The sequence below is a fragment of the Bos indicus x Bos taurus genome, unplaced genomic scaffold (genome assembly GCF_003369695.1).
Source record: "Bos indicus x Bos taurus breed Angus x Brahman F1 hybrid unplaced genomic scaffold, Bos_hybrid_MaternalHap_v2.0 tig00001243_arrow_arrow_obj, whole genome shotgun sequence".
Taxonomy (NCBI): Eukaryota; Metazoa; Chordata; class Mammalia; order Artiodactyla; family Bovidae; genus Bos; species Bos indicus x Bos taurus.
The window spans coordinates 22902-94990 of record NW_020867393.1 but is presented as its reverse complement, the minus strand read 5'-3'; the positions used below and the strand labels follow the sequence as shown (position 1 = coordinate 94990).

Genomic DNA, 72089 nt, shown 5'->3' with positions numbered 1-72089 from the left:
TTTACATTCCCAACAAGAGTGCATGAGGGAGGGAGAGAAAAAGATGGCGGAGGAGTAGGTGGACGTGGAGTGCATCTCTCTCCACAGATTATTCAGGAATACACCTCCAGGCACAGAAGTGCATGCAGAACACCAGCAGGGAGTGGACAGGAATCCCTGACCAGTGGAAAAAGAATATAATAGAAACCACACAAAACTCAGTAGGATGAAGGAACTAGGGGGAAACAGGGAGCGTTAGTAGGACCGGACCTGCCCTCGGCAGGTGGGGAACTGAAGCAGGGGTCCGATCCCCACAGCGGGGCAACTGTCTGAGTCAGAGGAGAAACATTTAAGGCTGAGAGTGAAACAGCTGATCTGTGGCAGCCTAAATAGAATGAGAATCAGTCTCTGCTGCAGCCATACATACCCCAGACAGGGGTACAGGTTCCCTGGAAGGCACAGCAGCTAGGACCTGGGGTTTAGTGGTTGTGGAGGCAATCCCAGGGCAAGGGTTGCTGTTTACTGTGGAGAGACAGATTGAGGGGATGTGGAGGAGGAGATCGTGGTGGGAAATACCTGTGGAGGAAAGCCAGGCAGCCATGGAAGCAAGGCGATACAGCTGAGTCACGCATAGTGGGTGGAGCCATCACCATAGCCTCTCTCTCCCCCAACATGCCAGCATCCACAGATGAAGAATAGAGAGGTTGGCCCATCAAACACCTGAGGCACTATAGAGTAGGACCCCACCCAGGGTGCCCCTTTAAGTGCCTGATGTGCCAAATTACAGAGTAGGACTCCAGCCAGGGGGGCCCCTCTATGTGCCTGATGTGCCGAACAACAGAGAAGGACCGCAGGCAAGGGAGCCCTCTAAGTGCCTGAACCAGCAGAGCTATGGAGAAAGACTGGCCAAAGAGACCTTCTGATCGCCAGCCTATAGGAGGCTCAGAAAAAGACCCTGATAGGGCCATAACTCCTGCGGTGGAGGCAGTCTGTGTCCCAGCACACTTGACTCTGCCAGGGTTCCTGCAAGCCAGCAGCTGTGCCACATTCATGCTCAATTCTCACTGGGGCAGAGCTGCGACAGGCAAAAAGAGTCTTGCATCTATGCACACAGGGTCGCATTGGTAGTGTTCAACTCTTTGTGACCCTGTAGACTGTGGCCTGCCAGGCTTCTCTGTCAGGGACGGAGGGCTCTCCAGGCAAGAATACTGCAGCATATTGGCCAATACTGGTTGCCATACCCTTCTAGAGCACCATACCCTTCTAGTTGCCATACCCTGCTGCCCTAGCTGCCAAGTCCCCTGAGTACCTGGTGCTGCCAGAACCCCTGTGACCCAAGCAGCTGCACCACCTCCACAACTGGCCCTCACAGGGGCAAACCCACGTTCTCCAGGGCAGCCTCAGGAGCAAACCGCAGTGGATGACCCACATGCAGAGGTAGAAAGAAAACCACAATTGAAATCCAGGGGCAGTGTGGCCCAGGAAGAAGACCCAAAACCTTTCCACCAGCTGCAGATTAAATCCACATGATCAACTAGGCAGACTCATGTCTATGGAATATATAAAAGGTCATTGAGAGCTCCCACATAAGAAAGCACTCTAGTTCTGATGGCTGTGGATATTGGAAGCAAGAACACACATGAGTAGGACCAGATTAGAATCTGAACTGCCCCCACAGAAGGTCCAGAGATCAGCAGAGTGTTGGAGGGCATCCTAGGGAGGTGAGGTGGACTGTGACTCCCAGTGAGGGAGAGGACTCTGACAGCAGTGACCCAAGAAAAACATTTATTATTCTGATATTTTCACTTGTTCTATAGATTCTTTTGGACTTTTTTCCTTTTTACTCCCCCCCATCCCCACTCTGTTGTAGTTGTCAGTTTTATTGGCACTGTGAAATCTAATTAAGCTTTTGAGCTTTTTTCTTTCTTTTCTTTCTCAGTCACATTTTTTATTGTTGTTATAAACCTCTGCCTCTACATTGGGCTTTTGCAGTTCTGTGGAGTTTTCCATTTTTTTTCTTTTCTCTCTTTTTTTTAAATTTTAATTTTTAAAGCCTATTATTGTTTTTCTACATATATTCCTCTGTTTGCTTTTCCCACTGTTCTTTTCCCCTTGCAGTTAATCTTTAATGTGTATAAATCTTCTTTATCTACCTCTGTTTAACTTTGATAACTATTCTTTCTTTCCTTTCCTTTCAACGTATTTGTTAGCTTTGTTTTCATTGCCTTATTTCCCACTTGGCACCTTGCTTTGGTTTTGTTTTCCAGTTTGTGCTTCAGTTAGTTTTGTTCTTAACTGGTAAATATAATTTTTTATTTCCTTTGTTCTCTGGGTCAATCAACTGTACTTTATTTTTGTTGGACTGTTTTGATTTTGTTCATGGGTGTGTATGTATATGTGTATATTCCATTATTTTAATTATTATTTGCCTGATTTTATAACTGCCATTTGTCTGGGGTTCATTTTTTGTTACTTGTTTTGGGATATTTGTTTTAATCTCACTTAATGCTGTAACAAACCACTTGTGGAATCTTCATTCCTGACCAGAGATCAAGCCCTGAGCCTTTGGAGTGGGAGAACTGACTCCAGGAGCCTAGACTGCCAGAGAACTAACCCTAGGGAGTATCAAATAGTGAGAACTCACGCAAAGGAAACCACTTGAATACAAGACTAAGCATCACCCAACCACCAGTAGCACCCTGTGCAGGATGCCTCATCTAAACAACAAACAAAACAAAAATACAAACCCAGTCATCAGCAGACAGGATCGCCACATCACTCAGCCTTGCCCATCAGAGGAAAACAAACAAACAAAAATCAGCATGAATCTCACCCTATATGAAGCTTACACAAACCACTGGACCAATCTTAGGAGGCGGAAACCAAAAGGAAGAAAGAATTCAACCCTGAAGCCTGGGAAAAGGAGACCTCAAACATATTAAGTTAAAAAAGAATAATGAAAAGGCAGAGAAGTACTACACAAATGAAGGAACAAACTAGAAATGCAGAAGTCCAAATAAATGAAGAGGAAATAGGCATACCACCTGAAAAAGAATTCAGAATAATGATAGTAAAGATGATCAAAAACCTTGAAAACAAAATGGAGAAAATGCAAGAATCAATTAACAAAGACCTAGAAGAATTAAAGAATAAACATACAAACAACACAATTACTGAAATTAGAAATACTCTAGAAGGAATCAATAGCAGAATATCTGAAGTAGAAGAATGAATCAGTGAGCTGGAAGATAAAATGGTGGAAATAACTTCTGAAGAGCAGACTAAAATAAAAAGAATGAAAAGAACTGAGGATAGTCTCAGAGACCTCTGGGACAAAATCAGATGCACCAACATTTGAATTATAGGGGTCCCAGAAGAAGAAGAGAAAAAGAAAGGTTATGAGAAAATTTTTGAAGAGGTTATAGTTGAAAATTTCTCCAACATGGAAGAGGAAATAGTCAATCAAGTCCAAAAGGCACAAAGAGTCCTATACAGGATAAACCCAATGAGAAACATGCCAAGACACATAGTAATCAAACTAACAAAGACTAAACACAAAGAAAGAATATTAAAAGCAGCAAGGGAGATGCAGCAAGTAACATACAAGGGAAACACCATATGCTTAAAAGCTGATCTTTCAGCAGAAACTCTGCAGGCCAGAAGGAAATGGCAGGGTATATTTAAAGTACTGAAAGGAAAAAATCTACAACCAAGATTATTATACCTGGCAAAGATCTCATTCAAAACTGATGGAGAAATAAAAAGCTTTTCGGACAAACCACCAAACCAGCTTTACAACAAATGTTAAAGGGACTTATATTGTCAAGAAATACAAGAGAAGAAAAAAGATCTACAAATCAACCCCAAACAATTAAGAAAATGCCAATAGGAATATATATATATATATATATATATATATAAATCAATAATTACTTTAAATGTAAATGGATTAAATGCTCCAACCGAAAGACACAGATTTGCTGAATGGATACAAAAACAAGACCCATATATATGTTGTCTACAAGAAATCCACTTCAGGCCTAAAGACACATATAGACTGAAAGTGAGAGGATGGAAAAATATATTCCATGCAGATGGGAAGCAAAAGAAAGCTGGTGTAGCAATCCTCATATCAGACAAAATAGACCTTAAAATAAAGAAGATTACAAAAGATAAGGAAGGACACTACATAATGATCAAGGGATCAATCCAAGAGGAAGACATAACAATTGTAAATATCTATGCACCCAACATTGGAGCACCTCAATACATAAGACAAACATTAACAGACATGAAAGGAGAAATTTACTGTAACACAGTAATAGTAGGAGACTTTAAAACCCCACTCACACCAATGGACAGAACATCAAAACAGAAAATTAATAAGGAAACACAAGTCTTAAATGATACTTTAGATGATATGGATCTCATTGATATCTTCAGGACATTCCATCCAACGCAGAAGAATACACCTTCTTCTCAAGTGCACATGGAACATTCTCCAGGAGAGACCACATCTTAGGTCACAAATCAAACCTCAATAAATTTAAGAAAATTGAAATCAGATCAAGGATCTTCTCCGACCACAATGTTATGAGACTAGGTATCAATTACAAGAAAAAAACTGTAAGAAACACAAACGTGGAGATTAAACAACATGTTTCTAAATAATCAACAGGTTACTGAGGAAATCAAAAAGGGAAATCAAAAAATTTCTAGAAAGAAATGACAATGAAAACATAACAACTCAAAACCTATGGGATGCAGCAAAAGCAGTTCTAAGAGGAAAGTTTATGGCAACACAATCCTTCCTCAAGAAACAAGAAAAACTTCGAATAGACAGCCTAACTTTACACCTGAAGCAACTGGAAAAAGAAGAACAAAACCCCCCAAAATTAGTACAAGGAAAGAAATCATAAAGATCTGAGCAGAAATAAATGAAAAAGAAATGAAAGAAGCAATAGTAGAAATTAATAAAACTAAAAGCTGTTCTTTGAGAAGATACACAAAATTGACAAAACTTTAGCCAGACTCATCAAGAAAAAAAGAGAGAAGAATCAAATCAACAAAATTAGAAATGAAAAAGGAAAGGTTGCAACAGTCAATGCAGAAATACAAAGGATTATAAGAGACTGTTATGAACAACTATGTGGCAGTAAAACGGATAACCTGGAAGAAATGGACAGGTTCTTAGAAAAGTTCTGTCTTCCAAGACTGAACCAGGAAGAAGTAGAAATTATGAACAACCCAATTACAAGCACTGAAATTGAAGCTGTCATCAAAAATCTCCCCAAAAAACAAAAGCCCAGGACCAGATGACTTCACAGGAGAATTCTACCAAACATTTAGAGAGGAGCTAATGCCTATCTTTCTAAAACTCTTTCACTAAATTGCAGAGGAAGGAACATTCCCAAACTCATTCTACGAGGCCACCATCACCCTGATACCAAAACCAGACAAAGACAACACAAAAAAAGAAAATTATAGGCCAATATCACTAATGAACATATATGCAAAAATCCTCAACAAAATTTTAGCAAACAGAATTCAGCAACACAACAGAAAGCTCATACACCATGATCAAGTTTGGATTATTCCAGGGATGCAAGAATTCTTCAATATACACAAATCAATCAATGTGATATACCATATTAACAAATTGAAAGATTAAAAACCATATGATAGTCTCAATATTTGCAGAAAAAGCCTTTGACAAAATTCAGTACCCATTTATGATGAAAACTCTTCAAAAAATGGCATAGTAGGAACCCACCTCAACATAGTAAAGGTCATATACAACAAGTCTACAGCAAGCATTATTCTCAATGATGAAAAACTGAAAGCATTCCCTCTAAGATCAGGAACAAGACAAGGGTGTCCATTTTCACCACTATTATTGAACAGAGTTCTGGAAGTCCTAGTTACAGCAATCAGAGAAGAAAAAGAAAGGAATCCAGATTGGAAAAGAAGAAGTAAAGCTCTCAATGTTTGAGGATGACATGATACTCTACATAGAAAACCCTAAAGACAGTATCAGAAAATTACTAGAGCTAATCAGTGAATTTAACAAAGTTGCAGGATACAAAATCAATACACAGAAATCACTTGCATTTTTATATACTAACAATGAAAAATCAGAAAGAGAAATTAAGGAATCAATCCCATTCACCATTGCAACAAAAAGAAATATCTAAGAATAAACTTAACTAAGGAAACGAACTGTACATAGAAAATTATAAGGCACTCATGAAAGAAATCAAAGATGACATAAACAGATGGAGAGATATTCCATGTTCCTGGTTAGGAAAAATCAATGTTGTGAAAATGACTATACCACCAAATGCAATTTACAGATTCAATGTGATCCCTATCAAATTATCAATGGCATTTTTCACAGAACTGGAACAAAAAATTCAGAATTCACATGGAAACACAAAAGACCCTGAATAGCCAAAGTAGTCTTGAGAAAGAATGGAGCTGGAGGAATCCACTTTTCTGACTTCAGATTACACTACAAAGCTACAGTCATCAAGATGGTATGGTACTGGCACCAAAACAGAAATATAGATAGAAAGCCCAGAAATAAACCCATGCACCTATGGGTACCTTATTTTTGACAGTGAAGGCAAGAATATACAATGGGGCAAATACAGCCTCATCAATAAATGGCACTGCCTCTTTCTTCTATGTTTATGGTTTTAGGTCTTCTAGGTTTATGGTTTCAGGTCTTATATTAAGTCTTTAATCCATTTTGAGTTAATTTTGGGGTATGGTACTTTGCCAACAAAGGTTCGTCTAGTCAAGGCTATGGTTTTTCCTGTGGTCATGTACGGATGTGAGAGTTGGACTGTGAAGGAGGCTGAGCACCGAAGAATTGATGCTTTTGAACTGTGGTGTTGGAGAAGACTCTTGAGAGTCCCTTGGACTGCAAGGAGATCCAACCAGTCCATTCTGAAGGAGATCAGCCCTGGGATTTCTTTGGAAGGAATGATGCTAAAGCTGAAACTCCAGTACTTTGGCCACCTCATGCGAAGAGTTGACTCATTGGAAAAGATTCTGATGCTGGAAGGGATTGGGGGCAGGAGGAGAAGGGGACGACAGAGGATGAGATGGCTGGATGGCATCACTGACTCGATGGACGTGAGTCTGAGTGAACTCTGGGAGTTGGTGATGGACAGGGAGGCCTGGCATGCTGTGATTCATGGGGTCGCAAAGAGTCGGACACGACTGAGTGACTGATCTGATCTGATAAGAAAGTGGTCCAGTTTCATTCTTTTGCACGTAGCTATCCAGGTTTTCCAACATCATTTTTTAAAGAGGCCGTCTTTTCCCCACTATACATTCTTGCATCACGAAACATTTTTTTAATGCCCCTCCAAAATCATTGACACCGGCGTTATAACTTTAATGACACAAGAAGACTGTACCTTAAGTTTGGATTTCCACATGTTTCTATCCTTCATAACTGTGACATCATTTTTTTTCTTTATCTTCATCCAGCCTGTTTTGTTGCATAAACTGTGATAGGAATCTCCCCACTGATTGCCCTTGTGGTCTAGCTCAGTGTGTCTCAACCTCAAAGCAATGGACATTTTGTGTTGGATAAATCTTTTTTCCTTTTTAAAAAATTTTAGTTATTTTTTAATTGAAGGATAATTGCTTTACAGAATTTTGTTGGTTTCTGCCAAACAACATGAATCAGCCATAGGGATACATATGTTGGATAGTTCTTTGTAGTGGAGGTTTGTCGTGTATGTTGTAGGATGTTTGTGTATCCTTGGTTTTTACCCACAATATACCAGTAGCACTTCCCACTCTAAGTTGTGACAACCAAAAATGTCTTCAGATCTTAAAAGAAATAACCTTTGAGAGATGAAATTGCCTCTGGTTGAGAAAGCTCATTTCTTTAGCTGATCTGAACTCAGTTGGTGTTAAAATCTTCATGAAACAGAATAGTGTAGGCCATTTCTTTTCTTTCAGTTGAGTTCTATCATCTAATAAATATAACCAGAACATTCTGTCATATTCCAACAGTAATATTTGTCGAATCCTAAATATGACTAGTTCTAACTTAGCTTCCAGTGGGACCTTGGCAGAACAAGAGATTTGCTTGTGAGGTAAAGTGCCATTTTACTAGCAAGCACCAGTCTTGGTGAACATCTTACTTAAATCCTTTGGTGTTTGTATCTCTTTATTTGTTTATTTTAAACTTTTATTTTATATTGGGGTGTAGCTGATTAACAGTGTTGTGATACTTTCAGTTGAACAGTGAGGGGACTCAGTCATACATACAGTATCTCTTTAAATGTTGTTCGTCTTTCAAAGTCTATTTAAAAACCCAAACCAAAAGCTGATTTTCATATGGTATTTCTTTCTCTGAGTTACTTCATTTAGTAAGATAATCTCTAGTTGCATCCCTGTTGCTGCAAATGGCATTATTTCATTCTTTTTTATGGTATATATGTGTATAACTGAGTCACTGCTGTACAGCAGAGATCAGCACAACATTGTAAATCAACTATACTTCAGTTAAAAAAAAAGAAACCTACAAAAAAAACCCACAAAAAACTTACACCTCACACTTTCCTTGTAATAAATAGGACTTTCTGATTCCTTACCTTTGTTCCTTCATGGCACTTTTCATCTGGTCTATACATTTTGGCAAGTAATTATTTTCCATTTTGTATTTGATTTTATACCTTCTTGTTTGTTTGCTCATTTTCACCTTGTTGTTTTATATCCCATTTAATTGGAAGTTCTTGAAGGCAGAGATGTATCTCGTTTGTTTTCCCTTACAAACTTGACATGTGGCTAGACTACATGGAGTGGATATTCAGTAAACACAGGATATAATTCAGCTGCTTATGCTGCAAGTGGTTTAAAAATTGAGTATTTTGGAATATTATGGATTCTCACCAAGCTTACCCCTAGAAACTACAGAAAAGAAATTCACTAAAATATATTAACTTTTCCAGTGTTTTCTATTTGTTAGTTATTGAACTTAGTATGGACTGGTTGCTCAGAGGTAAAGAATCTGCCTACCAATGTAATGCTGGTTAAATCCCTGGCTCAGGAAGAGCCCCTGGAGGAGGGCATGGCAACCCACTCCAGTATTCTTGCCTGGAGAATCCCATGGACAGAGAAGCCCAGAGGGCTACAGTCCATAGGATTGCAATGAATCGGACACGACTGAAGCGACTTAGCATGCACATGCACGATCTTACTATTCCTGTGAAGTAAATGAACCTATTTCCATCTGTCAGTGAAAAGTGGGCTTATTGCCTATAAACTGTGTCACATGGCTAATGCTCTGACTTGAACTGTCCTACCTTAAGGAGTTCTTTTCTGCTCCACAGTATTTTCATTTTGTGAACAAAAATGTGGCCAACTGTCCCTCAACCATTTCAGAATGATGGACTCTGGATATATGTCAACACTTGAAAATTACCATAGCAATCAGCTGAATTTTTCTCTCAGTTGGTAAGTTTGGTTAATTATAACATATTATGTTTTTTGTTTTTTTTTTTCCAAGAGCAGTGTTTAGCTTTCACCACCTCCAGGATATTTATGTTTTATTTTTTGTTAACTATAGAAATGGTAAGACATTTCTACACACTTTGACATATATAGGGATCATATAAAATTAAGCTGTTACCACAGCCCCAGAGGAACACAAAATATACTTTGCCAGAAAATTTTATTTGGGGCCTAATGAGAAAAAGACATTTTGTTAAAATTAACTACAAACTAGTTCTTCCAGTATCAAACTGGTAAGCTTCCTTGCAGTGCCTGTCGTATTTCAACAATAAATAGGTTTTTGAAATTTAAATCTCTCTGTGAATGTAAATATGTCTAATCATTCCAAATGCTCACTAAGTAAATCGGGTGAAATTCTTTAATAAGTAATACGATGGGCATGAAAATGTCTTAAGAACACATTTTTTAAAAAAGAAAGATTGAAATAGCTCTTAGTGAGTATTTTACTGAATTTGGAAGAAAGAACAGATATATTCTCCAAGACGGTATTTTTTTTTTGACTTGTCATTTAGCATTATATGATTTTAAATAGAAACCAGTATAGTTATAAATGTAGTAACTGCAGAAATGTATCTTGGGCACGCTTGGGGCTTGGGCCTGTTGACCAGGGCTACCTGAAAAGCTGACCTTCCATTCGCTTTGTCTTTATAAACTCAGAGAAACATGCTGGGGTTGTCATCAATTATCTGTGCACAGAGGCAGGGACTGTTCTAAGTTTCTGAAACATAGAGATTGGAAGAAACAGCACGTTGCTAAGTTCAGTCTGGGTAGTATTTTTACTTTTCTCTACAATTATTCCAATATTTTCCTACCTTTTCTAATTAAAGATTACAGCCCCCAGGAAAGGGAGTGAAGGCAAGAGGACATAAAACATCTTTAGAAATAGCAACAGGAAGCATCTTAAATGACCTCAGTAGAGCGGGGTACGTTTGTAGAGGTTGAAGACCAGGAAGATTGGTGCTATCACAGGGGAACCTCCAGATGCCCTACTCTGCACAGCAGTCTTCAAGTTCCTCAATTCCTGTGTTTTAACTTATATAAAAGAAGTTAAAGGACCATAAACCCTTTGCTTGTCCTTGTTGAGATCTTTTTGAATAAATCAACTTCCCATTTGGAGGCTGTTGTGGTGATTAAAATTTCTCTGAGAAACTGTTGTATGAAGGCTGGGAAAATTCCTAACATTCAATTTCCACCTATATCATATTTGGCTATTGATTATTATAAATAGAAATGGCTTTCAGGAGAGGCTCCATTATTTTCCTTTAAATGTAATAGTTAATAATAAACTCAGTGCTTTCATTTTAATTTTTTAAAAATTAACTTCCTACTTATTACTTTTCTATTACTGTAGTTTCCTTTTCTTAAAATTCCATTGAATATTTAGAAATTTTAATTTGAATTTTGCTTTCATTATTCATTTACTTGTCACATATTTTTAGGACCTACAATGTTGTATCATAAATAGGCACTTTGGAGACAGCAAAGCAAATTCAGATACGTCCTTCCTCAGGGGTCTTCTATTAAGTTAAAAGCAACATCAGCACATAATCTTCTCATATTTAGTCATTTTGAAAATAGAAATACCTGATTGAAATTAGAAATACCTGATTTCTAATCCAGACTCTACTGATCGAAAAGGCCCAAAGCTCTGCTGTTGCCCACAGTCTTCCCTGTAGGATATAGATGTTAGTTAAAAAGGTAAGAAAATATTGAAATAAGTGATGGGAAAAGAAAGGTAAAAATGTGGCTAAGACACTTCGAAATTTGGATATGTGCTGTTTCTTTCAATATCTATGGGGCTTGAGATGAGGTTTCTAGAAGAAGTAAGATTTATGATGTATTTTATATTTTGTCTCTGTGACCAATATATGTGTTGTGGAGATAATTTGATGCTTTTAGTTCTTTAAATATTTCTTCTTAAATAAATCCATTCAGTCCATTGACCAGAGTTAATGTTTTCCCACTGGTTTACATGTCAGAGCTAAAGACCAATGTAGACTAATGGGGAAGGAGAAAGAAAAATGAGTACATTCATGAATTATTCTCTGTTCTCACTTTAGACAAGTTAATTTTCCTTAAATTATCAGGTTCTGTCTTAATCATAGGCCACTTGTGGTTATCAAGAAATAAATGTTTGTATGTTTGGCCTTCATGGTTTTACATTTCATACTAAAAGCCAAATTCAACCCGTTTTTTTTAAACATCCTATCAAAAACAGTAAATGTGAGAGTCAGAGTTCTAAAAAAACAAGTCATTCTTAAATTACAAAATTTTTCTCCCAATGTGTATTAAAGTAAGACTTGAGAAGGCCTATTCTGTTAAATTAACATTCACATGTTATAATTGCATTGAGAGGATGACTCTTGCTTCCAGAGGAAGAATATTAGAAATGAAAGAGCGCTTTCGTCACAGCATCCTGGGTGGGTAATTCAAACCTCATCCCGAAAACAGCCACAAAAAATAAAGCCCCACCCAAGATGACTTTTCATTTTTTTAAGACCAGAGGGTGAAGAATATGGTGTGACATGAGGTTTCTTTGGATGCTCTAGTACTGTGAATAAAAGGAAGAAAGCTTAAATAAAGAAAGAAATAGCCTAGATTTTAATGACTGTTGTTTCATTCATTTCACTGGTTTAAAGCAACTTAGTTTACAGTTTATTATAACTTCATCACTTCCACATTTGTGACGCATGTTAAAAATAGATTGCACATTAAAAACCATTTAAAATTTCCTCAGTAGTAGATTCTCCTTGTTAAAAATCAGAACTTAATAGATCAAACGAAAGTACCTCTGATTAGTCCCTTCTCCAATGCCCGCTGTCTTAGCCCTCTCCCTTGAAACAGTCACCATTAACAATGCTTCTAGATTTTTCTCCATGGGGTTGCCCCTATCTGTGTGCATATGTATTTTAACATAAATGATGGCTCCATTATTTCACTTAATAATATGACTTAGACAGTTTTTCATGTCAGTACTTACAGGTCCACCTCATTTTTAGAAAGTTACAGCATGATGTTCCACAGAAAGGGTGCACAATTATTTATTTAGACATTCCTCTTGTCATGAATATTTAGGTTGCTTTGAATTTTTCACTATTGCAAATAACATTCCAGTGAAGATCCTTATACTTTCTCACTTGGGCATGTAGCTCTCTGGGGGAGATATTAACAATAGGATTTTAGGATGATATGTTATGCAAAAATCACCTCTTAATGGCTGTCCTTGTACTTATATTCTCTCCAGCTGTGTATGAGTGTACTCACTGAATTTTAATTTCCTCTGTTAAAATGAGGTTGAGAAACAGTTTATATAAAGCTTGACCATTTTTATTACTTCTTCTGTGAATTACCAATTTATACCCTTGGCCCATTTTTCAATTAGTTTGGGCTTTTTCTTTCTTTAAGTGACTTATTAATTCTAACCCTTTGTTGTTGTCTATGCTGCTTGCCTTCTAACTTTTAATATGCTTTGGTCATTTAGGTTTTTAAATTTTTAGTCATTTTTAGTCATATTTACTATACTTTCTTTTATGACTTTTGCTCTTTTGTATATTATTTCAGATGGTTTTCTTGACTCCAAGGTTGCACATATTTGCCTATATTTTCTTCTAATAGTTTCTTATATACACATGCTGAGTAATATTTGTATGTATATAAGTATATGTGCTCAGTTGCTTCGGTCTTGTCTGACTCTTCACAACCCTGTGGACAGTAGCCTGCCAGGCTCCTCTGTCCATGGGATTCTCCGAGGCAAGAATACTGGAGTGGTTGCCATGTTCTCCTCCCAGAGATCTTCCTGACCCAGGGATTGAACTTGTGACATCTCCTGTGTCTTGTACATCACAGGTGGATTCTTTACTGCTGAGCCACCCAGGAAGCCCATATATATCTGTTGATGGACACGTAGGTTGCTTCCATGTCTTGGCTATTATAAATAGTGCTGCTATGAACATTGAGGTGTATGTATCTTTTCGATTAGATTTTTCATCTTTTCTGAATACATGTCTAGTAATGGGATTGCTGGATCACAAGGTAGCTCTACTTTTAGATGTTTAAGGACCCTCTATACTGTTCTCCATAGTGGTTGTATCAATTTACTTTCCCATCAGCAGTGCAAGGGGGTTCCCCTTTCTCCACACCCTCTCCAGCATTTATTGTTTGTGGGCTTTTTAATGATGGCAATTCTGACTGGCATGAAGTGATACCTCAATGTAGTTTTGATTTGCATTTCTCTAAAAATTAGAGGTGTTGGGTATCATTTCATGTGCCTTTTTGCCTTCACGTCTTCTTTGGAGAAATGCTTATTGAGATCTTCTGCTCATTTTTTGATTGGGTTGTTTGTATTTTTTGATATTGTATGAGCTCTTTGTATATTTTGAATTTTATCCTCTCATCAGTTGCATCATTTTCAAACATTTTCTCCCATTTAATAGGTAGTCTTTTCATTTTGGTGACAGTGTCCTTTGCTGTGCAAAGGCTTAGTGTTTGATTATGTCCCCTTTGTTTATCTTTGCTTTTATTTCTTTTGCCTTGGGAGACTGAACTAAGATAATATTGCTATGATTTATATATGAGAATGCTTTGCCTATGTTATCTTCTAGGGTATCATGTCCTATATTTAGGTCTTAAACCATTCTGAGATTATTTTTGTGGTGTTTGGTGTCAAGAAGTATTCTAATTTCATTGATTTACATGTAGCTGTCCAGTTTTCCCACCACCGCTTGTTGAAAACACTGTCTTTTCTTCATTGTATATTCTTGCCTCCTTTGTCAGCTTAACTGAGTGTAGGTGGGTGGGTTTATTTCTGGGCTCTTTATTTTGTTCCATTGACCTACAAGTCTGTTTTTGTGCCAGTATAAGGTCTTTATTATTAATGAGTACCTGGTATAATAAATTCCCATTTGTATGTGGGCCTGTTTCTGGACTCTATTGTGTTTATATTAAACATTACTATCTCATAGTTCTAATTGCTATAGATTTCTAATATGCTTGATATCTAATGGGTTGACCCCAAAGTTCCTTCAGCTTTAAGGTAAAAATAAAAGACACATTTTTCATTTTCACTTTATGGAACTTTATAGAACAATGTATGCACCATTTTGTTTCATTGCCTTCTGACATTTTTTCAGGCAACTTCACAATTCCATCTTGCCAAAACTTTTTATCTTTTTGAGCAAAGAACTGTTCCAGGTGCCTTTTACAGTCTTCCAGGGCATTGAAATTTTTCCCACTAACAGGATTTTGTAAAGACTGAAATAAATGGAAATCTGAAGGTTCAATATCTGGTGAATAAGGTAATGAATCAGAACTTCCCAGCCAAGCTGTTACAGTTTTTGCCTGGTCATCAAAGAAACCTGGAGTTTTGTATTACCCTGATGGAAGATTATACATTTTCTGTTGACTAAATCTGGGCACTTTTCATTGAGTGCTGCTTTCAGTTGGTCTAACTGGGCGAGTACTTGTTAGAATTAATCATTCAATTTTCTAAAAGGCGTTCATAATAGAGTACTCCCTTCCAATTCCAAAACCACCTTCTTTGGACAAAGACTGGCCTTTGATGTGGTTGGTGGTGGTTCATTTTGCTTGTCCCACAATCTCTTCCATTCCACATTATTGTATAATATCCATTTTTCATTGCCCATCACAATTTCTTTTAAAAACGGAACATTTTCATTATATTGCAATGGAGAATTGCATGCAGAAATATGGTCAAGAAGGTTTTTTCACTTAACTTATGTGAAACCCAAACATCAATGCGATTAACATAACCAAGCTGGTGCAAATGCTTTTCAAGGCTTGATTTGGATATTTGGAGTATATTGGCTGTCTCCTGTGGTATAACAGTGATTATTCTCAGTTAATGTCTCCATTTGATTGCTATCAACGTCAACTGGTTTACCAGTTCTTGCACTGTCCAGCAAGAAATCTCCAGCACGAAACTTCACAAGCCACTTTTGACATGTTCGATCAGCCACAGTACCTTCTCCATACACTGCACAAATCTTTTTTTTTTGTATTTCAGTTGTGTTTTTATCTTTCTTGAAATAATAAAGCATAATATGCTGAAAATGTTGCTTTTTTCTCCCATCTTCAATATTAAAATAGCTACATAAAAATTCACCAATTTTGATAATTTTTTTTTTTTAGTGCAGCTATCACTATAGAATCTAACAAAATTAGTTTTGAATGAAGTTAAATAAAACTCAGTGCTACTGGAGCCATCTTGGGGAAAAAAATTGAACGAATTTTTGTCCAACCCAGTATTACAACAAGTTGCTTTTCTTTGTGTTTCTTTTTTTAAAAAATGACTTTAGTTACCATTCTTCATACAATCTTCTATATAAACTTTAAAACTTAATAAAAATTCTAGTTGGATTTTGAATAGGATTACATTGAAAGTATATATTCATTTGAAAATAATTTATATTTTAAAAACATTGAGATTTTCATCTATGCATGTGGTAAATTTCCTCCCTTATTCAGGCCACTGTATATTTTTTCCATAAAGTTTTGTAATTTTTTTCATGTGTCATGCTTAGCTACTTAGTTATGTCCAACTCTTTGTGAATCCATGGATTGTAGCCCTCCAGGCTGCTCTGTCCATGGGGATTCTCCAAGGAAGAATACTGAAGTGGGTTGCCGTGCCTTCTTCCAGGGGATCTTTCCAACCCAGGTTTCCAACCCAGGTCTCTCTCACTGCAGGCAGATTCTTTACCATCTGAGCCATAAAGGCTTTAATTATTTCTATTAAGCTTATTCCTAAGGACCTTATAATTTAATTTCTGTTGCTATTGGGAATGTGATTGCCCCCTCCCCACTTATATTTTGAAAAGTGTTGATACCAATAGTATAGAAAAGTAGTTAATTTTTAAATGTTGATTTTGTCTCTTTCCATTTAATTGAACTTTCTTCTTAGTTACAGTAGTTTTTCATCTAAGCACCTTTAGTTTTCTAGCTAGATTATCATGTCCTTTATAACTAATAGTAATTTATCTCTTACTTTCCAATATTTATACCACCTACTATGGTTTTACTTATTTTATTCCATTGGCTAGGATATCCAGTTTGATATTGAACAGTAGCAATAGCATTCATGTTCTGTCCCTGAGCTTAAAGATAATGTTTCTAGTTAGTTTCATCTTTGCTATATTTTTCAGGTAGATACCTTTGATCAAATTAAAGAAGTTTTGCTTTGTTCTTAGCTTTCATACACACAGACACACAACATGCATATGCACACACACACAACTATATATATATATATATATTTCTACACTTGAATCTTTGGAGCATCACTGAAATTATTTTTCTCCTAAATCATGTGACTAAGCTAGTGAATTACAATGGTTGTTCATTATTAGAAAAATCTATCTTTACATTCCTTGGATAAAACTTGCCTGATACTAGTGCATTATTCTTTTAGTGGATTGATGAATTTACATTTGTAATATTTTATTTAGCATTTCTGCATCCATGTTTTGCTATTAAATTTTTCTTTCATTATATGATCTTATTTTGAATTTTGGGTAAGCTTATGACCCATACTTAAGTAGGTTAGTAGCTTCTCATATCTTTCCATTCTTGTTTATGTAAAATATGAATTTCTATTTTTTAAAGGGTTGGTAATAATTGCCTACAAAATTTCATGGGCATGGTAAACTTAGGTTATGTATTTGAATATTGTTTTCAGTTTTTTTCTTCCTTTTTTGTGTTGATTTAATAATTTTCTACTTTTTTCCTGATAGTGTAAAAATTATATTGGTTTTTCTAGTAGTTGCTATTCAATTTTTAAAGCATTCAACTTAATATATTTTCTATTGATGTCTAGAGTTTATCAGTGTCTCTCTATATTCATTGAACAAAATGAAATCTCTGTATACCTCAATTTTATCTGAAGCATTTCCTTTCATTACCATTTCCCCCACGTTGACATTATTTGGACCTTTAGGTCTACATTGTTATGGTAAAAATTATCTTTTTTTTTTTTTAATCAAAACTTAACCAGGATTAACAATATAACTTAATGGATTTCTTTGTTCACCATTGCTTCCTTAGTACTATATTTATTTTTATTTTAAATGGGGTAATTATTTCAAAGAGTTATTATAAATGGCAAACTTACTGACTCCTTCATGTTCCATCGTCACACTTGAATGATAGTTTGGTTGGGTATAAAATTGTAGGTTTAACTACCTGCCCCCCGCTATTGTTAAGAAGATTCTCTGTAGAGCATTTTTTTTTCTTTCCTACAGATTTTAGGATTTGTTTCCTTTATTCTCAGTCTTCTGAAATGTTAAAATAATGTCTAGGTGTGAGTTTTAGAAGTTTATCTTACTCAGTGCTTGGCTAGTCCTTAAATTGTGACTAATGTATATATTACTTTCCTTTACTACTTCTAATATCTCTTAGATGAGTGATTGGATATTTGGGTCTATTTTACATGATTCCTAATTTTTATTTTATATTATACCCCTTCATCAAGCATTATATTATACCCCTTTTCATGCATTCTGAAAGAACTTAATATTATAGTTAAAAAATTTGTTCTTGGACTCTGTCCCTCCTTTGACCCCTTATTGAGTATTCTATTTCAATGATCAAAATTTTAATAGCTGTTCAGTTATTTCTAATTATTCATTTTCTATGGATTTAATATCCTCACAGAAAAGCCTTACAGGTTACAGTCCATGAGGCCACAAAAAAGTCAGACAGAACTTAGGGACTAAACAAATATCCTTATGGATACTCTAAAGTTTTATTATGACTTCTTTATTAATTTTGATTCCTTTATGTAAGTTCTTCCCTTTTTTTAAAACAAAGAACTCATTTCTTTTTAATGATATTGGCCTTCTTCTAATAATTATTCCTGAGTGTTTGTTCCTGCAGTTGAGACTCCTGGTTGGGCAGTCCATTCTGTATATACTTGCAGCTGCTTAGACACAGGGTTAAGATTTGATGCTGGAAATCTGAAATCAGTCTGTTTCCAAGAGTATGTAGGAGGTGTAGGGCTGCCACTGGGTGAAGTGCCTCAGAGGCCAGCTTCTGGTGGGTGAGGCGGTGGCTCCATCCTCGTGGGTAGCTGCAGCCATCCAGGACATCTAAGATGGTGCTTTGCTTCTTTGACCTAATTTCCCATACTCATTGCTTTCAGCTGAAGGCAACAATCGTTGCTTCTGCTCTTTGACTCATAGTAGCCTGGGTTGGTAGAGGGGGTTTTCACAGTCCAAACTTCTTGGCTATTTGTGCTACTGTTCTCTGATAGTCAAACTGTCCCCAAACTCCCTTGTCTTTGCTATTCATTCCTATTCTTGTTTTAAGCTGTGGTTTAAAATCTTCATTTTAATCCCATCTTCTTTCTGTCTTCCAGTGTTTTCTTAAAGTTTATGATCCTCCAAAGGTTGATACTATTTTCCAGTTATATGGATTTAAAAAATCCTTTCTAAAATCTTAAGTTCGCAGTGAGAAGAACAGGCTATAATCTATTCCCATTCTGTCACCTTGAAATGGAAACCAGCATGCTTTTTAAAACCTTAGGAGGATGTTTTAAAAATAAGTTTAAGAGACCAGTTTTCAGGACTGCCATTTATGGTCGTGTGTGTTGTTCACTGTATGAAGGCTCTGGCTGAGAAGGTAGATGAGAGCTGAAGTTGAGCTCACCACTTTCCACTATAGTATGTTTCCTGGCAGAGAAAACGTGCTCTTTCCCCCAGTGTACACAATGGTGTCCTGTGGGTCAGCATTGGGGCTGGTCATTTGAATTTTAAAATATATATGGGGATGGTTCCTTGATATATACTTACATCAAAACTCATCAAATTCTTCTCTTGAAATATGCACAATTAATTGTACACCAATTACAATACCTTGGTAAAGCCGTACAGTAAAGTTAGAAAATTAAATTATGCCATGCAGATAGTGAAGTAGATAGAATGTGCCGTTGGGTTTAGAGGGTAAATCCTGAAGTTTTCATGTTTTATAAACTGATGAGTATATTATCAAAACTCAGTTGACAAAATAACAATAATTTGAAAGAAGAGATATTTATGAATCATAGAAATGATATAAGTGATAGTAATTAGTTGCTAGTCATCTTTTATGAGAGAAAGAAAGTAGTAGAGCTAACCACCTGCCTTGGGTATCTTAGGGAAAGTTCTAGGTGGAGGCAGAGGGATGAAATAGTGCTGTCCACTTTAAGACCCATTAGCCACATGTGGCTGTTTAAATTACTCAGCGCAAAATAAAAATTCAGTTCTTTAGTTATACCAGTTGTATGTCAAGTGCTTAAGTCTATGTGACTAGTGCCTTCTGCAGCAGACAGCACAGATATACACCATTTTTGTCATCACAGAATGCGCCATTGGACAATTCTGAGCTAGATAACCTCTTCATTTAGATTCTTTCCATTCCAATAGTTTTCTCTCTGTAGATTAGTATATCAAATGTGATCCCAGAGTTTTGACTGTCTAAGGGGAAAGTGGAGTATGGATGCACACTATAGACTAGGTACTGGGTGCTCGGGTCTTCCCAGACGGTGCTAATGGTGAAGAACCTGCCGGCCAGTGTGGGCAAAGTAAGAGACGGGGTTCTGTCCATGGGTTGGGAAGATCCCCCGAAGGAGGGCATGGCAGCCTACTTCAGTATTCATGCCTGGAGTATCCCATGGACAGAGGAGCCTGGTCTGGGCTAAGGTCCATAGCGTTGCAAACAGTTGGACATGACTGAAGCAACTTAGTAAGCACCCACACACACACTGGGTGATTGATAACATTTTTGGTAAATGAATGTATGAATGAATACAGATATGAAGAACAGTGGTGAATTTGATAAAGCATAGCATTTATTCATCCACTTATGAATTCAACAAATATTTATCAAATATCTGTCATGTACTAGTTACTGCTTCAAAGTCTTGGGATATATGAGTAACCTAAGCAGACAAATACCACTTTTCTAGTGGAACTTATATGCCAGAATGTGGGGGGTAGTATAAATAATAAGCATAATAAATAAGTAATTCATACCACAAGTTTTAAAGTGACAAATACTATGAAAAATAAAATATAAAGCAGAGTAAGAGGAATCAGGAGTGCTTGGTGTGGGTAGAGAAATATGGATTATAATTATAAATAGGGTGGTCAGGATATACCTCACTGAGAAGGTGACATTTGAGTAAAGGCTTGAAAGAGGTGTGGAGTAAGGTAAACGAACATTTGGGCAAGGAGTATTCCAGGCAGAGAGAATACCAAGGCACAGGCCTATGTTGGGGGCATGAGCGTCATGTTTGAGAAATAGCAAGATAAGTGGCTGGAGTGAGAGGGTAGCTGGAGAAGGGCTCCGAGAGGTAACAGATGAACAGATCAATAGGGTCTTGCAGGCCATTGTAAGAACTTTGACTCCCAGATGGTTGGACCAGAGAAGGAACATGATCTGAAAAGTTTTAAAAGATTCAGTGTAGCTTCTGTGTCAAGAAGATACTGCAGTGGTACAAGGACAGGAGCAGAAAGACCAGTTGGAGGCTGTTGCAATATTTGGTGGGGTTGCGGGGAAGCTGATGGTGGCTGGGTCTAGGGTGGTAGTGGTAAGAAACGGTCAGACCCTGATGTACTGTGTAAGTGCAACAATAAATATCTGGGTGAGTTAGAAGTGGATGCTGGAGAAATGGAGTGGTCAGTTAGGACTCCAGAGTTTTCAGCCTAGCAACCAGAAAGATGGAGATGCCATTCACAGAGCCAGGGAAATCTGAGGAGGAGCACTTTAAGGGAAAGACCAGAAACTGAATTTCGGACATCCCACGATTTAGGATGTCTGTTAAAGTAGTTGAATAGGCTACTGGATAAGCACGTTCTGAATGGGAGAACAATCTGGGAGGGAAATAGTGTTACTGATAAGCAAGGAAACATATTTTCTGTTTGTGAACTAACTGCAAGCTTTTGTACATCAGAAGGTGATAATTTGTCAGCTGTGAGATGGGATAAAGATGTCATCATTTTGATCTTAGCAAGAGCTAGGAGAAGACCTGTCCATAAATTTTGCTTTGCAACCATTCATGAAATATCCAGGCCTTAATTTTGGCTTTAAAAAAGGAAATGTTTCCCCACAGGCAATGATGTACCGGCATGGAGACGTGCCCTCTTCAGACACAGGGTTTTTCTGTGATTTTTGCAGAAAGGACTTTAGCAGTTTTTTTTGTTGTTGTTATTATTGTTAATGTTGATGCCATATTAGGATATATACTGGTATTTTTTTCCTCCCAGCCTCATAATATTTTTAGCTGCTGCTGCTGCTGCTAAGTCACTTCAGTCGTGTCCGACTCTGTGTGACCCCATAGACGGCAGCCCACCAGGCTCCCCCGTCCCTGGGATTCTCCAGGCAAGAACACTGGAGTGGGTTGCCATTTCCTTCTCCAATGCACGGAAAGTGAAAAGTGAAAGTGAAGTCGCTCAGTCGTGTCCGAGTCTTCGCGACCCCATGGACTGCAGCCCACCAGGCTCCTGCGTCCATGGGGTTTTCCAGGCAAGAGTACTGGAGTGGGGTGCCATCGCCTTCTCCAAATATTTTTAGCGGTGAAACCCAAAGTACTGTACTTTAAGTATATTTTATTTATCATTGCAGCATAAATAATTTCTTTGTAAGTCTTAGGGTAGAAAGTTTTGCTGTTAATTTAAAATAATGAAATAATTAAAAGTAAGTATTTGAGCATCAGGCCCGAGTTAATCAAAACTGTGGGGCCTTATAACCTTAAAAGGATGACGTCAACGGTCTGATGTCTTGGATTCTTACGGGCAGACGTGAAACAGTCCATGATCTATGCCAGAATGACCTCTATGAAGCATAATATTTCCTTTTAAATATTTAGACCTCAAGATAGTTTTCTGTAGCTTTAGTTGATAAAACGTGGATTAAAAAAAAAAAAAAAAAAGCCACAGAAGCACAGCAGTTGCTATATTAATTTTGAACAAACTACGATTAAAAACAAGGAGATTATCAAGAATAAAAAGGAATATTATGTAATGATAAGGGGCTTGATTCTCCAAGAAGACATTAACATGCATGTACCTAACAAAAGAGCTTCACAATACATTAAGGAGAAAGAGACAAGTCAGTAATTATGGTTGGAGATCAATGACTTTCTCAGGAGCTGAGAGAACAAGCAGGTATAAAATCACTAAGGACAAAGATGACATGAACAGTGCTGTCAAACTTGACCTAGCTGACATTCATACAACACTTTATCCAGCACTGTCCTACACAATTGCTTAAGATTTTGCAGCTGCTTGGTTTCTTACGGTAGTATACACAAAGACATAACGTCTCTTGAAAAATTATGGAAAAAATGCACGACAGTTTACAATCTTAACCATTTTTAAGTGTACAATCCAATAATGTTAAGTATATTCATACTGTGTGAAACAGATCTCCAAAACTTTATTTTGCAAAACCAAAACTCTATATCCATTAAACAGTAACTCCCTTTTCCCTTGCTCTGCAGCCCTGGGTCATCAGTGCTTTGCTGTTCTATGAATTTGACTACTTCAGTTCCTCATGTAAGTGAATTCATACAGTGTTTGTCTTTTTGTGACGGTCTCATTTCACACTGTATAATGCGTTCAGGTTCGTCCGTGTTGCAGCATGCGAAGGGTTTCCTTCCTTTTAAGGGTGAATAGTACTCCATTATATATATATCACATTTTGTTTATAACCTCATCCATCAATGAACATACGTGTTGCTTCCACATTTTGGCTATTATGAATAGTGCTACTATGAACATGGGTATGCAAACATCTCTCAAATAGCTCTACCTTCAATTCTTTTGTACATCCAGAAGTAGGGCTGCTGGGTCAAATGGCAGTTCTATTTTTTAATTTCTTGAGGAACCACAACACGGTCTTCTGCAGAGGCTGTTCCCGTCTTATACTCCAGCCAGCTGTGTACCAGGGCTGGAACTTGTTCACATTCTCTTGTATACTGGTTGTTTTGGGGGATTTTTTTTTTTTTTTTTTAATAAAGCAGGCATCCTACTTAATGGGTGTGAGGTGAGATCTCACTGTGGTTTTGACGTTCATTTCTCTGACGATTAATAACACTGAAGATCTTTCCGTATGATTTGTTGGGTATTTTTATGAAATAATATCCTTTAACTTAAGTTATCAAGAACTTTGAACTTGTCCTTGAATATGTGTGAGGTTTCAAAAGAATCTACATATGCAAAGTTAGGCCTTTAAAATCTAGGACAGTTTCTCTTGCCAGCAAATCTTTATTTTAAAATTCTTACCTCTCAAATACCTTCAGAATCTACGGTCTCCTTACTCGCTCTCTCTTAAAATCTCCTCTGCAGGGTTTGTCCTTATGGCCCTTTTTCTCATTCTGTATCCCTCACTGGGCAATTTCATCCATTCTCCCAATTAAACTACTATCTGTAAAGCCTTCTATCTCTATGTGTCTCTAGGTCAGAACTCAACTGACCTCTATAATCATATATACAATTGTTTACTGACACGGTCCCTTTTGTCATATCACAGTTCGGTGAGTGGCAACATCATTTGGACATCTCACTAGTAAGAAAACTAGGAGTTATTTGACACCTATTTATTTATCTTAATATGCAGTTGATCAGTCCAGGACTTCTGCTAAACAACTCTACCTCTTAAAACATTTCATTATTTCTTCTTCACTGCAACTGAAATGCCTTAACTAGGCTTCTTATATCACCTTAATTGAATTTGCTTAAATCATCTCTCATCTAGACATTCACAATAAACCTGCTTGTCAAAATGACCTTAAGGAAACAATTACATGTCACTTTTCTGATCAAAATCTTTCATTGTGAATAATAATGCTGTCTTTTCCCCAAGTGTGGGCTGCAATCATAGGCTATAAAAATCAATCCAGTGGCTTTTAACAACCAGTTTAAAAAATATATATATATATATTATACATTTGAGTAAACAAAATATATTGGAGAGCACTAGACACACCGATGGTTTTGTTTCATACCCACATTCATCTTACACCACAAAGCAGTAAACACATACAGTTTATACATACATAAACACACTACACATACATGTTATGTATGTGTATTCCAGATCATGATGTAGGCCCTTCAAGGAAAGCTTCTTGATTCTTCATTTCTCAACCCCCAAAGAGAGTGATGCTTTCTTTTTCTGCTATATTTGTACCACGTTAATGCTTCTGTCAATGCTTTAATCCCATATTGTATTCCCTATAAAATCATAAACTTCTAACACAGTGTGTATGTGTGCTCAGCCATTCAGTCATCTCTGACTCTTTGAGACTACAGCCCACCGGGCTCCTTGGTCCGTGGACTCTTCCAGGCAAGAATACTGGAGTGGGTTGCCACTTCCTTCTTCAGGGGATCTTGCTGACTCAGGGATCGTACCCGGGTCTCCCGCACTCAGGCAGATTCTTTACCATCTGAGCCATCAGGGAAGCCCCAAACACTCTAACAGTAACAATGTAATAAGCTACTATCTATGATCACTTTGCACGTGCTATTTTGTCTAGCACCTGAAATGTGCATCTCAAGTACATTCTCATGATTCTTTTAGATATTATTCCCATTTAAAAAATTCATTAATTTTGAGGATAATTACAATATTGTGATGGTTCCTGCCACACATCAACATGAATTCGCCAGAGGTATACATGTTTCCCCCGCATCCTGAACCTCCCTCGCACAGTCCTCCCCACCCTATCCCTCTAGGTTGTCACAGAGCACCAGCTTTGGGTGCCCTGCTTCACGCATGGACATCAAACATGCTGGACGTTTTTACACAGGGTAACGTATATATTTTAATGCCATTCTCTCAAATCATCCCACCCTCTCCTTTTTCCACTGAGTCCAAGCGTCTGTTCTTTACGTCTGTGTCTCCGTTGCCGCCCTGCATGTAGAACCATCCACTGGTACCATCTTTCTAAGTTCCATATATATGCATTAATATATTCATCTCTTTCTGCCCTGCAGATAGACTCATCAGACTCCATATATATGCATTAGATATACAGTATTTGTTTTCCTCCTTCTGACTTACTTCACTCTGTATAATAGGCTCTAGGTTCATCCACTTCATTAGCACTGACTCAAATGCATTCCTTCTTAAAGCTGAGTAATATTCCATGGTGTGTATGTACCACAACTTCTTTATCCATTCATCTGCTGATGGACATCTAGGTTGCTTCTGTGTTCTAGCTAATGTAAATAGTGCTGCAATGAACACTGGGTCTGACAACGAAAGCACAGCCTCTCTTTCAATTCTGGTTTCTTCAGGGTATATGCCCAGCACTGGGACCACTGGGCGATGTGGCGGTTCTATACCCAGTTTTTTAAGGAATCTCCACCTTCTTCTCTATAAGTGGCTGTTCCAGTTTGCAATCCCACAAACAGTGTAAGAGGGTTCCCTTTTCTCCATACCATCTCCAGCACTACCATTCAACATAGTTTGGGAAGTCCTAGCCACAGCAATTAGGTAAGAAATAGAAATACAAGGAATCCAGATTGGAAAAGGAGAAGTAAAACCCTCACTGCAGATGACATGATCCTTTACATGGAAAAGCCTAAAGATGCCATCAGAAATTACTAACGCTAATCAATGAATACAGTAAAGTCAAGTCACGGGATATAAAATTAATACACAGAAATCCCTTGCATTCCCATTATTCTCATTTTTAAAATGAAGAAATACATACAGAGACATTACTTTCCAAATGTCACACAGTAAGTGGCATTGATGGAATTCAAAATACAACTCTGACTCTAGGAAACAAACATATACATTATGATGTGTGAAAAATTTGCTGAAAGGCTAGGAGAAAATTATCTTACTTCAAATAAAAGTCTATAATAACATCACTTAAAAATTCTCCTTTCACCTAGACAACGCAGGCCCTCATTAGTAACGGAGATGCCTCCCTTAGCTGGAGGTGGGGGATGTACTATCAATCTGTAACAAAATTTTAAAAAATAAGCAGACAAAACAAAAACAGGTCTGTATAACACTGAAAGGTAATAAAACAGAAGAAATTTAAGTGTTGCAAATGTAAAGGAATCCTCTCACTTTTCTACAGGACCCATGAACATGGTATGGCTCTCTCCAGTTTCTTCCTCATCATCAAAAAACTGGAATTCTTGTTTGTTTTTAAGTTGTATTTTAGACTCAAGGGCCACCTGGTACGGAAAATTAAATTACCAGTTCACAAAATCAGTTTGAAAAAATTTCAACAGAAAGATAAAGGCAAGAATGCTTTTCAATTAAAAAGGATTAAAAATAAGAAACAGGCAAAACTAGAGTCCACTTTCTTTCTATCTGTAGCTTTCTAATAGAACAATGATACTTCCAATTTTTGTTAACTGGTTTTCTGGTATCTTGTCTAAGATCTCTACCATCCATATTAAATTAGATTATGTTAGTAAAATCCAAAGGACAGATAGTGGTTTTTTTCTTCTCCAAGTGGAGGCCTACCTAAGTTCAGTGCCTAGGAAATCCATGGAATATGGGAGCAGAGGCTCAGGGAACGCAGTCCATTGAGCTTCAGTTCTCCAGAATCGAGGAGTCCTTGAAGAAAAGAGCCTTCCACTGAAAATCTGAGTCCATCACAGCTGCCTTATGGCTCCAACTGCTCTTTTCTTCCTCTGGAATTATTTCCTGTAGCCAATTCTGCAAAAGAAGGGGAACGGTTCCCCTTCCTCCTCCTGTTCTTTTCTTCAACCCACTAACTGTGTGGATAGTTCTTTTCTGGTGAAGTCTTGCTCAACTTCACCGATATTATGCCTTGGATAGCCCTACTTCCAAATTTGTAGGCAGGCTGCAACATTTAAGTATTTCTAATAAATTGTCAGCAAACTCCAGTTGCTGTGGTAGGAGACAAATTTCGAGTATTTAAGTTATATTTCTATTGATTAACTTATATTGTATGTTATAGTAGTATTGTGGCCTTTGATTCAGGTGGCTTCAGAATTACCTACTACATGATCAATTATTCTAGAATCAGTTATTCTAGAACTGGTGAGAGTCAGAATCAAAAGGATTATGTGCTTCCTTTCCAAGTTTTCAACCATGTATGCACATGTTACACATAAAAATACAATACCTCAGGGACCAAAATGCCTTTATTTGTATTGAAGCCAATGTCACCAATAGGAATCACTAGCAAATGTAAGAACTAGAATACCAGTCACTTTGAATGTAGCACTGCATGTATATGTATGCTGAGGGCGGGGAGCGGGCGGGGCGGTGAGGGGAAGAAAAAGGGACAAGAGAGGAAAAAAAAGGAGACAGAAAGTAAAGGCAAGAACAGAATGTGGAAAGAAACTAAAATACTTCCGAGACTTGTACCCAATACTATTTGTGTCACAAATCACCCACCACCGTTAATGTTTTGACACCATGTAGTTTACAAATTACACATAAAAGCAAATAATTCTGAAATGGAAATAAAAAGAGCTAACTCCAAATAAGCAATATGATAATGAAACACATTTCCCTTTAAAGTTACCATTTAAAAAATAATTACATTTTGAATTTTGTTTTCTTTTTGCACACAACTTCCTTTGATGCTTTCTTCATAGGTTCCTGTATAGGCAGTAAGTCTGCTATTGGCTGCATCAAAGGGAATCTTCACAAACAAATCTGACACATTATTCTTTATACCAATGTCAGTAATAAGATTTTCAAATAGCATAGTTGCCTGAGGATCAAGGCCATTCTGGAAAATTAGAATTATGTATTGTTCTTCCAAATCTGAAAAGAAACCAATATAATTATAAGTCTAAAAGAAAAAAATAAGTAAATAGATACTAAAATAAAAAGTAACTAGCTATTTCCAAGAATATCACCAGAAATCCTGGTGTAAATGTTCAAAACAGTGTTTGGCATACAGTGGCTATATAATAAATACTAAAATAAGGACCAATAATACTGTCACCTAACAATGTCACTTCAGTCAATTAGGAGAAAGGAACCAGAACACATTACCCTAGCAGCAGCTCTAGAATGAATCTATTCATAGATGTAACTAATTTATTTCGCCTAATAGGATCCAAGTATATTGAGTTTTAAACATATAATCCATCAATACTGCTGTCAGTTGGCAGTAACTCCAGATTTAACTGTAAAAACCGATATTCACTAATGTGCCAACTCTTGCAGCTTTCATAGTTATCTATCACTTACTTATCATTAAGCTGAAGGAGCAAATTAGTGAGGAGAAACATTTTACAACTAGTCACACTGTGCCACAAATGTTAGGGGGAAGGGAAACAAACTAACTGGAGAACCACACTGATTTATTGTAGAAGATGAAGGCCTGTTACTGAACTTTCAAACTTTCTACTCAGGCTAAGTTTTAAAGATTCCAACTTGATGGCTGATTTACAGTTACAACGTCTATCAGTACATTAAAACAAGACAAAACACCTCATCTTACTCAGATTATACAGTGTTAAATAAAGACTATGTGTATTTTGGGGTTTCAACCCATTTTGAAAACTTTCCAAACGGCTAAACCTGGGCTTTATCTTCAGAACTTCCATTTTCTATGGACTTTTCCTCTTCTATAAAATGAGGGAAGTAATATCTTATAATGTCATTACCAAGATTGTAGGTAAGACGAATACATCTAAGGTATCTATCGATATCAGCTCACAGTCTGCTAACCAGTGTATTGTACCTTTGCTCTACATAACTTACTTGTTAACTTATTTGCTCCTTTACAGTCATTCCAAACTTTATCCTCCGTGTTCATCTGCAGTTGCATGCTCAGCTTCTGATAAACTGCCGGTTTAGTCTGAAGAAACACTACTGGTAATTTTCGGACACTACACCATTCACATTTTGTTAGATCAGAGGTATTTAAAGTAATCCCTACAGGATCATTTTCTGGTTCTGGAGAAAAAGGAATCAATTCTTAAGAGGGCAAAATCATGAACGGAGGAAACTGTAGGGAATTACAGTGTTAAAGTACATATTTATTACGAAAAACTGAAAGTGAGAGTGTTAGTTGCTCAGTTGTGTCCGACTCCAAAACGCCATGGACTGTAGCCTGCCACACTAACCTGTCCAAGGATTTTCCAGGCAAGAATAGCGGAGTGGGTAGCCATTCCCTTCTCCAAGGGATCTTCTTGACTCAGGGATAGAACCTGGGTCTCCTGCACCGCAGGCAGATTCTTTACTATCTGAGCCATCAGGGAAGCCCCCAAATATTTATTATATTTTGCACATGGTAACTTTAGTGGGAAAATGAAGAAAAATCTTTGATCTTAAAGAAGTATCTAAATACATTTTTTTTCCCCAGATGCCAAGAGAATTCTTAGGAAGAATACTTAAAAACTTAAACATAGCTTCTGTGATGTTATAGTATGAAATTTCCACTCTTAAGGCATAAGGCCCTTTGTTATGATGCATGTAATAACTAATTATCTTAGTGAATTCTAAAAACAACATTTTTTTATTCCAGTTAAGTGTTTTAGTGTAAACAAAGCTTTAGTGAGCAGTAGGACATACAACAGCTTACCTTCTAGCTGTATCTTGATAAAATCTAAACAAAACTAAAAAATAAGATAAATTAGTAACAATCATAGATTTTGGGGGAAGATTTTGCTACGGAGACCCTAAATGACATGCTTTTGGGACTTAGCCTATAGAAGGCAGAAAAAAGTGATCCATGTACTGCATTTGTCCATCTGACCTCTACAATACCGAGAATGATTCCAGCCTCTATTCATTAAAAAAAATAGTTGGAAACAAAGAATTAAGGACACCCGAGTTAAGAAGCCTTATAAAATAAGTACAGTGGTATTGGAAGATAACAATGCACAGGATTCATCAAAAAGAAAAAAAAATATGACTTAGAAGGCAGATTAAGGAGATTATGTTACAATCTTAAATAGAAAATATACATTTGAATTGGACTGGTGGTAGCAGAATAAGAATGAGACAGGTATGACAGGTAAGATAAAGGGACTAAAGAAAGTTCTTTGGCTTCTCTGGACACTGAACTAGTTCAAACGCACAATGCCTCTCGGGCGGCCACCGAAGTCCAATAATCTATTTCTAGGAGTCACTATGTCATAAGACATTTTTCTGCAGACCCCAAAGCTTTTCAATTCTTCTTTCTCTCATAAAGTTCCTCAAAATACTGTTTTCATGCATTGGGCTGGCGTGAGAATAAAACGGTAACACACTGGAGTGATTTCCGACTCAGTGAGAATAAACATTTTCCTATAATGATTATGCACTACTTTGAATATTATGTTATCATTAAAAAATTTTTTTTATCGGAATACATATGACCAAGTTTTTACCCACTAATTTTTATGGTGAGTAGCTATTTATGATTGTCTATATTCCTAAAGCAATTTGAAATCTTGAAATAATTGCAATGTTCTATTAAATATTTTAACTTATAAATTTTAACATATTATATATTAGTCTTAGCCAAGAAATTCTGAATCTTATAATTGGTAGTAAAGAGCATAGTGTGTACTTACAATTACAGGTTCTATTAATAGTTGGAATAGTGTTCCTATTCGTACACTTCGACACTTTATAACTATGGTATCAGAGGAACTTTGGCAGCTTAAAGATACAGGAGCAACTGAAGTTTCTTGAGAAATCACTTTGCGACGTTTTAGAGGTGTGGTGATAATAGAATTACCAAACTGAAAAAGGAAAAAAATTTTCACTTAGTAAGTTACTAAAACAAGACTGTAAACTAAGTAGACATGGCAGAGAAGACCCAACAGAAGAAATGTAATTATCAAAACATAAAATTGATTTTACTTCAACAGTGCTACATGAGTATTTATTGATTTTATAACAGTAACCGTAAACTCTTCCCGTTCCATCTTGCTACTTTACCTAGTTATTATGTGAAACTCCAGGAACAGCCCAGCAGTGAGAAATGGTACTTTAGGAATCAGACAGCTCAAATCAGACAGTTCAAATCAGTTTGAACTGGGTTCAAAACACAGTTTTACTACCTTTCAATGATTTGATCTTGTAAAACTTACTGATAATTTAGGAAAATGGCTATTTACATTATAAAATGATGGTTCTTTATATATTAAAAACTATTAAATGACTTGATCTGTTAAATTAAGATTTCACAGTCATTCCCAAATGCAAATTAATCATAATATAAACGTGTCTTTGCAAGTATATATTTACTACTGCTACTGCTAAGTCACTTCAGTCGTGTCCGACTCTGTGTGACCCCATAGACGGCAGCCCACCAGGCTCCCCCGTCCCTGGGATTCTCCAGGCAAGAACACTGGAGTGGGTTGCCATTTCCTTCTCCAATGCACGGAAAGTGAAAAGTGAAAGTGAAGTCGCTCAGTCGTGTCCGAGTCTTCGCGACCCCATGGACTGCAGCCCACCAGGCTCCTGCGTCCATGGGGTTTTCCAGGCAAGAGTACTGGAGTGGGGTGCCATCGCCTTCTCCAAATATTTTTAGCGGTGAAACCCAAAGTACTGTACTTTAAGTATATTTTATTTATCATTGCAGCATAAATAATTTCTTTGTAAGTCTTAGGGTAGAAAGTTTTGCTGTTAATTTAAAATAATGAAATAATTAAAAGTAAGTATTTGAGCATCAGGCCCGAGTTAATCAAAACTGTGGGGCCTTATAACCTTAAAAGGATGACGTCAACGGTCTGATGTCTTGGATTCTTACGGGCAGACGTGAAACAGTCCATGATCTATGCCAGAATGACCTCTATGAAGCATAATATTTCCTTTTAAATATTTAGACCTCAAGATAGTTTTCTGTAGCTTTAGTTGATAAAACGTGGATTAAAAAAAAAAAAAAAAAAAAAGCCACAGAAGCACAGCAGTTGCTATATTAATTTTGAACAAACTACGATTAAAAACAAGGAGATTATCAAGAATAAAAAGGAATATTATGTAATGATAAGGGGCTTGATTCTCCAAGAAGACATTAACATGCATGTACCTAACAAAAGAGCTTCACAATACATTAAGGAGAAAGAGACAAGTCAGTAATTATGGTTGGAGATCAATGACTTTCTCAGGAGCTGAGAGAACAAGCAGGTATAAAATCACTAAGGACAAAGATGACATGAACAGTGCTGTCAAACTTGACCTAGCTGACATTCATACAACACTTTATCCAGCACTGTCCTACACAATTGCTTAAGATTTTGCAGCTGCTTGGTTTCTTACGGTAGTATACACAAAGACATAACGTCTCTTGAAAAATTATGGAAAAAATGCACGACAGTTTACAATCTTAACCATTTTTAAGTGTACAATCCAATAATGTTAAGTATATTCATACTGTGTGAAACAGATCTCCAAAACTTTATTTTGCAAAACCAAAACTCTATATCCATTAAACAGTAACTCCCTTTTCCCTTGCTCTGCAGCCCTGGGTCATCAGTGCTTTGCTGTTCTATGAATTTGACTACTTCAGTTCCTCATGTAAGTGAATTCATACAGTGTTTGTCTTTTTGTGACGGTCTCATTTCACACTGTATAATGCGTTCAGGTTCGTCCGTGTTGCAGCATGCGAAGGGTTTCCTTCCTTTTAAGGGTGAATAGTACTCCATTATATATATATCACATTTTGTTTATAACCTCATCCATCAATGAACATACGTGTTGCTTCCACATTTTGGCTATTATGAATAGTGCTACTATGAACATGGGTATGCAAACATCTCTCAAATAGCTCTACCTTCAATTCTTTTGTACATCCAGAAGTAGGGCTGCTGGGTCAAATGGCAGTTCTATTTTTTAATTTCTTGAGGAACCACAACACGGTCTTCTGCAGAGGCTGTTCCCGTCTTATACTCCAGCCAGCTGTGTACCAGGGCTGGAACTTGTTCACATTCTCTTGTATACTGGTTGTTTTGGGGGATTTTTTTTTTTTTTTTTTTAATAAAGCAGGCATCCTACTTAATGGGTGTGAGGTGAGATCTCACTGTGGTTTTGACGTTCATTTCTCTGACGATTAATAACACTGAAGATCTTTCCGTATGATTTGTTGGGTATTTTTATGAAATAATATCCTTTAACTTAAGTTATCAAGAACTTTGAACTTGTCCTTGAATATGTGTGAGGTTTCAAAAGAATCTACATATGCAAAGTTAGGCCTTTAAAATCTAGGACAGTTTCTCTTGCCAGCAAATCTTTATTTTAAAATTCTTACCTCTCAAATACCTTCAGAATCTACGGTCTCCTTACTCGCTCTCTCTTAAAATCTCCTCTGCAGGGTTTGTCCTTATGGCCCTTTTTCTCATTCTGTATCCCTCACTGGGCAATTTCATCCATTCTCCCAATTAAACTACTATCTGTAAAGCCTTCTATCTCTATGTGTCTCTAGGTCAGAACTCAACTGACCTCTATAATCATATATACAATTGTTTACTGACACGGTCCCTTTTGTCATATCACAGTTCGGTGAGTGGCAACATCATTTGGACATCTCACTAGTAAGAAAACTAGGAGTTATTTGACACCTATTTATTTATCTTAATATGCAGTTGATCAGTCCAGGACTTCTGCTAAACAACTCTACCTCTTAAAACATTTCATTATTTCTTCTTCACTGCAACTGAAATGCCTTAACTAGGCTTCTTATATCACCTTAATTGAATTTGCTTAAATCATCTCTCATCTAGACATTCACAATAAACCTGCTTGTCAAAATGACCTTAAGGAAACAATTACATGTCACTTTTCTGATCAAAATCTTTCATTGTGAATAATAATGCTGTCTTTTCCCCAAGTGTGGGCTGCAATCATAGGCTATAAAAATCAATCCAGTGGCTTTTAACAACCAGTTTAAAAAATATATATATATATATTATACATTTGAGTAAACAAAATATATTGGAGAGCACTAGACACACCGATGGTTTTGTTTCATACCCACATTCATCTTACACCACAAAGCAGTAAACACATACAGTTTATACATACATAAACACACTACACATACATGTTATGTATGTGTATTCCAGATCATGATGTAGGCCCTTCAAGGAAAGCTTCTTGATTCTTCATTTCTCAACCCCCAAAGAGAGTGATGCTTTCTTTTTCTGCTATATTTGTACCACGTTAATGCTTCTGTCAATGCTTTAATCCCATATTGTATTCCCTATAAAATCATAAACTTCTAACACAGTGTGTATGTGTGCTCAGCCATTCAGTCATCTCTGACTCTTTGAGACTACAGCCCACCGGGCTCCTTGGTCCGTGGACTCTTCCAGGCAAGAATACTGGAGTGGGTTGCCACTTCCTTCTTCAGGGGATCTTGCTGACTCAGGGATCGTACCCGGGTCTCCCGCACTCAGGCAGATTCTTTACCATCTGAGCCATCAGGGAAGCCCCAAACACTCTAACAGTAACAATGTAATAAGCTACTATCTATGATCACTTTGCACGTGCTATTTTGTCTAGCACCTGAAATGTGCATCTCAAGTACATTCTCATGATTCTTTTAGATATTATTCCCATTTAAAAAATTCATTAATTTTGAGGATAATTACAATATTGTGATGGTTCCTGCCACACATCAACATGAATTCGCCAGAGGTATACATGTTTCCCCCGCATCCTGAACCTCCCTCGCACAGTCCTCCCCACCCTATCCCTCTAGGTTGTCACAGAGCACCAGCTTTGGGTGCCCTGCTTCACGCATGGACATCAAACATGCTGGACGTTTTTACACAGGGTAACGTATATATTTTAATGCCATTCTCTCAAATCATCCCACCCTCTCCTTTTTCCACTGAGTCCAAGCGTCTGTTCTTTACGTCTGTGTCTCCGTTGCCGCCCTGCATGTAGAACCATCCACTGGTACCATCTTTCTAAGTTCCATATATATGCATTAATATATTCATCTCTTTCTGCCCTGCAGATAGACTCATCAGACTCCATATATATGCATTAGATATACAGTATTTGTTTTCCTCCTTCTGACTTACTTCACTCTGTATAATAGGCTCTAGGTTCATCCACTTCATTAGCACTGACTCAAATGCATTCCTTCTTAAAGCTGAGTAATATTCCATGGTGTGTATGTACCACAACTTCTTTATCCATTCATCTGCTGATGGACATCTAGGTTGCTTCTGTGTTCTAGCTAATGTAAATAGTGCTGCAATGAACACTGGGTCTGACAACGAAAGCACAGCCTCTCTTTCAATTCTGGTTTCTTCAGGGTATATGCCCAGCACTGGGACCACTGGGCGATGTGGCGGTTCTATACCCAGTTTTTTAAGGAATCTCCACCTTCTTCTCTATAAGTGGCTGTTCCAGTTTGCAATCCCACAAACAGTGTAAGAGGGTTCCCTTTTCTCCATACCATCTCCAGCACTACCATTCAACATAGTTTGGGAAGTCCTAGCCACAGCAATTAGGTAAGAAATAGAAATACAAGGAATCCAGATTGGAAAAGGAGAAGTAAAACCCTCACTGCAGATGACATGATCCTTTACATGGAAAAGCCTAAAGATGCCATCAGAAATTACTAACGCTAATCAATGAATACAGTAAAGTCAAGTCACGGGATATAAAATTAATACACAGAAATCCCTTGCATTCCCATTATTCTCATTTTTAAAATGAAGAAATACATACAGAGACATTACTTTCCAAATGTCACACAGTAAGTGGCATTGATGGAATTCAAAATACAACTCTGACTCTAGGAAACAAACATATACATTATGATGTGTGAAAAATTTGCTGAAAGGCTAGGAGAAAATTATCTTACTTCAAATAAAAGTCTATAATAACATCACTTAAAAATTCTCCTTTCACCTAGACAACGCAGGCCCTCATTAGTAACGGAGATGCCTCCCTTAGCTGGAGGTGGGGGATGTACTATCAATCTGTAACAAAATTTTAAAAAATAAGCAGACAAAACAAAAACAGGTCTGTATAACACTGAAAGGTAATAAAACAGAAGAAATTTAAGTGTTGCAAATGTAAAGGAATCCTCTCACTTTTCTACAGGACCCATGAACATGGTATGGCTCTCTCCAGTTTCTTCCTCATCATCAAAAAACTGGAATTCTTGTTTGTTTTTAAGTTGTATTTTAGACTCAAGGGCCACCTGGTACGGAAAATTAAATTACCAGTTCACAAAATCAGTTTGAAAAAATTTCAACAGAAAGATAAAGGCAAGAATGCTTTTCAATTAAAAAGGATTAAAAATAAGAAACAGGCAAAACTAGAGTCCACTTTCTTTCTATCTGTAGCTTTCTAATAGAACAATGATACTTCCAATTTTTGTTAACTGGTTTTCTGGTATCTTGTCTAAGATCTCTACCATCCATATTAAATTAGATTATGTTAGTAAAATCCAAAGGACAGATAGTGGTTTTTTTCTTCTCCAAGTGGAGGCCTACCTAAGTTCAGTGCCTAGGAAATCCATGGAATATGGGAGCAGAGGCTCAGGGAACGCAGTCCATTGAGCTTCAGTTCTCCAGAATCGAGGAGTCCTTGAAGAAAAGAGCCTTCCACTGAAAATCTGAGTCCATCACAGCTGCCTTATGGCTCCAACTGCTCTTTTCTTCCTCTGGAATTATTTCCTGTAGCCAATTCTGCAAAAGAAGGGGAACGGTTCCCCTTCCTCCTCCTGTTCTTTTCTTCAACCCACTAACTGTGTGGATAGTTCTTTTCTGGTGAAGTCTTGCTCAACTTCACCGATATTATGCCTTGGATAGCCCTACTTCCAAATTTGTAGGCAGGCTGCAACATTTAAGTATTTCTAATAAATTGTCAGCAAACTCCAGTTGCTGTGGTAGGAGACAAATTTCGAGTATTTAAGTTATATTTCTATTGATTAACTTATATTGTATGTTATAGTAGTATTGTGGCCTTTGATTCAGGTGGCTTCAGAATTACCTACTACATGATCAATTATTCTAGAATCAGTTATTCTAGAACTGGTGAGAGTCAGAATCAAAAGGATTATGTGCTTCCTTTCCAAGTTTTCAACCATGTATGCACATGTTACACATAAAAATACAATACCTCAGGGACCAAAATGCCTTTATTTGTATTGAAGCCAATGTCACCAATAGGAATCACTAGCAAATGTAAGAACTAGAATACCAGTCACTTTGAATGTAGCACTGCATGTATATGTATGCTGAGGGCGGGGAGCGGGCGGGGCGGTGAGGGGAAGAAAAAGGGACAAGAGAGGAAAAAAAAGGAGACAGAAAGTAAAGGCAAGAACAGAATGTGGAAAGAAACTAAAATACTTCCGAGACTTGTACCCAATACTATTTGTGTCACAAATCACCCACCACCGTTAATGTTTTGACACCATGTAGTTTACAAATTACACATAAAAGCAAATAATTCTGAAATGGAAATAAAAAGAGCTAACTCCAAATAAGCAATATGATAATGAAACACATTTCCCTTTAAAGTTACCATTTAAAAAATAATTACATTTTGAATTTTGTTTTCTTTTTGCACACAACTTCCTTTGATGCTTTCTTCATAGGTTCCTGTATAGGCAGTAAGTCTGCTATTGGCTGCATCAAAGGGAATCTTCACAAACAAATCTGACACATTATTCTTTATACCAATGTCAGTAATAAGATTTTCAAATAGCATAGTTGCCTGAGGATCAAGGCCATTCTGGAAAATTAGAATTATGTATTGTTCTTCCAAATCTGAAAAGAAACCAATATAATTATAAGTCTAAAAGAAAAAAATAAGTAAATAGATACTAAAATAAAAAGTAACTAGCTATTTCCAAGAATATCACCAGAAATCCTGGTGTAAATGTTCAAAACAGTGTTTGGCATACAGTGGCTATATAATAAATACTAAAATAAGGACCAATAATACTGTCACCTAACAATGTCACTTCAGTCAATTAGGAGAAAGGAACCAGAACACATTACCCTAGCAGCAGCTCTAGAATGAATCTATTCATAGATGTAACTAATTTATTTCGCCTAATAGGATCCAAGTATATTGAGTTTTAAACATATAATCCATCAATACTGCTGTCAGTTGGCAGTAACTCCAGATTTAACTGTAAAAACCGATATTCACTAATGTGCCAACTCTTGCAGCTTTCATAGTTATCTATCACTTACTTATCATTAAGCTGAAGGAGCAAATTAGTGAGGAGAAACATTTTACAACTAGTCACACTGTGCCACAAATGTTAGGGGGAAGGGAAACAAACTAACTGGAGAACCACACTGATTTATTGTAGAAGATGAAGGCCTGTTACTGAACTTTCAAACTTTCTACTCAGGCTAAGTTTTAAAGATTCCAACTTGATGGCTGATTTACAGTTACAACGTCTATCAGTACATTAAAACAAGACAAAACACCTCATCTTACTCAGATTATACAGTGTTAAATAAAGACTATGTGTATTTTGGGGTTTCAACCCATTTTGAAAACTTTCCAAACGGCTAAACCTGGGCTTTATCTTCAGAACTTCCATTTTCTATGGACTTTTCCTCTTCTATAAAATGAGGGAAGTAATATCTTATAATGTCATTACCAAGATTGTAGGTAAGACGAATACATCTAAGGTATCTATCGATATCAGCTCACAGTCTGCTAACCAGTGTATTGTACCTTTGCTCTACATAACTTACTTGTTAACTTATTTGCTCCTTTACAGTCATTCCAAACTTTATCCTCCGTGTTCATCTGCAGTTGCATGCTCAGCTTCTGATAAACTGCCGGTTTAGTCTGAAGAAACACTACTGGTAATTTTCGGACACTACACCATTCACATTTTGTTAGATCAGAGGTATTTAAAGTAATCCCTACAGGATCATTTTCTGGTTCTGGAGAAAAAGGAATCAATTCTTAAGAGGGCAAAATCATGAACGGAGGAAACTGTAGGGAATTACAGTGTTAAAGTACATATTTATTACGAAAAACTGAAAGTGAGAGTGTTAGTTGCTCAGTTGTGTCCGACTCCAAAACGCCATGGACTGTAGCCTGCCACACTAACCTGTCCAAGGATTTTCCAGGCAAGAATAGCGGAGTGGGTAGCCATTCCCTTCTCCAAGGGATCTTCTTGACTCAGGGATAGAACCTGGGTCTCCTGCACCGCAGGCAGATTCTTTACTATCTGAGCCATCAGGGAAGCCCCCAAATATTTATTATATTTTGCACATGGTAACTTTAGTGGGAAAATGAAGAAAAATCTTTGATCTTAAAGAAGTATCTAAATACATTTTTTTTCCCCAGATGCCAAGAGAATTCTTAGGAAGAATACTTAAAAACTTAAACATAGCTTCTGTGATGTTATAGTATGAAATTTCCACTCTTAAGGCATAAGGCCCTTTGTTATGATGCATGTAATAACTAATTATCTTAGTGAATTCTAAAAACAACATTTTTTTATTCCAGTTAAGTGTTTTAGTGTAAACAAAGCTTTAGTGAGCAGTAGGACATACAACAGCTTACCTTCTAGCTGTATCTTGATAAAATCTAAACAAAACTAAAAAATAAGATAAATTAGTAACAATCATAGATTTTGGGGGAAGATTTTGCTACGGAGACCCTAAATGACATGCTTTTGGGACTTAGCCTATAGAAGGCAGAAAAAAGTGATCCATGTACTGCATTTGTCCATCTGACCTCTACAATACCGAGAATGATTCCAGCCTCTATTCATTAAAAAAAATAGTTGGAAACAAAGAATTAAGGACACCCGAGTTAAGAAGCCTTATAAAATAAGTACAGTGGTATTGGAAGATAACAATGCACAGGATTCATCAAAAAGAAAAAAAAATATGACTTAGAAGGCAGATTAAGGAGATTATGTTACAATCTTAAATAGAAAATATACATTTGAATTGGACTGGTGGTAGCAGAATAAGAATGAGACAGGTATGACAGGTAAGATAAAGGGACTAAAGAAAGTTCTTTGGCTTCTCTGGACACTGAACTAGTTCAAACGCACAATGCCTCTCGGGCGGCCACCGAAGTCCAATAATCTATTTCTAGGAGTCACTATGTCATAAGACATTTTTCTGCAGACCCCAAAGCTTTTCAATTCTTCTTTCTCTCATAAAGTTCCTCAAAATACTGTTTTCATGCATTGGGCTGGCGTGAGAATAAAACGGTAACACACTGGAGTGATTTCCGACTCAGTGAGAATAAACATTTTCCTATAATGATTATGCACTACTTTGAATATTATGTTATCATTAAAAAATTTTTTTTATCGGAATACATATGACCAAGTTTTTACCCACTAATTTTTATGGTGAGTAGCTATTTATGATTGTCTATATTCCTAAAGCAATTTGAAATCTTGAAATAATTGCAATGTTCTATTAAATATTTTAACTTATAAATTTTAACATATTATATATTAGTCTTAGCCAAGAAATTCTGAATCTTATAATTGGTAGTAAAGAGCATAGTGTGTACTTACAATTACAGGTTCTATTAATAGTTGGAATAGTGTTCCTATTCGTACACTTCGACACTTTATAACTATGGTATCAGAGGAACTTTGGCAGCTTAAAGATACAGGAGCAACTGAAGTTTCTTGAGAAATCACTTTGCGACGTTTTAGAGGTGTGGTGATAATAGAATTACCAAACTGAAAAAGGAAAAAAATTTTCACTTAGTAAGTTACTAAAACAAGACTGTAAACTAAGTAGACATGGCAGAGAAGACCCAACAGAAGAAATGTAATTATCAAAACATAAAATTGATTTTACTTCAACAGTGCTACATGAGTATTTATTGATTTTATAACAGTAACCGTAAACTCTTCCCGTTCCATCTTGCTACTTTACCTAGTTATTATGTGAAACTCCAGGAACAGCCCAGCAGTGAGAAATGGTACTTTAGGAATCAGACAGCTCAAATCAGACAGTTCAAATCACTTTGAACTGGGTTCAAAACACAGTTTTACTACCTTTCAATGATTTGATCTTGTAAAACTTGTATAATAACTTCTAAACTAAAAATTTTGGTTTCCTAAACTAAAATGTAACAGTATTTACTCAAATGAGCTAATGCATGTAAGTAGCTTAGCATGGTGCTTCATGCATGGTAAAATGCTGGATAAAAGTTATCTAGTAAGAGTGGTAGTAGTTGCTGTATTTGGATTAAATTAGCAGCTCTTCAGAAATCTGATAATTTAGGAAAATGGCTATTTACATTATAAAATGATGGTTCTTTATATATTAAAAACTATTAAATGACTTGATCTGTTAAATTAAGATTTCACAGTCATTCCCAAATGCAAATTAATCATAATATAAAAGTGTCTTTACAAGTATATATTTACTACTGCTACTGCTAAGTCACTTCAGTCGTGTCCGACTCTGTGCGACCCCATGGACGGCAGCCCACCAGGCTCCCCCGTCCCTGGGATTCTCCAGGCAAGAACACTGGAGTGGGTTGCCATTTCCTTCTCCAATGCATGGAAAGTGAAGTCGCTCAGTCGTGTCCGACCCTCAGCTACCCCATGGACTGCAGCCTACCAGGCTCCTCCGTCCATAGGATTTTCCAGGCAAGAGTACTGGAGAGGGGTGCCACTGCCTTCTCCGAGTACATATTTAAATTAAATGTAATTAAAAGTAAAGATGTCAAAATCCGTATCATCAAAAAAAAAAATAAAACAAGATCTTGATTAAAATGAATATTTTCCCAGGTTATTAACAGATATCTATTAGAGAGGTTTAAAACTTTAGCTTTAGAATTATTTCTTCAAATGAGATTTTACTTAGCTCAATAGTTAAGTTAGGTAATTTCCAGCAATCTAACACTTAAAAATATTTTTTAATTTCTTTTTTTGTACCTTACTTTAAAAAAAAAAAAAAAAAACCTCTTATTTATACCCTTTACTCATTTTTCTGTAGTTGCTTCTATTTGATTTTTAAGAAATCAAAACTATGTAAAGGACCAACTTATACTGTCACATATTTCACTATTTTTTCCCATTTGTACTATCTATTAAATTCTGGGATGGTGTTTTGGTTCACTGTATTGTACTTTCCATTGAAACAAATATATTCATCTCTTCATTTATTACTTTTGCTTGTGCTGAAATGTGTGGAAAGGCATTTCCTAAGATTACACTAAAACTGTCAACCTATATTTTTTCTATTATTATAGTTAGTTTTGGTTTTTTCATTTCTTACTGATCCCATCTTAACAATCAAATATGTATGTTTCCATATTTTAATCTACAGCTTTCCGAATTCCTGACGTATATACATAACAACTTTTTAACGTACAAATTTATTTTTTAAGTTCTTTTTACAAAAATAAGAAAATATGCATGTAATTTCTGCATCTTGGTATTCTCACTAAACAGTGCCATGTAGAAAATCCTAAGCCATTGATACAGCTCCAATTTTCATTGACAGTGGCTGAGTAATAGTCCATGGTACATATATACTAGAGTTTCTTCAGTAATTTCTATGAAAGTGAAAGTGAAGTCTCTGTCGTGTCCGACTCTTTGTGACCCTGTGGACTGTACCCTACCAGGCTCCTCTCTCCACGGGATTCTCCAGGCAAGAATACTGGAGTGGGTTGCCATTTCGTTCTCCAGGGGATCTTCCCAACCCAGGGATCAAACCCACGTCTCCCACATTGCAAGCAGACACTTTAACCTCTGAGCCACAAGGGAAGTCCCTATGTAATTTCTATATCAATCATTAAAATGATTGTTTGCTAATAATTATATTTATATATATAATCAAAGCACTGGAGGTTAAAGATTCCTTTGAGTCTAGGGAATGAATTACTTGGTCATTCAGTATACATTTTAAATGTTTTAGTAGATACTTACTCTTTTTCCAAAAGGCCACAACTTAGCTTTTTTTCATCAACATATAAGGAAAGTACCCTTTACCTTGGATTTTTGCCAATATATGTGTTAAGTGATTTTGCATCAATTGTGAAAGTTTGTTAAGTATATGGTTATATTTCATTTTCTTTGATATGTACTTTTCCTATAAGGGTTTATTATCTGAATTTCTCTTCTTTTGGTCTATTCCTATCTTTTTTTAGATTTTCTTTTTTCTTCTAACTTTTAAAAGTTCTTGGTTTATTATAGACATCAGCATAGTTTACCTGCATTACGAATATTCCTTTCTAGACCTATTATTGATTGACAGAATTTCTTTTGTCATCTGAATGTTTTAAAAATTTTACAGTAAAACATAAAATATACTAAAACTATATTATGCTATTAATAAAATATACCCAAGTTAAAATGACCTTACTGTCTACTAGATTATACAAATATATGTGTTTTACACTTATATTTTGCTTACTAAAGGTTGATATTGTTTCTTTTTGTTGAATTTTTACACTTTAAGCCTTTAATTAAAATATATTTTTGTGTATGCTTTAATGTTCTTTCAATAATCTTCCCAGTGTTATTTTAAGTTCTACTTAATGAATAATTCATTTTTTCCTATTGATACCACCAAATTATCCTTGCCCCCCAAATATTTACATATCAAAGGAGAAATAAGTACCTGGTCTTTCATCCCTGCTTTTCTTGGCAATGTAACTGTATTTAATTCTGAATCTGCTGGAATGCTTCTTAGTTCATGCTCTATTCTGCAAGTGTTTTCATTTAGTGCTGCTTCTACTTTTGCTGTGGAAGAACACGCTGAATCAGCAGGTTTAGGAGAGATGCTTTCTCTTCTGTTAGTCCTGTCATTGTGATCATCATCATCATCATCATCATCACTGGACAAAATGACTATAAAGAAAGTGTTAAGTACTTCAGGTATTTCATTCTTGTCAGTTAAAAATGTAAGTACATGACAACAGTTGGAAATATACCAGATCTGCTTTGGATCTCCTCCTGATCTGAGATTAATAAAAATGAAGATACAATCCATTCTATTTGATGAAAAGTTAAATCTGTAGAGCAATTAGAACTGGCATTTTTTATATAACATACAAATGTAAAATTTATTCTACAATTCATCACAATCACCCACAGAGAAACATAGACAAGTTACAACAAAACTTATATGTTTATCATTAGGTCTATTTCAGAGTTCCAGAAAGTCTTAGGTATGAAGACAATTTGCATACAAATTATTCATAAAATAGCATGCATTTAAAAAGTCTGTAAGACTGCATGTGATCAAACAATTTTTATCTCACACAAGAAATCACTAATATCATTACTAGTCTTTGGGAGAACTTGAACCAGTGTCTGAAAGTGAAAGTCACTCAGTAGTGTCTGATTCTTTGTGACCCCACGGACTATACAGTTCATGGAATTCTAGGCCAAAATATTGGAGTGGGTAGCCTTTCCCTTCTCCAGGGGATCGTCCCAACCCAGGGACCAAACCCAGGTCTCCTGCATTGCAGGTGAAGTTTTTACCAGCTGATCCACAATTATTGGACCAATGCCTAATATGCAATAAATCTTGCTGAGTAAATGAACATGGGTAAGATATTACATGAAGGTAATTTGCTCTTACACCATGTACTTATTACTGAATCTTTTCAAACGCATCTCTATATCAAATTCTGCAGGGCCAGCATACTGCACATACAGCATACTCCTAACTCCTTACTCTAGTTCATACATGTATGTAATTTGGACCCAGGCTACTTTCTCATACTACTTCATTTTTTCCTCTTTCTGTTTCACCAACACCAGCTTGTTTCTATCTGATTGTAATTCTCCTAACACTTTTGCACTTTTGCCATCAAATAAGTGGTTTAAATACCACTTTTTGATTAACTACCCAATCTAAAGTAAGCACACAGGTACTTGCTTATTCACATCAACTAATTTAAATTTCTGTTGTCTTTTGCTGTGGATGTACACTTACTCATTTGTTTCTCCCACTAAAATAAAGTATAAAGAACAAGAATATTGCCTTGTTTACTGCTATATTCCCAGTGTCCAAAATACTATCTGGTGAAGAAAGTCATGTGTTGAAGAATGTAAAAATTTGTAGGAGCAATTCTGTTTTCCCCTATCATACATCATAAACATAAATGCTTAGTTATTATTTCTGAGTCATATAACAAGTCCCAGAAAGGAATCACCACCAGCATCACACCATTCATCTTTTTAATTTTGCTATCCAATCTCAAATGTTTTTCAGAAGTGATATTTTATTAACAGAAAATGTAATAGGCCAGATTAGAAGGCCCAAGGCCCTAGTTTTCAAGTCAGTTTATACACACTTGAAAGTTAGGGTCTTGCCACTTACTAGTCATTTGCCTCAGTTTCTCTTCTGTGATATAGGAGACAACAAAGTCTTAGGAACAAATGATTTGATGTGCAAAAGATTTATTAGCATAGTACCTGACGTATAAAAGCTTTAGAAAAATTCGTAACTGCTTATATTGTTTATCAAGAGCTACACAGAAGCACATATTCAACAGTAAGCCTAGTGTTCAATCTACAGTCATTTTTTTGTGCTTCAGGAACATTAAAACTTCTACATCTGCTCTATCAAAAACTTATTTTAAAGCTTCAATGCCACAACAGATAGATCTGTACTACATAGTTCTTGTTTTATTAAAGTAAATGAGGGCTGTGCTCAATGTCACCATAATTACAAAGCAAATAGGGAGAGAGTATGCAAAGATGATAATAGTTAAAGAGCTGTTCTTATAACTGCTTTAATTCCCTACAAAACATGGAATATATTCTACGTAAGTATATACCTAAGATTCTGCATCAGAGTCTGCTATGAACTAAATTCTGTCCCTTTAAAATCCATATACTGAAGCCCTAATCCCCAACGTGGCTATATGTGGAAATAGGGCCTATAGAGAGACAATAAAGGTTACATGGTCTTAAAGGTGAATCCTTAATCTGATAGGACTGGTGTTACAGGAAAAAGAGATGCCAGAAATCTCTCTCCCTCTCTGTGCAAGCACAAAAGGAAGGGCATGTAAAGACACAGCAAGAAGGTGGCTGTCTGCAAGCCTGGAAGAGAGGCCTCCACCAGACACCAATCCTAATGGCACCTTGATCTTGGACTTCCAGCATCCAGAACTGTAAGACAATAAATTTAAGCCCAGTCTGTGGTACGGAGAAGGCAATGGCACCCCACTCAGTACTCTTGCCTGGAAAATCCCATGGACGCAGGAGCCTGGTAGGCTGCAGTCCATGGGGTCGCTAAGAGTCAGACACGGCTGAACGACTTTACTTTCACTTTTCACTTTCATGCATTGGAGAAGGAAATGGCAACCCACTCCAGTGTTCTTGCCTGGAGAATCCCAGGGACAGGGGAGCCTGGTGGGCTGCCGTTTATGGGGTCGCACAGAGTCGGACATGACTGAAGTGACTTAGTAGTAGTAGTAATAGTAGTAGTCTGTGGTATTCTGTTATGGCAAGCTAAGCAGACTAATACTGGTCTTTGCATTTACATTCCAAACTTGTTCCCACAGAAATCAGGCTATCTTCTTTCTCACCTCATTCTAGGCAGTATTCAAAAGTTTCTTTATCAAGTAACTTTTCTACCTACCTATCTAAAATTCTATGATCTAAAACTGCAAGCTTCTTCATTGTGACACTTGTCACTCTCTATTTCCCAGAACTGCTTCACTTTTCTACACAGAATTTATCACTACTTGAGACCCTGTATTTTTATTTATTATTTGACCACCAAAGACAGAACAAAAGCTTCATAAATCATTTTAATAGGAACACAAATTTAAGAATGATAAAGTATATAAACAAAACAGACTTTGAAACCAGAAAAATCATTAAAAAAAAAATCTAAACTCCAACAGCCCATATGTACATAACAATGAGAAGCCTTAAGCGTAGGCTGCCTCATTTATAGAGTAGGGTTGCATTAGTAACTACCTCACAGGATTGTCAAAAACAAACTAAACTGGTTAGTATATAAACTTTTATAAGCAAGACCAATAAGCATATAATAAATATCTTAAAACAGAAAATATTTTTTCTATATACGTTACTGAGAAATATGGTTTTTAGTTTTTCTGGAGGGGAGGGAAACAAAATTAGGCTTTACGGTTTTAATTCAAAGTAAACTGCTTAAGGCACCTCAAAACCACATAGATTCACTTTGTTCTTTTTACTTACCAACTCAGTCTTACTAACTTCCAGTTCCCCTCATCCTGGAAATCTCAGCAAGCTGAGTTTCCAGCACAGAAGTCTGGCTCAGAATAATACCCAGTAATTGCGTAATAAGTTTGAGAGTTCTATTGATATCTTACGTTAAAATTTTACACAACAACCTCACCATTAGGAAACATTCAAATGATATTAACATATTTAATATTCCACTGGTATAACACTAAAATGTGTCATAAAATATTCATATTCAACATAGACATCCTCATAACACCATAACAGAGTGTTGGCTTGACAGCTATCATACAGAAATTCCTTTACAAATCAAGCTCTTTTGGAAAATAAGCTAATATACTGGTATAGGTTAAGGTTTCTCATATTGAATTAAAATAGGACTTGATATATTTTTGAGGTTGAAAAACTTGTTGATTTTATCCCTTTTATAAGGTGGAGCTTCTCTCTCTGTGAGAGAGGAGGTGGATATCATTATGAACTAATTGTGACATATTTCACATATTTCAATGCATAGTAGTTATGGTTCCTTTTGTGGCCCAAGCAGATTCAGTCTTGGTCACTGAGAGGAGCCTTTTCATCTTAGCTATGTGCTTCTGACATACCCTTAGTTGTTTGTGACTGTTTCCACGCTTCCTGATACAACTCAATGACTGAGATTTATCTCCTACATTTGTGTTCCAGACCTAGAGTCAGCCATTTCTCTGAAGAGCTCTGATTCCTTTTAGTGGAAAATGGTATTCAGAAACACAGATATGGCATATGGGAACTAAAGTTGTTTTTATACAAGGTTTGCTTACTGTTTCCAGGCATATTTTATGGGTAAAGCTAAGAGATACTTTCTATTCAATAGAAAATATTGATTAAGTTTCAGTATTATCTCCAATTCAAATTCGAAGTTAGTTATTTTTACTTCTTTGGTTTTACTTTTGTATTCCTTTTCTCCAATACTGAACATCTTGGGTTCTGGAGACAGTAATATAATTGCTGGCTTGTTTTATCAATATGTATTTAAAAACAGCAATATTATTAATAAAATTACTGAATCCAGTTAGGAATTTCTCTGGAGTTTTACTTAAACATTAAGGATGTACAGCCACAATATTATTTTAATTTAAATTAATTTGAGATAATTCTGTGCGTTCAAGCCACCAACAAGGTATATAAACTCTCCTATCCATCACAAATAAAGAGTAGCATACTATAAACTCTGATCTGCACCTTGCTTTAATTCATTTGATAAAACAGCTTAAAAATCATTCTATACAATATTAAGTTAGTTTCCCCCCCTTTCTAGCTACCTACACTGAAGTTTATTTAATCAGTCTATGACTGTTTCCAATCTTATGCTATTTATTACAAAAAGGACTGCATTTCATATACATACACATATGTACATGTGGCTAAAGACAGGAAAAGGATTTAGAGGAGGAACAATAGTAGTAAGGGAGTGAATTTTCAGAGTCCTTTCTTTTGTCAAATGCTTTATTGAGCTATGCTAGGCACTTCATGTTATTTTTAAATTTACTCCCTCAGTAACACTATCAGGCAGGAAATATATCCACTTACAGATCAGAGAGATTAAAGTAACTGGGTCAAAGTTAGAAAGTTGGTTCTAACTGGCAGCTGACCTAAGACTAGGGCCAAGATACTACTTAAAATGGACAGGGTAAGAACAAAGTCTAAGTCAGTTTTTATTTTTCAATTACATGGGCAGTTATAATAATCTACCCAAAAAGCATGTCATATAACTGATACAAAAAACCTTTTAAAACTACACTTCAGAAATATGCTCATGCTCACATTAAAAATATATGTGAAAAATATTAGACTCATATAAGCAATACTAAAGAGAGTAAAATACTTACTTGGATCATTTAGGTCTGACAGGCTTGTTTTCCTTTCTTTCAGGTTTGTGATTTTGGCTATTTCTGCCCTAGACAAAATGACTTTCCCATTAGTATGTAAATAATTCTGTCCACTGTCATCACAACTCACAATAATATCAATTGGAATCTTTCCCACACTGTTGCCATAAAACTTCTTGGCTGGTAATATTGTGTTTTGTGACTTCTGTCCTCCAGAATTCTGATGAATTGATGTTCTTAATGATAATCCAGCAGAGTCATTCAAAGTTATAGCTTGTCTGCAATTTCTCTGCAAATCCTTAGAAAAAGGAATACCACAACTTTGGCATTTGGTCTGATTTTCTTTTTCTTTCCCACATTTTGGACAAAATTCACACTGTTTAGAAACCTTAAAATCCAAAAGAAAGAAAGGAAAAAAAAAAAGACTTTGGCATTTTATTTCAACATCATGGAACAACAACAATAATCTCAAAATTAATCTCCTATTTCTCATCACCATCGCTATGGCTACCACAAAATCCTGAACGTTACTTGGGATTTAGCATCACAATGCTGGAAGGAATTTTCGAAACCATCTAGTCCAGCAGTCTTCAAATCAGACTATGTATATTCCTCAAGGGCTACATAAAGATTTTCTAAGGCATACAGGGCATAAATAATCTTAAGGTAATCAATATTTAGATGTTCAAGTCACACATATAACCCTTCTAAAAACTGCTCTGATTATGCTTATGTCAAAGTATCACCTGCCACAACTGTTCTTCTCATACTTTAAAAAAAAAAAGAATCCTAAATCCATCTTCCATTTGAAATATTAAAATGGTACATGGCCCTAGGGTATAAAAATCACCAAACAAAACAGAAAGATAATGTTACATGCTGGAAATATGAATTGATTCTAAGTTCTGGTTAAGACAATCTTTTACAAGATAATTTATTTCTAAATTATCAGTGCTACAAAAATAGTTCAAGGAAGGCCCAATCTAGGCCTCTTACAATTATGATACCATTAAAAAAGTTTTTTTGACAATAGAGTATCATACGATTTTGAAGCCTATAATGTAGGAGTTCAAGGTATTTGGTGATATTACTGTAATAAAGCTCTTTCCATACTCATGTACCTATTTATGTGAACAAGGTTCTTCAGCACTTACATCTGTAAGAAGGAAAACATGAATAGATGCCGCAATATGTAACATAATATTCATCCATGGACATATAAAATAATTGAGAAAAATAGTCTGTCTCTAATTAAAAGATGCACTTCCAACAATTTTGCTTTTACATCAAACTATTCATCAAACTTTGTATAAAATATATGGTTTTAATCAATTATATACTATTAACAAGTGTATATTATTAATTTGGATGTGCCCAGATCCCCATATGAGGAGACTGATCTAAATATTCTATTTTAAAAGGTTAATTCCTTTTCACTGTGTCAACTATTACATCCTGTGTGACCTTTTAAATTCAGGATGAAAAATGCTCAATGTCAACTAAAGAATACCTAAGAGGATAATATAATCATTTAAAATTCTTTTAGGTGACAGAAGACATCAAGTAGTTGCAGGACCAACAGATATGTGGTAATTATATATGATTAAATGTGTAGGATTACATTTCAAAATTCACCAAACTGAATGCTTAAGTTCTATGCATTTTTATTTTTATGTAAATTTATGACTCAAAAGTATGTACACAAGCAAAAACGGCCTATAAAGACCACTACTCTAGACTTACCTGTTTGCTGTAAAGATGAAAAAAAAACTGACAGAGAAATTGCTAACTGTGCCCAACTGACCATGACAAAGCTGTTCTATTATACCATGTTACCTATTTGAGGGTCTACCCCAGACAACAAAAAGGAATGAAATTTGTTACCCAGATAACACAAAGGAATGAAAACCAACCAGGGCAAAATTAAACTTAATAGGTACAAGATCAGCTCGGCATATGTAGATTGTACTTTTTTTTCCCCCTCTGCCAAGACATAAAGAATTCAATTATGCTATTTTGAATGCATGTAAGTTATGTGAACAACTGGTTAGATACAAATGAGCAGTCCCTACCTACCTACTACCCTGTGATGAAATATCTAAACCTCTTAAAAAAAAAAAAAAAAAATCTAAACCCCCTCATTTTCATGATGAACATAGATCTCGACATCTAGCTAGGCTTTAAACACATCCATTTATGTGAAAACTAGACCCTCATTTGTCACAGTGGGAGTCAGCTCTATGTAAGCTAATTCTGTCTTTTATTAAGAATCAAGGATATCATCAAGCTGGTTCAGACTGGCTCCAATACTTTAGTGTCTATAATAAAGGGTAGATTTCAATAAAAAGAACCCTATGGAAAAACAATACTTTCACATATTTGCTTTTATAAAATTGATACTCAAACAGAAAAAGACTTCCCTACTATTAAAATTTTAATCTTAAAATATAGAACTATATCATGAGCTATTACCATATGCCATCCACAGGCTAAGAAACACCTATCTTAGAACTACTTGCAGCAATTAGGAACAAAATGCAGATCAGCTTAACCAAACATGGTATTACACTGTTCACAATAAAAACTAGAGATTAAGAATTTTATCAACCTGGTGATCAAAAAACTAGAATCTCAACATTATTTAATTATTTTTAGTAAAATAGCAAATTTTCTTAACAGTTTTATGTTAAATATAAATTCCTTCAGAAAACAAAGATTAATTAAAGTGTCACTTCCCCCTTCTTTGGTCAATGGAACACTTTAAAATAAATCCAAATCTCATTATCACATATTATCTGCCAGCCTATACACATTAATAATAACCTGTATATTTAATAAGCATGTCTTTCATGAGACACCACTGAGACAATGTCATATTTTGTTAAATATTCTGAACCTGTTATAATCTCATTAAATACCAAAGACTTCATTTTCTTACAAGCAGCATGTAATGTGAAATTTCACAGACTATACATGGAAAGAAAAACCACTAATCTTGTTCAAAAATTTAAAATTACATAGAGGATGGCTACAATCTATTCTTTATCTCCACTAAGAAAAGAATAAGTGGCACAGAAGTAAAGAGTAAAAAGAAACAAAATATATTTTCGATGTTAAAAAAAAATTCTGAGGCTTTTAGCTGGCACGCCTAGGGAAGGAAGGACGGTGTGTGTGTGGGAAGAAGCTTTCTTCTTTTTTCCTCCTTTCCAGGGGTCCAGCAAAGGGCTAAGCAGCGTGGGTGATGACAGCATAGCCCAAGCCAATCTTAGGCTTGCGTGCCAGAAGACTGGTCACAGAAAACCCAACTGAGCAAATACACTGGAGATAATGGAAGACAGGTTTCTCAGTCAGAGAAGGGAGTTACAAAAACATGCAAAGCACAAAAGGCTAAAATAAACACTGTGGTGTTGGACTAGAATTGGAGTTATCAAAATGTAAACTCATGAATTTTAATATATACTAAATATTAACAAGTATATACACAAATATTCCTAGTTCAGTCTGCTGAGAGGGCCTACATTTGACACCCAGTAGCAACAAGCACAACTACTGCCCAAATATCTTCCGAACTCACTTATACAAACAATGATTCCTTGGAGAAATGCATGACTACAGAGCTGCTACAGAGAAATACAAAGAAATCTAGACCACCTGGTTATACCAGAAGGCAGGTACTCAAATAATGATGGGGATATGTCAAAAAGAAAACAGCCAGCTTGAAGAACTTTCCATGGGCCAAATCTAGGGCAATTTGAGCATCAAAATAAACAATGACACTTGTGGAGAATAACCTTTCTGAGAAAAATAAGAATCCATGTCTCCACGCTGATAAAAATAGAAACTATGGTAAATGTGGGATAAGAAAAAACTCTTATTAACAAATAAGTATAGAAATACTAGGGACTTCCCAGGTGGCTCAGTGGTAAAGAATCCGCTTGCCAATGCAGGAGATACAAGTTAGATCCTAGGGAAGATTCCCTAGAGTAGGAAATGGCAACTTGCTCCAGTATTCTTGCCTGGAAAATTCCATGGACTGAGAAGCCTGGCAGGCTACAGTCCACAGAGTCACAGAGTCAGACATGAAATGAGTGACTGAATACACAGAAATACCTATTAAAAACACCTACTAAAATACTGGAAAAATCTAGATAAGTACATCTGAAACAAGATAAAAGTGAGTATCAGCAATAATGTCAAAATCAACATTATATACTTCCTGATATGATGCAATAAGATCATAGCATCACCTCTGAGGAATCTTGAAAAATGTATAAATGATGAAGAACCTGCAGACCAATTCAACTTGAGGTACAAAATAAGTGGCCTGTATTTCTTACAAATATCAAGGTTACGAATGATGAAGGAACATTAAGGAATTATTCCAGATTAAAGAAGACTGAAGATCGCCACCACTCAATGTAACATGATCCTGAACTGGATTCTGTTTCCATAAAGGACATGGTTAGAGAAAATGTGAGTGGAGTTTGTGCATTAGATGATAATTCTGGATCCATATTAATTAAACATTTTTGACAGCTGTACTCTGGTTATACATAAGAATTTTATTTTAAAAAAACTCTGATTGAGAGCAATTATGTGAAGTATGGTATAGGGAAGTGTTCATACATCTTTTTAGAAAGATATATATTCTGGACTTGTGACAACTGAAAAATGATCTAATGAAGGCAGACAAGTTTGCCAAGTTTATAGTTCTCTTCCAATCCTACTTGAAAAGATCACCAGAATTTAATAAGTACTAAAAATAGTATTAATAAAAATACCAACTGATTAGCAGCAAAGAATGATTTCTCTACCCACCTCTAAATCAGTTAAACATTTTTTGGAAGCAGGAGACAGAGAAGGTGGGGTAGACTGATATGTACTACTGTGACGTTTCTGTGCAACTTTCCTTTTAATTTCAGACTCCAGGTGTGATTCAGACTCTTCTGTTTTTTTCATTATACGATCTAAAAAACAAAATAGGGGGAAAGTACTAAAATTAAACTTTATAAATTTCTCATTTTTCACTATGAAAAAAATACTAACTCATATTAACAAATGATGTTTTAGCTAAAAGAAACTAATGTTTCAATATGTACAATAGAGAAAAATAGAACTTTAGAGGCCAGAGCCAGTAGCCATCTCCTGGTTGCTCTTGTCTGTCCTTCACCAGGATCACTTTCCACCCGCTCTACCGTGTACCATTTTCAAGTGTACCAATATTCTCTTCAGCTTGTTCTGTGCTACTAAGGCAACAGAGCACGTTCTGCACTGAATCACACACACGTTTCTTCTTCCTATGTTACTGTTCTTAGATCAGTAATGAGAAAAATATGAATTCAAATGTTGGGCACAACTGTTTTGATAAAGGAAAGTAATGCTAACTTAATGGCTTTTTAAATTCAAGACACACGAAAGAGAATTTTCTTCATTATTTTTCAATGTAAAGTCAATCATTTCATTTCTAATTAATTCATAATTAGAATTGTAAAATGATTTCACAAATTCCAAACAGAACAATTTACAATTCATTACAATTTGACTTCATCAGCAAAGAAAACCGAACATGTATCTAAATCAAAAGTTAATGAACCTACGCTGATGACTAATTCATGTTGTTGTATGGCAGAAACCAAAACACTGTAAAGCAATTATCCTCCAATTAAAAATAAAATGAAAAGGCATTAGAAGTTAATAAATCTAAAACAAAAGTGTTCTACCTGCATAATCCCAAGTATGTTAAATATTTCCATTTTCCTATCTTTTAACATCCTCTAAAACTGTCTTAAGAAACCCATGCAATTATTGTTGCCTGGTGCAATCAGAGTTCCACCTCCTCGGCATCCGCTCGGTCAGAATACCTGTATTTCCCTGGACACCGAAGCTAGAAATCTAAGTAATCGCTGACTTGTCCCAGCGAGTCCTTCCTCACAGTCAGGGAATTCTACTAGTCAAGAGTCTTAAACTCATTCCTTCCTCTCCAACTCCACTGCCACTATATTTCAGATGCTTACCTCCTGCCTCAATCGATCTCCCTCATTCCAATTTTGTTTGCTTCAAATCATTTTCCACTACTGCCAAAGTGATCTTTCAAATGATCTAATCATTCTAATGTTTCAAGTGTTAGTCACGCAGTCATGTCTGACTCTTTGTGACCCCAAAGACTGTAGGCTTCTCTGTCTATGGGATTTTCCAGGCAAGAATGCTGGAGTGGGTTGGCATTTCATTCTCCCTAATGTTGAAAATCTTTCAATAATTTCAGTAGCTTAGGAAAAAAGTCTAAACCCCATATCTTAGCAAGGTGAAGTTTGTATTGATGTTCCAGTCTTAATTTAAACAAAAACAAAAACACTCTACCTCAAAGAAGTGCATTTCTCCAGGGTATTTTCTTTCTCACCGTCATATATATGTCATTCTCTTTGCAAGCAAAGTCCTCCCTATTTATCTAGTAAATTCAAACCATTCTTCATTAAGAAGCTCCTCTGGCCCACACTATGCATGATGAAGCACATCCTCAGAGCTTCCACAGCACTTTCTCCATACTTCTATTAGCACTCATTTTATTCTCTGCTAATTATTTACACTGATCTGTTTCCTCCATTATACTGTCGGCTCTGAAAAGGTAGAAATAATGTTTTACTCACATGTTTTCTCAGTGTTTAGAAACTGCACAAGGCAAGGGCTCAAAACATGTTTACTGGATTAATGAATCACATTACAAAACATCATATGACACAAGTTTTAGTAACAGATCTAGATATGTCAGGACTCAGCCAGGGAGAGGAAGGAAAAGCTGTTCCCAAGAACACCTGAGGTTACGTAGCAGCTGCTCCAGCCAGAGCACCCAGGTGTTAGTTATATTCCTATGAAGGCTAACATTGGTATGGTGTTAAATGGATTGGATCAGATCTAAAAAGAAGTTTCCATACAAATGAGTATTAAAGAACTAGAATGTGGCACTAAGTTAAAAAAAAAAGGAGGCAGACAAGACATGGAATTCAGAAAATATAGTTATCTGGAATACACAACCGATTACTGGCATAATTTAATTTACAGAGACAGCTGTCTAAAAACATGGGATTTTTTTTCTCCTCCAACGTTTTTTGGTCTTACTAATTAAATTTTTGTATGTATACAAAAGAGCTTTTTCCTTTTAAACATATTTTAGGAATCTCTGTAATCTCTAAAAAATCTTTGCAAATCATTTTGTTCAAGTATGTCTCTATATCATTTTCCTGCCAGACCCTACTTAGAGAATGACATTTTAAAAACTATCATCATTTCAATCCAGATCATATAATCACACTCTTCTGTCCACTATAGCTATCTCATCATGTCTAAGTCACATGAGAAACCAGTGGCCCAAGCCCTGAAAGAAACAGAAAATTTTTTATTGATAATAGAGAAAACCAGTGTATATATGTACCACATCTTTATCCATTCCTGCGTCAATGGGCATGTAGGTTGCTTCCTGGCTACTGCTGTTACAATGCTCTATCTATCGCTGCTCTGGCTGTTACAATGCTCTGGCTATTGCTGGTAGTGCTGCAAGGAACACTGGGGTACAAGAATCTTTTTGAATTTTGTGGTTTTCTCTGGGTTTATGCTCAGGAGTGAGATAGATACATCTTATGGAAGCTCTGTTTTTGGTTTTTTAGGGAAGCTCCATACTGTTCTCCACAGTGGCTGTACCAATTTACATTCCCACCAACAAGGTAGAAGGGTTCCTTTGTCTTCTTGACAAATATACACTACTATATATAAATAACAGATAACTAAGCACACACACACATGCCAGAAGAAAAACCCAGAACCAATATACAAAGTACCAAAAGAGCTAATGTTAAATAATCGAGTACTATGAACTGGCTCACTAATTACTTTGAGAAAATTAATTCTGGAGAAACTAATTTTGGCCAATCAGATAAAAAAGAAACTGCTTTCCCAACTTAAAGATTTACACCCTAAGATGGCATTTAAAATATTGGCTTCAATATTGTACTTAATCCTCATTTATGGCCTAACAAGCCCAATCCTGTAATCATTTCATAGTATATAGTATAGTGAAGTCACTCAGTCATGTCCGACTCTTTGCCACCCCGTGGACTGCAGCCTACCAGGCTCCTCTGTCCATGGGATTTTCCAGGCAATAGTCCTGGAGTGGATTGCCATTTCCTTCTCCAGGGGATCTTCCCAACCCAGGGATCGAACCCGGGTCTCCCACATTGTAGACAGACGCTTTACCGTCTGCGCCACCAGGGAAGTCGTATGTAATCATTTCATTTCATAGGCCCAGTTAAATAATGTGCTAGCAATTAGTAATTTCCTCGCCTGGAAATATAAGATGTTTATTCACATTGAACACCTAATGTTCATATGTTCCCCCAAAGCTTATTTTACAATAGTTTATGGCACCCCACTCCAGTACTCTTGCCTGGAAAATCCCATGGATGGAGGAGCCTGGAAGGCGGCAGTCCATCGGGTCGCTGAGGGTCGAACATGACTGAGCGACTTCACTTTCACTCTTCACTTTCATGCATTGGAGAAGGAAATGGCAACCCACTCCAGTGTTCTTGCCTGGAGAATCCCAGGGACGGGGAAGCCTGGTGGGCTGCTGTCTTACAGGGTCGCACAGAGTCGGACACAACGGAAGTGACTTAGCAGCAGCAGCAGCAGTCATTTCACATGCTAGCAAGGTAATGTTCAATATTCTTCAAGCTAGGCTTCAACAATACGTGAACTGAGAAATTTTCAGATATACAAGCTGAGCTTACAAAAAGCAGAGGAACCAGAAATCAAACTGGCAACATTTGTTGGATTATAGAGAAAGCAAGGGAATCCCACAGAAACACCTACTTCTGTTTCATTAAATATAAAGCTTTGACTGTGTGGATCACAACAAACTGTGAAAAATTCTTAAAAGAGATGGGAGTACCAGACCACCTTACCTGCCTTCTGAGAAACATGCATGCAGGTCAAGAAGCAAGTCAGAATCAGACATGGAACAACAGACTGGTTCAAAATTGACAAAGGAGTATATCAAGGCTGTATATTGTTACCCTGCTTATTTAACTTATATACAGGATACATCATGCAAAATGCCAGGTGGGATGAATTACAAGCTGGAATCAACATTGCTGAGTGAGGTATCAATAACCTCAGATATGCAGATAATACCATTCTAATGGTAAAAAGCAAAGATAAACTAAAGAGCCTCTTGATTAGGGTGAAAGAGAGTGAAAAAGCTGGCTTAAAACTCAACATTCAGTCCCACCACTTCATGGCAACCAGAAGGGGAAAACGTGGAAACAGTGGCAGACTTTATCATCTTGGGCTCCAAAATCACTGCAGATGGTGACTGCACCCGTGAAATTAAAAGACGCTTGCTCCCTGGAAGGAAACCTATGACAAGCCTAGACAACGGATTAGAAAGAGGAGACATCACTTTGCCAACAAAGGTCCGTATAGTCAAAGCCATGGTTTCTCCAGTAATCATGAATGGATGTAAGAGTTGGACCATGAAGAAGGCTGAGTGCCTAAGACTTTGGGCTTCTGAATTGTGTACTGGAAGACTTTTGAGAGCCCCTTGGATTGCCAGATCAAACCGGTCAACCCTAAAGGACACCAACCTGAATATTCATTGGAAGGACTGATGTTGAAACTGAAGCTCCAATATTTTGGCCACCTCAGGTGAAGGCCGACTCACTGGAAAAGACCTTGATGTTAGAAAAGACTGAAAGCAAAAGGAAAAAGGGGCAACAGAGGGTGAGATGGTTGGATAGCATCACAGACTCAATGTATGTGAGTCTGAGTAAACTTCGGGAGATGGTGAAGGACAGGGAAGCCTGGCGTGCTGCATTTCATGGGGTTGCAAAGAGTTGGACATGACTTAGGGACTCAACAACAACATTCATAGCACGTTTAATACGATGTGATGAAAATGTGACTTCAGCTCTCTGTTTTCTTCCCCAAAACCCATGTCAGTTTCGTCATGAGAACACATCAGATAAACCCAAACTGAGGAACATTTTAGAAAATCCTGACCAGGAGAGTTTAAAACTGTTAAGGTTATGAAAAAAGAAGATTAAAGAAACCAACATGATCAGAAGAGACAAAGGTGACATGACAACCAAATGCAATGTGGAGTCCTGGACTGGATCGTACAAAAGAAAAAAGACATTACTGAAATAACTAGTGAAATTCAAGTCAAGTCTGTAGTTTATGCCCTTGTTAATTTCCTAGTATTTACAAACATATGATTATCTAAGTCGGCAACATTAGGGGAAGATGGGTAAACAGTACAAAGCAACTATAACATCTTTGAAACTTCTCTATAAATCTAAAATTATCCCTCCAAAATATTCAGAAACCAAATGTAAAATAAACCTGTGGTTTTTTTAAAAGAAGGGTTATGAAGAACGAAATAAACTCTGATGATTACTAGTCTATAAAGACTCCTAAATGCAGCAACCAGTATCCATCACTGAAAGCCACGCAAGTTACCATAAAGGCCACTAAGCACTGAAAAACCAAGAGGTTTTTACATTGTGTACACCCTAAAGGAAACAGGGTTCTGTACACACAATTCTAACAAGTCTAATCATATCATTTCCTAATTGACAGCAGACTAGAACCTATAAATTAGTGAGAGAAAAATAACCTAATGAAAGTGATGATTGCCAATTAGAACAAAATAAATGATAAAAAACAAGCAAATTCTAAAATATAAATTTTAGAGCAGCTTGCACTAAGGAAAAAAACTTTGAACCCTCAGAAATCCTTGACAGTATCAGCACTTTTTGCTGTCCTGTTATGGTTGACACTCATAATGATCAGAGTGGAAAATTACATCCACTGTATTCTATTTATAAAATTAAAGGAAATACAAAGGCTAAAGAGAGTTCTCTGTTAAGCAACATAAATTAAATACTGCATTTTTCTCCATGCACCTCCACTAAAATGACAGTAATGAAATGAAAGGGGAAAATCAGAAACCTGTAAGAACAGAAAGAACCCAGAAAGAAGATAACAGCAGATGACTGATGTACCTAACTGATGAAAGATGAAAATCTGATGGATGCATAGGAACTGATTTAGTTTGTCTACAGGAAGAAACAAACACCTGTGAGGGCACAAATATTACCAAACTGACAAAAGAAAAATGTTTGAATATTGCTATCCCCAAAAGATAATTGAATTATTACAAATCTTTCTGGAAAAAAAAAAAAAATTCAAACACAGAAGGCTTCTCCCATAATTTCTTTCAAGCTTTTAAAAAATACCAACAAATAGATCTGGACTTTTCCAGAAGAATAAAATTTTAAAAAAGGAACATTTTGCAGCTCATTTTATGAAGTCAGAAGACTATCCCAAACCTGATAATAACATTTAAGGAAGGAAAATGCCATGAGAACATGCTCTCATGAAGAGAGATATCTAACTCTAAATAAGATAACAGTAAATCAAATACAGCGATAATAATATATTACAACCAAGTAGCGTTTATTCTAAAAGCCAGTTCACATTTGAAAATCATGAATGTGATTCACAAAATAAAAACTCAGCAAACTAAGTACAGAAGGAATAAAAGAAAAGAGTAACTACTGCACAAAACCCTTTGGAAAGCACTGTACCTTCTCGCCTTAAGCAGCATGAACAGTTCTATAACTATGTAGTGAAGGTCCTAGCTGGCACAGCGTGGCGAGGGCAGAAAATGTCTGCAAGAGGTGAGGAAAGCAAACAAGAGGCAAACCCCTCATGTACACAGCCCCAGAGCTAAAAAAACTGCAGGCACAAGGCATCTGAAGGTAAGAAGAAAATCTGATTTTTTTTTTTTTAAAGAACAAGTATTTAGTAGAATGTGAATTAACAAATATATAAGAAGGATACAACTGGAAAACCATAATTTGGGAACCATTATAATAAAAACTGATTAAAGCATACATCATCCAGGAATACTGAAGCTAATAAATGGAAAGAAGCTAATTCTAAGGGTGAAATCTGGTAAGAAATATGTTGTTATATTGTCTCAAAGTAGTTCCCCACAGGATATTAATTCCAAAGGAGAATATAGTACCTTTCAGTGGAGAAACCTGGCAAAAACCATCTTAACTAAGTCATCAAAGATAATTTCACCAGTAAATAGGACAGAAGCTCATTACTGCGAAATTACTTATAAAAATGCATAACCTAAATCTAATCATTAGGAAGCATCAGACAAACTCAAAGTACAAAATAACTGTCAAGTTTATGGCTTCCCAGGTGGTGTAGTGGTAAAAAATCCTCCTGCCGATGCAGGATGCAAGTTCCATCCCTGGGTCAGGAAGATCCCCCTGGAGCAGAAATGGCAAACTGTTCAGAAGAATCTGCCTGCAATGCAGGAGACCCGGGTTTGATCCCTGGGTTGGGAAAATTCCCTGGAGAAAGGAATGGCTACTCACTCCAGTAGTGTTGTCTGGAGAATCCCGTGGAGAGAGGAGCCTGATGGGGGTTGCAAAGAGTGGGACATGACTGAGAGACTGAGTGCACACACACATCTGTTAAACATGTCAATGTACAGAGAGACAAAGAAAGACTGGAATACTCTTCCAGATTAAAAAAGACAGAAGAAACATGACTAATAAATGCAGTAAGTGATCCTAAATTGGACCCGGAATCAGAATTTTTCTTTTTCCTAAAAGAACACTTTAGGTCAAAACTAGTAAAAATTGAAATAAAGTCTGCAGATTAGACAACAGTATTATATTAGTGTTAATTTTCTGATTTTGATAACTACACTGTAGTAATTTAAGAGGATCTATAGTTCAAAAAACATGAAGAAGAGGCAGGACAATGAAGTAAGTTGGGGTAATGAGCAGTGTGCCTGAAATTTATTTTCAAATAGTTGAGGGGAAAAAAAGTAAGCATATATAAACATATAGTTAGAGAGAGAATACAATAAAGCAATGATGGTAAATATCAATACTTGGAGAAATAAGTTAAGGGCAAACAAAAATTCTTTCTACTAATCTTACAACTACCACAGTACCTTGGTAGGAAAGTCTCAACTGTAAATTGACGAACTGTTGGAGGTTCAGTATTTACATGTCTGAGGATTAAAACTCCAGAGGCACCCAGTCATAAGAGGGGGTCCCACTCTCGCGAGTCTCACCTTCAGGAGCGTGACCAGGTTCTCCCAGTAAACACTGGAGAAAAATCCAACCCCACCCCACCCTCCCCTTCCATCTGGGAAAGGGAAAAAGGAACCATTTTGAAATGCAAGAGAGGACTCTGTTCTTAACAGGGCCTCAGGAGTAAGAAAGAGCCTAACCTACAGAAGTTATATTAAACTGACACAACTCCTGCTGGGAGAAGGGAGATACCAAACACCAGCCCATTCTAGCCATCCCATCCCACCTAAAAGTAGAGAAAAACACAGAAACACGTGTAAAGTTCACAGTTTAGAGGCCTAGGCTCATGGAACTGAAGATCAGACCCAATCCCAGGACTGTAGAATGCTTCCTCTTACCCGAAAACCTGTAGTTCCTTTTACCCAGAATATCATGTCCAGGTATCAGGAAAAAAATTATTAAGACATACTAAAAGGCAAAAAACACAATTTGATGTGATAAACAAGCAACAAGGCAGACATGGCATGGATGTTGGAATTATCAAGCTGGGAATTTAAACAACTGTGATTACTCTGCTAAGGGCTCTAAATGGTTAAAGCAGACAGTACAGCAGACAGTTAATTAAATCCTAAGAACCAAAAATTAATGCTAGAAATAAAAATATGTAACCTCTGATGAGCTTAATAGTAGACTGGACACAGCTAAGGAAAGAATCTCTGAACTTGAGTATATCAGTGAAAGGGAAAGTGAAAGCTGCTCAGTCGTGTCCGACTCTTTGTGACCCCAAGGACTACACAGTCCATGGAACTCTCCAGGCCAGAATACTGGAGTGGGTAGCCTTTCCCTTCTCCAGGGGATCTTCCCAACCCAGGGATCAAACCCAGGTCTCCCGCATCGCAGGCAGATTCTTTACCAGCTCAGCCACAAGGGAAGCCCAAGAAAAATGGAGTGGGTTGCCATTTCCTTCTCCAGTGGATCTTCCCGACCCAGGAATCAAACCGGGGTCTCCTGCATTTGCAGGCGGTTTCTTTACCAACTGAGCAATCAGGGAAACCAAAGAGAACTGACTGAAGGGGGGCAAAAAAAGAAACAACGCCCAAGGGTTATGGGAGAAGTACAAAAGGTGTGTCCTATGTTTAATAGAAACACTAGAAGGAGAATAAAGAAAGGAACAGGAAAAATATTTGAAACAACAAAAGAGTGAGAATTTCCCCAAATTAACAGCAGACAATAGACCACAGATCCAGGAAGTTCTGAGGCAGAATAAATCTAAAAAACTACACCAAGGTGTCAGCTACATATTGGCACTTGCCAAAAACATCTGCCAGCAACTGAACAACAAGGGCCTTTGCCACCTGCCTCTGCAGAGACGGACCCCTGTGCTGCTGTGGCTGCTGACCTTCAGCACCACCGAGGAGAACCCACCAGGGTGGAGAGTGAGGAACTCTGTGCTCCAGGGAACCTGGTGTAACAGATCTTCAGACAATTAGGTATTCTCAGGAACTGACTTCAGGAACGATCCAAATCCTTGCATCTCCTCATATCTAGAAAAGCACTAAATCCCCTTCATGGTGACATCAGCTACTTGTGACTAGCAGAAAACCTTTCGTAAAATAAGCACTTGATTGCACTGAACTCCCTTTTCAGCAAAATCTTATACACTGACCATCCCCCATTACCGCTTTGGATCAGGCTCTCAGAGCTATCTGAGGTGCTGTCTCCCAGGCTGCAGTCCTCATTTAGCCTCAAACAAAACTTAACTCACAGCTCTCACATTGTGCATCTTTTTAGTCGACACAGGCGTATCATTTGCAAACCACAGGCAGAGATAGGATGGGGGAGGGGTGGGCGGGTGATGCTGAAAGACGCCCGGGGGTGGGGCGGGGAACACCCCCCCACACACACACACACCACACACACCCCCACCAACCACACACACACACACACACCAACCACCAACCACACACACACACCAACCACCAACCACACACACACACCAACCACACACACACACACCAACCACACACCAACCACACACACACAACCTAAAAAGGACCAAAGGTAAGAACTGTAACAATTCACTCCTCGGAAATTATGCAAACAAGACAGGAGAGTGAAACAGTAGAAAGTACGGGGCGGGGGGCCTTTGGGTCTCTGTACTCTGTGATATTATTTTTCAGTGTGTTAAGTCGCTTCAGTCATGTCTGACTCTGTGCCAACTTAACCAGGCTCCTCTACCATGGGATTCTCCAGGCAAGAAAACGGAGTGGTTTGTCATTCCCTTCTACAGGTAGTAAAGGAAAAATAAGACTTTCTTAGACAAATATCCAGAGAACTTGCTGCTGTTTTGCAAATTTTTTTTTTTAAGTTTTTCAAAGGGAAGAAAAACAATGTAGGTTAGAAATCTGAATGTATATAAAGACAGACTATCGAGAAGGAATAAGTGAAGATAAAATTTAAACTTCAATTTTTCTTATTTCCAGTAGCAGGTAATAGTTTGCTGAAAATAATATAAACAAGGTATTTGATTATATATCTTCTGTGTTGTATTTACAGAGATACAGATTGGGAAGAAAGAAATAAAACTTTGTTTGTAGATGACATGATCATCTAGGTAGAAAGTCCGAATTACTCAAAAGAAAAAAAAAAAAAAAAAACAACACAACACCCTCTTGGAACTAAAAAGCAAATACAGTAAAGCCGCAGGATACAAGGTTAATACAAAAAATTACATTTTCCTATATACCAATAATGAGCAAGGTGAATGTGAAATTAAAAACACAATAACACTGACATTAGCACCCCAAAAAATGAAATACTTAGCTATAAAGCTAACAAAATACATATAAAATCTACACAGGGGAAACTACAAAACTCTGATGGATGAAATCAAAGAAAAACTAAATAAATGGAGAGATATTTTGAGTTCACAGATGGGAAGATTCAATACCGTCAAGATGTCAGTCCTTTCTAACTTTATAAATTCAATGCAACTGCAGTCCAAGTTTTAGCAAGTTATTTTATGAATGTTAAGGAACTGATTCTAAAGTTTATATGGAAAGGAAAAAGATTCAGAATAGCCATCACAATATTTGTTTAGTCTGACTCTTTTTGTGACTCCGACTGTAACCCACCAGGCTCCTCTAACCATGGGATTTCCCAGCTAAGAATACCGGAGTGGGTTGCCATTTCCTTCTTCCGTGGATCTTCCGAACCCAGGGATCAAACCTGCATCTCCTGCATTACAGCTGAATTCTTTACCACTGAGTCACCAGGGAAGCCCAATCACAATGTTTAAGAACAAATCTGGAGCACAGACACCACCTGACTTCAAAGACTCATAAAGGCACAGTAATCAAGTCAGAGTAGTATCTGCAGAACAAGTAAATGAGTGGAAAAGCATACAGAGCCCAGAACAGAGCCACATAAATATAGTCAACTGTTGCTTTTCAAGGCTGGAAAGGCAACACAATAGAGCAAAAGATAATCTTTTTGAAAAATGGTGCTGGAACAACTGCACGTTCACATGCAAAGTAATGAATCTCGACACAGACCTTACGCCGCTCACAAAAATTAAAGCAAAAAAAAACTAATTCAAAATGGATCACAGACCTAAGTGTAAAGTATACAACTATAAAACTCCTAGAAGATAACACAGGAGAAAAGCTAGCTGGTATGGAGATGACTCTTTAGCTAAAACACCAATGGTATAATCCACGAAAGAAAGAATTGATAAACTGGACTTCATTACAATTAAAAACTTTTGCTCTGTCAAGAAAACCAGAAAACAGGCCACAGAGTGGGAGAAAATATCTGCAAAAAAAAACAAATCTAATAAAGGACTTTATCCAAAATATACATAAAACTCAATGATTAAAAAAAACAACCTGATTAAAAAATAAGTCAAAGACCTTAACAGACATTTGACCAAAGAAGATACAGACATGGCAAATGAGCATATGAAAAGATTCTTCACATCATATGTCATACGGGAAATGCAAACTAATGAGATACCACTACCCATCCATTAAAATCGACAAAATCGGGAACACTAACACCAAATGAGGTGAGGATGCGGCACAAGCACGCTCATTCACTGCTGGGGAGAATACAGAACAGTACAGGTTTAGTTTCTTACAAAGCAAAATGCACTGTTACCATACGGTTCACAACTACACTCCTCGATATTTACCCACAGGAGCAAAAAACTAATATCCACACTGAATCCGCACACAGATATTTACAGCAGCTTCATCATAACTGGCAAAACTTGGAAGCAACCAAGATAGCCTTCAGTAGGTAGGTGGATGAACAAACTGTGGTGAATTCCATGAAATATTATTTGGGGGTAAAAAAAGAAGGAGTTGCCAAGTCATGAAACGACACGGAGGATGAAACAACCTTAAATGCCTATCACTCAGTGAAAACAAAACAAAACCCAGAAAAGTAGACCCACTGTATGACTTCACCTAGATGGCACTGTGAATAGGCAAAACTATGGAGACAGTAAAAAGCTCAGTAGTTGCCAGGGTGAGGTGGGTGTGGGGGATGGAGGGATGAACATACAGGTAGAACGATGAAGATTTTTACGGCAATGAAAATACTCTGGGATACAATAAAGATGGTACATGTCATTATACACTTGTCCCAACTCACAGACTACACCACACAATGTGCAGTCTATGGGTGAACCATAGTGTAAACTATGCACTCTTGAGAGGCTATGATGTGGCAACGGAGGGTTATCAATTGCAGCAGCCGTACCACTCTGGTAAGAGATGTTGATATTGGTGAAGGCTATGCATGTGTTGGGGTGGGAGGTATATGGCAAATCTCTGTACCTTCCTCTCTCAATTTGCTGAGAACCTAAAACTTCTCTTTAAAAAACGAGTAAAAAAAATAAGTAAACCTTTTGCATAGTTAGGGGAAAAAAGTCCTCCCTGCCCAGTTTTATTTTTTATTGGAATATAATTGCTTTACAATGTTATGTCACCTTCTGCTGCACAAGGAAGTGAATCAACTGTATGTAAAATATATCCCCCCTCCCTCATAAACCTCCCTTCCCCACCCCATCCCACCTCTCTAGGTCATCACAGAGCATTGAGCTGAGTTTCCCATGCTTTAAGCCAGGATTTTACGCATGGTAATGTACACATGCCAATCCTACTCTCCCAACTAATCCCCCCGCCGTGTCCACCTCTGTTCACCACGTCCGCATCTCTACTCCTGCTCTGGAAATAAGCTCATCTGTACCATTTTTCCAGAGAAGGCAATGGCACCCCACACCAGTACTCTTGCCTGGAAAATCCAATGGACGGAGGAGCCTGGTGGGCTGCAGTCCATGCGGTCACGAAGAGTCGGACACGACTGGACGACTTCACTTTCACTTTTCACTTTCACACATTGGAGAAGGAAATGGCAACCCACTCCAGTGTTCTTGCCTGGAGAATCCCAGGGACGGGGGAGCCTGGTGGGCTGCCGTCTATGGGGTCGCACAGAGTTGGACACGACTGAAGCGACTTAGCAGCAGCAGCAGCAGTACCATTTTTCCAGATTCTACATATATAAATATATGCAGAATGCATATATTCCACATATATGCGTTTATATATGATATCTGTTTTGCTTTTTCTGACTTCCTTCCCTCTGCATGTCAGACTCCAGGTTCATTCCTGTCCAGCTTCACTGAGTTATAACTGAACAACACTGTGTAAGTTCAAGGTGTACAGCATAATGACTTGACTTAAATATACTGTGAAATAACCTGTATGCCGGTCAATTACCATAATATGCTCAGTTAACAACTATCATCTCATACAGATGAAATAAAGAAAAGGAAGGGAAGGAAGAAAACAAAGAAAGCTTTTTTCCTTGTGATGAGAACTCTTAGGATTTACTTTAACTTCTAAATAAGTCAAACTACCACACAATTGCACTCATTCCACATGCTAGAAAGGTCATGCTCAAAATCCTTCAAGCCAGGCTTCAACAGTACATGAACCAAGAACATTCAGATGTACAAGCTGGATTTAGAAAAGGCAGAGGAACCAGAGATCAAATTGCTAACATCCACTGGATCATCGAAAAAGCAAGAGAGTTCCAGAAAAACATCTACTTCTGATTCACTGACTATGCTGAAGCCTTTATGACTGTGTGGATCACAAATAACTGGAAAATTCTTCAAGAGATGGGAATACCAGACCACCTCACCTGCCTCTGGACAAACCTGTATGCAGGTCAAAAAGCAACAGTTTGAACCAGACATGAAACAACGGACCGGTTCCAAATTGGGAAAGGGGTACATCAAGGCTATATATTGTCACCCTGCTTATTTAACTTATATGCAGAGTACATCATGAGAAACACCGGACTGGATGAAGCACAAGCTGGAATCAAGACTGCCAGGAGAAATACCAATAACCTCAGATACGCAGATGACACCACCTTTACGGTAGACTGTGAAGAGGAATTAAACAGCCTCTTGATGAAGGTAAAAGGAGAGAGAAAAAGCTTGCTTAAAACTCAATATTCAGAAAACAAAGATCATGGCATCTGATCCTATCACTTCATGGCAAATAGATGGGAAAACAATGGAAACAGTGAGACTTTTTATTTTGGGGGGGCTCCAAAATCACTGCAGATGGTGACTGCAGCCATGAAATTCAAAGACACCTGCTCCTTGGAAGAAAAGCTATGACAAATCTAGACAGCATATTAAAAAGCAGAGACATTACTTTGCCAACAAAGGTCTATCTAGTCAAAGCTATGGTTTTTCCAGTAGTCATGTATGGATGGACTGGACAATAAAAAAGGCTGAGAGCCAAAGAACTGATACTTTTAAATTGTGGTGCTAGAGAAGACTCTTGAAAGCCCTTCGGACAGCAAGGAGATCAAACCAGGCAATCCTAAAGGAAATCAGTCCTGAATATTCATTTTAAGGACTGATGCTGAAGCTTCAATATTTTGGCCACCTGATGTGAAGAGCCGACTCATTGGAAAAGACCCTGAGGCTGGGAAAGACTGAAGGCGGGAGGAGGAGACGACAACAGAGGATGAGATGGCTGGATGGCGTCACTGACTCAATGCATGTGAGTCTGAGCAAACTCCAGGATATACTGAAGGACAGGGAAGCCTGGTATGCTGCAGTCCATGGGGTCGCAGAGTTGGACACAGACTGAGCTACTGAACAACAATTATGTCATAGAGGACTATTAACTATAACCATCCATAATTTTTTACATTACAACCCCAGCACTTATCTATCCTAAAACTGGAAGTTTGGACCTTGGACCACACTCATCCAAGTCCCCCTACCTCCCTTGCCCTACCTCTAGAATCGCACATCTGATCTTTTTTTTTCTGAGTTTGGGATTTTTTGTTGTTTCGTTTTAAACTTTTTTTTTTTTTTTTTTTTAAAGATTACACATATAAGTGGGATCACACAGTATTCTTATGATCTCAGGGTCCACCCACGTTGTCACATATGGTAGGATTTCTTTTCATGTCTAAATAATATTCCACTGTATATATATCCACATCTTTATCCACTGATGGACACTTAAGATTGTTTCCATGTCTTGGCTATTATAAATAACACTGCTATGAATTGGGGGCACAGATATCTCTTCAACATAGTGTTTTTGTTTCCTTAAATATATTCCTGTAAGTAGAATTACTAGATCATAAGATTGCTGTACTTTTAATCTCCTGAAGCACCTCCATACTGTTTTCTACAGGGGCTGTACCAGTTTTACAATCCCAACTCCAATGCATGGTTACCATGGTTTCATGATAATCATTCTACAAGGCATAAGGTGATATTTTATGGTGGCTTGATTCACATTTTCCTAGTAATTAGTGATGCTAAGCACCTTTTCATGTATCTGTTGTCCATTTGTAGGCCTTCTTTAGAAAAACTGTCTATTCAAGTCCTTTGTCTATTTTTGGTTCAATTATTTGGAGGTTTTGCTACAGAGTTTTATGAGTTCTTTTTATATTCTGGATATTAACCCCACTATCAGATTCGGAAGTATTTAATAAAGTCTTTTTAAAAACCTTTTTTTAAATGTAAAGAAAACATAAGAAACAGATACACTAAAATAGATTTTCAAATTCTGTTACCCCAGCCTGGATAACTTATCACTCTGCTACAATAAAAACCAAAGAAATGAACAGTAATAAAAAAAAAAAAGGTAAAGTTACAAGGGACCAATAAGACCAAAGAATTTCATGTATCACAAAAACTGTAAGACATTAAGAAAAAAAAAACCAAAACACTATTTTTAAAATGTGCTCATAAAATTATTCTATGCATTAAAAAATAAGCAATAATTTTATAAGATGTATGCTCAATACATGTAATTCAACCAAGGTTTACTACCCAGACTATATAAAGAACCCCAACATTCCAACAGAAAACAAAATGTGCAGAAGACATGAGCAATTAAGAATAGAGGAAATACACACACATTAACCTAAAAAACAAAAAGAAACTCATAGATTACCTTTTTAGTTTACTCAAGCACCACAAGCAAACAGAACAGGGATTAACTCTAGGTTGGCACTCAATATTTTAACACTGCATGAACAATGAGTAAATTTTTAAAATACAGCAATAAAGATACTCAACCTCACTATAAACAGGGGTATTACAAATTCAAATCACCATCCGATAAACCCCTTCAGACTGGCAAAAACTAAAACATCAGACATTCTTAAGTGGGTGATGATGTGTATAAACAGGAAGTCTTAAAAAGTGCTAGTGAAAGCACTTTGGAGATCAATTTGGCAGTATCTAGGGTGAAGCTGAAATAATACATGACCCAGTAATTCCAATGCTAAGAAATACTCTAGATCAGCTGTAAACAAAGTATGGCCAGCCAACTCTGGCCAGCTGCTTGATTTTACAAGGCCCTTGAGTTAAGAATATGGCTTTTACATTTTTAAAACACTCTTCCCTGGTGGCTCATATAGGAAAGACTCCACCTGCAATACAGGAGACCCAGTTTCATTTCCTGGGTTAGGGAAGATCCCCTGGAGAAGGGAATGGCTACCTACTCCAGTATTCTTGCCTGGAGAATTCCATGGACAGAGGAGTCTGGCAGGCTACATTCCACGGGGTTGCAAAAAGTCGGACGTTACTGACGACTAACACTTTCACTTCACTTTTCACTTCAGCGGGGAAAAACAACAAATCAAACAAGAAAGATGTTTCATGTTACAAGAAAATCATATAAAATTCAAATTGCAGTGTCTATAAAAGTTTTACTGGCACACAGCCACCCTCATTTGCTTATGCATTATCTATAACTACCTTCTTGCTAAACTGGAAGCACTGCTTGAAATGCAAAGTGTAAGATATTCACTATCTGGCCCTTTACAGAAAAACTTTGCTGACCTCTCCTCCAAAGAAACACACACATGTGCACAGGGAAATGTAAAAAAAGTTCATAGTAGCAATATGAGACATCCTAAGACATTCATACTAGCAATGTATGTAAAAGTACAAAAATCAGATACAACCTAATTTCCACAAGAAAA

The 72089-nt window shown here is 36.9% G+C and overlaps 1 protein-coding gene across 2 annotated transcripts; it reads right to left on the bottom strand.

Moving 5' to 3' along the window:
- Nucleotides 1-23489: 23489 nt before the first annotated feature.
- On the bottom strand, nt 23490-54417 carry LOC113888717 (sentrin-specific protease 6-like). Of its 2 annotated transcripts, XR_003510040.1 has the most exons (12): nt 54259-54417; nt 49441-49828; nt 44007-44236; nt 40937-41107; nt 39961-39994; nt 39138-39332; nt 37963-38189; nt 31023-31193; nt 30047-30080; nt 29224-29418; nt 26998-28275; nt 23490-26702 (listed from the first exon to the last, which is right to left on the bottom strand). XR_003510040.1 is itself a non-coding variant. In XM_027535747.1 (11 exons), exons 1-11 carry the CDS (start codon nt 54397-54399, stop codon nt 28034-28036), a joined length of 2028 nt encoding a protein of 675 aa, XP_027391548.1. In that variant the 5' UTR covers nt 54400-54417; the 3' UTR covers nt 23490-28033. The 2 variants fall into 2 exon arrangements, 1 of the variants encoding a protein (XP_027391548.1); XM_027535747.1 differs by having other exon boundaries at nt 23490-28275.
- Nucleotides 54418-72089: the final 17672 nt, after the last annotated feature.

Excerpts from the sequence above, each read along its gene's own strand:
- LOC113888717 (XM_027535747.1), bottom strand. The coding sequence starts at position 54,399 with ATGAAAAAAACAGAAGAGTCTGAATCACACCTGGAGTCTGAAATTAAA. Across the intron at positions 39,333-39,960 it reads TATCAAGATACAGCTAGAAG|AACCAGAAAATGATCCTGTA; the intron begins GTAAGCTGTTGT and ends CTTTTTCTCCAG. Across the intron at positions 30,081-31,022 it reads TATTAATAGAACCTGTAATT|TTTTGTTTAGATTTTATCAA; the intron begins GTAAGTACACAC and ends CTTATTTTTTAG.